At 38.7% G+C, this 72,089-nt stretch overlaps 1 long non-coding RNA gene across 1 annotated transcript; it reads right to left on the bottom strand.

The window, feature by feature from the left end:
* Positions 1 to 19,950: 19,950 nt before the first annotated feature.
* On the bottom strand, positions 19,951 to 43,168 carry LOC134737230 (uncharacterized). Its single transcript, XR_010121919.1, has 3 exons — positions 43,077 to 43,168; positions 40,153 to 40,265; positions 19,951 to 20,080 (listed from the first exon to the last, which is right to left on the bottom strand). It is a non-coding gene; the product is annotated as an uncharacterized lncRNA (long non-coding RNA).
* Positions 43,169 to 72,089: the final 28,921 nt, after the last annotated feature.

Below are 72,089 nucleotides of genomic sequence, written 5' to 3'. Positions count from 1 at the left end.
CAAAACGGCAAGAACCTGGACCACTCATAGTCAAGACCCTTCACCAGTAACAAAAGCTTCTTTGATTTAACATTTCATCTGCTGTATTGAGGGAAGGCAGACAGTAGCAATTACTATTTCGAGAACATATATGCGTGGATCATTTTTTGATGTGGTAAATTGAGAGAGAATTTTTCTCTCTGAATTCTTGTCCTGCAAGGAAAAGGAGAAAGAAATAACCAGAATGCACCAAGCCCAAGTGGTGGTGGAAAGGTGACGGGGCTGGAGGACACACCTAAACACGTGGAATCCCAATGCCGGGCAGCCAGGGCCAAATCCATATTCTCCCAACACTGGGTACCCTGGAGGCCCAATCCTGCCCACCCACCACCTATCAATCCACCCTTTCCCCCAGGCCCCTTTCCTCCTCCCTGTGGAGCTCCACAGGGCAATCCAACTGTCCCCCCAGGTGGACCCCCTCATCCTGTGCCACAGTCACAGTATCCAGGATGCCAACCCTTGGTTCCCCACCCTCTTCCACACTCACCTCCTGCCCTTGGAATGCCTCCTGTGAATCCCTTGGCTCCTGACATGGTTGGACCAGGACTGATAGTGGATGAGAAGATTCAGAAGAAAATGAAGAAAGTTCCTAAAAAGATGCACAAGCACTACAAGCACCGCAAGCATGCCAAGCATTCCTCCTCCCCTTCCTCCTCCTCTTCCAGCAGTGACTCTGACTGAATACAGGCCCTGGACCCTTCCCTCAAGTCTCATCAGTTCTGCTCTCCCATTTAGATTCAGATGCCATGTTCTACGGGGGAAAAGTAGCCCTTGTGCTCCCCACCCCTACCCCCACCTGAACCTCACCTTGCTCTGCAGCCCTGAGTGGCTAGGGAAGATGGGAAGAGGATTGCCATGGCATGGCCATCTTCTTGCTGCTTGGATAGATCCTATAGCTAATGAGTTTAGCAGGGGAGTTATTTCTTTAAGTTGATGAACTAATGTTGAAGACAAGTTTGAGATCTGTAAAATGTGATTTTTTTACTTCCTCTTATAATACTTGTGATTGGGAAGGTTTGTGGAAACTTAATTATAACGAAAAGTCTCTGTCTTTTTTGTAGTGTTGGCATATTTGGGGAATTTAGTGGCAAATACATTCCTCAGCAGGCCTTTTGTGGGTTGCACTAACTGCAAGGTTGCTAGGAAGTAGAGTCCGTTTTGTCGATGAGCTTTGACGGCCGTTTTGGAAACTCACCTCTCCTCCTTAGCTCAATATGCTGTCTCAGGTCCTATTCTCGTTCTCCAGCTCTCAGTCCAAATAAAGCTATTTCTCCTGGAAAAAAAAGAAATAACATAAGAAATAGAAGTGTATATGTATGATAATATTCATACTTATTGAACACATGTGCCTATGCAGATTTATTATCTATACTATATATAATTATATGTTAAATCTAACAAAACTCTATGTGTGTGGTGTTAACTCACAATCTGTTTCTCTTTGGAACCCCATTCTGTATACAAACATTTTTGCAACACATGTGGATTAGTAGTAGGAATAGATGGTTTAAAAATATTATGTTAAAACAACAACTTAAGTCAGCATGTTAAAGAAACATAAAAATCAAAATAGTACAGTAATTTCTCTGTAGCAGTGGAAATAAGAGGGAAACACTAAAATGTGGAAACATATAGATTTCTTTATATGCATATAAATGTTTCAGCTGTTGTTAATACCTCCTGGAAGAATCTTAGATACACTAACCTCTTCAATAAATATTTCACATTTAGTAAAGAAAATGTACTACCTATCTAGTAAAGGAAATGTTTACTTGCCATTTTGCCCTTTTTATGATTTTATATTTGAACATCAGTATTAGTGGTGTCTCGATGAGCCTAGATTTTACTCTTTAGCATGTCTGAATAGATTATTGTAATTAGCTAGTTGGATTAATTTCACTGGCTTTCTGACTAGTCAGATTGTAGAGTATTAAGAGGCAACAAATTTAATTGCATAGGGTCAACTATTTTCAAATGCATGATGACACCAATCAGAGTGGACTTAGCTATAGTGAAATAAACATTTCCATGTGCATGTCATTTAGGGCACAAAATATTTAAATATGCACAAAACTAACTCTTCCTACAGCATTGCTTAGTATAAATTAATATAGAAACATGATTGGCCAGTGGCACAGACACTAACACAGTAAACATTTTTTTGCTGTTGTTGGACTTGTGTGCACTGCAGATGGGTGGTGTTCAATCATTACTAAATCATTACTATTTGTCCAATTTGGCTGTTTTAGGAAAAAGATAAAGAATTTTATATTGGACATGGAAGTCATGGTGCCTGTCACACACATACCTGTTGTTAGTTTATATTGCCCCACCTACAGCCCTTTGCTCAGGAGTCTGTTATTTGTTCAGAGAAAGGGAATTTATTGGCTGATATAACTGAGAAGTAAAAACTAGGGCTAAATTCAAGTGTGGCTGGATTCAGAAGCTCACATATTGGATTTAGTAGCTGGTCTCTATCTGTCGCCCAGCTTGGCCATATTTTCTTCCATGTTTTGGCTTCATTTTCAGAATCCATGTGGTTACAATATGGCAGCAGCTGCTCCAGCCTCACACCTCCTCAAGTTAAAGCCCAACAGAAGAGGGAAATGTCCTTTCTGTTTAAATATCTCTTTCTGGTTAGTCAAGTAAAAGTCCTGAGATTACTTCTGATTTATTCTGACTGACTTGGCTTGAATTAAGTGTCTATTCTTGGATCGAACTGCAGCCAGAAGAATTCAAAGTCTTGATTGGCTAAACCTAGGCCTTTTGTTCTATCCCCTAGACCAGGAATTAAGGCCCAATGCAAAGCATATGGATTGAAAGTTGGGAAGAGTTACAGTTACTTGAATAAAGAGAAGTTGGATGCTTAGAACTAAAAATATCCACAATGCTAAGATCATTTTTATATTTATTCAAGCTAATTCGACATTTTAAAAACGGGAATAGGAACTTTATCTATATTTACCAGCTTCAACCCAAGGGGAGTTTGGAAAGACCTCTGATATTCCCCCCAGGTCACTTGCTGGCTTTGTGATCTTGGGTGGATCACAATCTCTGATTCTTGTTCTTCCCAGCTGCAAAATGGGGATAATATTGTCTCCCTATCCATATCACAGATGGTTATGAAGATTCAAAAAGGTAATGTTTCTAATAAAAATCATAATATCTAATATCTAATGAACAGTTTATGTAGAAACTATGTTGTTTAATCCTTATACTAATTCTATGCAGTAGGTATTACTATAGTACTCACTTTTAAGAGATCTAAGGCTTAGAGAGGTTAAATAATTTGCTTGGCATCACACAGCATTAAATGAGTAGATCAGCATCCATGTCTATTTCATTACAAAATTCATCGTGATAGCCAGCATGACACAGATATAAAGGTTGTTACTAGATTTAAATGACTCTAAGATTCATATTTCTTCCCATTTTAACATATTTAAAATCAGCATGCATCTTGCAATTGATGATCAGGAGCCAGTCTGACATAGTAGTCATTACTTGCTTATGTGTGAACCTGGTCATTACTGGTCTTGTTAATTCAACTAAGTCAGCTGTGTGTGTTGAGTTTAAATGCCATGCAAAATGTTCTTAAAAATATTACACTATGATTTGGCATTGAAGTAGAAATTTATGTAACAGAAAATCACAGAAGCAGAGCAATGAACCATCAATATGATATAGTGAAGCAAATGCTCATCCCTGTGGAAATAACCGCAACTTCATATTTTCTTATAAGGCAATAACCACATGCCTTATGAGATCTTAGAAAGAAAGATGCCCCAAAGTAGAATCCATGTTATGCCTGGTACTGAGATGTGTGCTAAAGGATTTTCTGTCACATGCCAAGATTCACACATGTCATAATAAATTGATTTTGCTTCTATTTTCCTTTCTACATAGGACTTGAGTGATAAATATCTATGCCCAAATAAGTATCAAATAACTGTGTCATTAAATAGAAAATAAAAATGTTCAGTATAAAGAGGCATGAACCATAGTTTAATTGGCATTAGCCTTTTCTTTTTCTAGAAAGGCAGACGACATTTGTATTTCTTGCAGTTTGGACTCTTTGATTCTATAAAGTGCAGTATTACTGTATTGAAGAAATAATAGAAAGCTTTATATTTTGAGGAGGTGTTTTAGCAGATCTGTAGTGAATCACCCATTTTCAAGATCTTTAGCCTAAAAATTAAATCATTTACTACAAAAATTAAGTCATAATGGAGACATTTGGGGAAAAAACTCAGAAGGAATTGTAAGTACTTTATTACTCATATAACAAATATAAGCCAATTGGCTAAAATAATGGAAACAAGAACAAGTTTCAGGCCAGGTAATTAGCCAAACTAGCCTTTCTTTACCAGAAACTAGACAGATGTGCAAAGTTTTGAAATTAGCTCTTTGGGGCTCAGGATATCTATTTATCACTTTACCTGCCTTCATATGAAACAGGAAGTTTTTTTGCTGTTTTGTTAAAATATTCTCTATCATCCATACCTCAAATTTATGGGGGGGGGTGAAAGGGGTCAGGTGAAATTGAGGGGTCCTTATTTCTTACCATTAAGATTCCTTTCCTCCAAAGAATTGACTTTTATTTATATTAGGACATCTTTTTCTCCCATAAAACAAATATTACAGACAAAAGGTATTTATTCTCACAAGGTATCCATTTTGAGGTGTTTACTTAAAGAAACACACTTTGCTCAATCTTTGCAGTCATTAAACCGCAGAAGTCACAAGAACCCCTTTTTCAGAGGCTGCGAAGTCACTGAATGAAATAAAGTCAAATTTGGCCCAGTATTGCATTAGGAAATCTCGTTTGCAGAGGCTAGGCGTTTTTTCCTTGCCAGTGAGCCTACTTATCACTGTTTATTGATGATTTTCTAAGCCTCAATAGGCTAGGTAATAATAAAATCTTTTTACCACTAAATCATGTTGAAAATACATTTTCTCTTCTAAGAATATGGCAATATCCCCTGGTTCCAAATCTTAATAAATATGAATTGATTTCTAATTTCATATCCCTAGAACTTTATAGATAAAGCATTGTAAAGAGTTACTAAATCCATGCAGCTTTGCAAATGAATAATAATGGTTATGTTCTCAGAAATTATTACTGTTATTACTACCAGTTCTAAATAATCTTTGTATGATACTTTATAAGATTGTTTCATGTCTCTTATCTTGCTAAATTCTTTTATGTTTATTGTAGAGCACCTAATCATTGAAGGGAAAATATCATATTTGGTTTTGCACACTGCATTCCATATACTGACTTAAATATTTTCCTAATACAAAGAAATACCCATGCTCCACTTGGTAGAAGCTCCCAAGGATTATTCCTTGTCTGTCAGAATGGTCTCCCAGGTAGTCATGATGCCTAATCTTCCTGGCATTAGAATGGTTATGATACAATGCGTCAAAATAAGAGTTGACGAATCTGTGATGCCCTAAAAAATGGTGTGAAGTAAAAATTATTGAATAGAAAGAGGATTAATACTTTGAAGGCTTAAAAAGAAAGCAGAAAGAGGAAACAAGCACTTACCACACCCCAAACATTGTCAATTTTGTTAGTTGAAAATTATTAAGTGTCTAGCTTTTTAAAAATTTATTTAAATATTCTGTCATGCAGACACATGCTCACCTTAGTCCATGATTTTAGTTTTGGGATTTGATTTGGGATTCTGGGATCCTGCTTGTATTCATAAACAAAAAAATAATTATCTTAAAAATACAGTCTTTCGGCCGGGCATGGTGGCTCATGCCTGTAATCCCAGCACTTTGGGAGGCCAGGCGGGCGGGTCACGAGGTCAGGAGATCGAGACCACAGTGAAACCCCGTCTCTACTAAAAAAAAAATACAAAAAAATTAGCCGGGCGTGGTGGCGGGCGCCTGTAGTCCCAGCTACTCGGAGAGGCTGAGGCAGGAGAATGGCGTGAACCCGGGAGGCGGAGCTTGCAGTGAGCCAAGACTGCGCCACTGCACTCCAGCCTGGGTGACAGAGCCAGACTCCGTCTCAAAAAAAAAAAAAAAAAAAAAAAAAAATACAGTCTTTCATGAGCTAAGCTTTTTATTTTGAATGAAACTTTCCTTATTTGTTTTATAGTATTACACGTATTATGTATGATTGTTCTTTACCAGGATGATGAAAAGAGTTGTGTAAATTTCAGTGATCAGATAGACTCCATAGATTACTATTGGATAAGGGAATGTTCAAACCGCGTCCCTGGCAAGCTTCAGTAAGCCGAAGCCCCTCAGCATGAACCAGCAGGAGGAAAAGATAGGTTGAGAGGCAGTCAGCAGAAGCTCATACTTGCACATGTTTATTTTCAATAATTAGCATAGTGTTAATAGAAACTTCCATTTGAAGCAAAGGCTGCTTATTTGCACAAACAGTGAAAATATGTGGCACTGTAGTTTTACTATAAAGACTACAAAATTAATCAACAAACGCTAAACTCAACGTAAATTCAACAACATATTTTCAAAGAGAACTAGGACTGAACATCAAAATGTATATATATAATTTTTAACTTTCATTTTAAGTTCGGGGGTACATGTGCAGTTTTGTTATATAGGTAAGCTTGTGTCATGGGAGATTGTTGTACAGGTTATTTCCATCATCCAGGTATTAAGCCTAGTACCCATTAGTTACTTTTTCTCATCCTCTCCCTCTTCTCCCACTCCACTCTCTGATAGGCCCCAGTGTGTGTTGTTCCTCTGCATGTTCAATGTGTTCTCATCTTTTAGCTCCCACTTATAAGTGAGACAATGTGGTGATTTAGTTTGGGTCTGTGTCCCCACCCAAATCTCATGTCAAATTGTAATCCTCACTGTTGGAGGAGGGCCCTGGTGGGAGGTGATTGGGTCATAGGAGCAGATGTCCTCTTTGCTATTCTCATGATAGTGAGTAAGTTCGCATGAGATTTGGTTGCTTAAAAGTGTATAGCACTTTTTCCTTTGCTCTCTTTCTCTTGCTTTGCCATGTGAAGATGTGCCTGCTTCCCCTTCACTTTCCACTATGATTGTAAGTTTCCTGAGGTCTCCCTGGCCATTCTTCCTGTACAGCCTGCAAAACTATGAGTCGATTAAACCTCTTTTCTTGGTAAATTACCCAGTCTCAGGTAGTTCCTTACAGCATTGCGAGAGTGAACTAATGCATGCAGTATTTGGTTTTCTGTTCCTGTGTCAGTTTGCTAAGAATAATGGCCTCCAGCTCTATTTATGTCCCTGCAAAGGACATGATCTTGTTTTTTTTTAATGGCTGCATAATATCCCATGGTGTATATGTACCATATTTTCTTTATCCAGTCTATCATTGGTGGGCATTTAGGTTGATTCCGTGTCTTTATTATTGTGTATAGTGCTGCAATGAACATACACATGCATGGGTCTTTTTTTTTTTTTTTTTTTTTGAGATAGAGTCTCACTCTGTTGCCCAGGCTGAAGTGCAGTGGTGCGATCCTGGTTCACTACAACCTCTGCTTCCTGGGTTCAAGCAATTCTCATGCCTCAGCCTCCTGGGTAGCTGGCATTACAGGGATGCATCACCAGGCCCAGCTAATTTTTATTTTTAGTAGAGATGGGGTTTCATCATGTTGGCCAGGCTGGTCTCAGGCTCTTGACCTCAGGTGATCCACAAGCCTCGGCCACCCAAATTGCTGGGATTACAGGCATGAGCCACAATGCCTAGCTGCATGTTTCTTTATAATAGAAAAATTTATATTCCTTTGGATATATATCCAGTAATGGGATTGCTGAGTCAAATGGTAATTCTGGTTTAGGTCTTTGAGGAATTGTCACACTGTCTTATAATGGTTGGACAAATTTATACTCCCACCAACAGTGTATAAGCATTCCTTTTACTCTGGAACCTCACCAGCATCTGTTATTTTTTGATTTTTTATAATAGCCATTCTGACTGATATGAGATGGTATCTCATTGTGGTTTTGATTTGCATTTCTCTAATGATCAGTGATGTTAAGCTTTATTTCATATGATTGTTGGCCTCATGTATGTCTTCTTTTGGAAAGTGTCTGTTCATGTGCTTTGCTCATTTTTTAATGGGGATGTTTGTTTTCTTGTAAATTTGTTTTAGTTCCTTATAGATGCTGGATATTAGACCTTTGTCAGATGGATAGATTGCAAAATTTTTCTCCCATTCTGTAGATTGTCTGTTCACTCTGTTGATAGTTTCCTTTGTTGTGTAGAAGCTCTTTAGTTTAATTAGACCCAATTGTCAATTTTTGCTTTTGTTGCAATTGAAAATGCCTATTTTACTACAGAACAATGTTCTTAGCATAAGTGGTTTTTTTAAAAACAACAACACATTTTTCGATATATAACTGATCTACTACACAAATCATCCTATTTTTGTGAGATGGAGTCTCACTCTCACCCAGGTTGGAGTGCAGTGTCGTGATCACAGCTCACTGCAGCCTCAAACTCCTGGGCTCAAGGGATACTCTTCCCTCACCCTCCCAAGTAGCTGGGACTACAGATGTGTGCCACTGATGGCAGCAGTGGGCCATCTAGTGCAGCCACTGCCATCACACCAGCAGCTGCAGGGAAGGCAAAGTAAGGAGGTGGACAGCCCGCCATCCTGGAGACCACTATGATGGGGCCAGTCCGGGTTATGTGCTAGGCCACCACTGAGTGCTGGGGCCACAGGAGGAGCTTGCAGCAACATCGCCCCTGCCCTGAATGCCAGCACAGACCCAACCAGGGCCTGGAGCCCCTGTCCCAGGAAACAAGGGAGCATGACTGGGTGCCAGGCTCCATGGAGCCAGTGGGAGCTGGGGACAAGTGTGAGCTCTGCCCCTTCCAAGTTGGCAGAGCAGGAGCTCCCCAGGTGCAGCTGCAGATGCCCAAGCCATGGCTGAAACTCAGGCACCTCTGTTCTCTTGGGAGCTGGGAGTAGGCAGGTATATTATAGATTTGTGCCACTGATGGCTTGCCCCCACCCTCCCCCTGGAGAGGGTAGCCTCTCCAGGGCCTTGTCTCTTCTGAGAGCTGAACACCTGATGAGACAACCTGCTTACAGAGAGGAGCTACCCACTCTGGGTCTCCTCTGAGCTGTTGTAACACTCAATAAAGCTCCTCTTCATCTTGCTCACCTTCCACTTCTCTGCACATCCCGTTCTTCTTGGACACAGGACAAGAACTTAGGCAAAGGTGCCACCAGCCAGAGACATTTCTGGCCAGAAAAGCAACACCCCAAAGATCCCATAACACCACCATGCCTAGTGAATTTTTAATATTTTTGTAGAGACAGGGTCTCACTATGTTGCCCAGGCTACAATTCACACTTTTAAAATATACAGTTCAAAAACTTTCAGTGTAGCCAGAGTTGTGAATCCATCACAATCAATTTTAGAACATTTTAATTGCCCTAAAAAGAAACCCTGTATCCCTCAGTAGTCACCCTCCAATCTTGCCATAATCCACCAACTCTATGCAACTGCTAATTGACTTTCTGTCTCTATAGATGCGTCAATTCTGGTCATTTTATATTAGTGGAATCATTCCACATGCAGTGTTTTGAGTCTGGATGCTTTAACTTAGGATAACATTTTCAAGAGTCATCTATATTGTAGGATGTATCAGTACTTCATTTATTTTTTATTGCTGAATAATATTCTGTTGCATGAGTGAGTATACCACATTTTATTTATCCATTCATTGGTTGATGGAAATTTGGGTTGTTTCTACCTTTTTGCTATTATAAATAATGCTACTATGAACATGTCTGTTCACGTTTTTCTGTGGGCATTCATTATCTTTTAGGTATATACCTAGGAGTTGAATTGCTGGTTCATATAGTAACTCCATGTTTAAGTTTTTAAGAAAATGGCAAGTTGTTTTCCAAAATGGCTGCACCATTTTACATTTCTACCAGTGATGCATGAAGGCTCCAATTTCTCCATATTCCCTTCAACATTTGTAATTTTCTCTCTTTGTGTGTGTGTGTGTGTGTGCACGTTTATGTATGTTTGTGTTTTAATTATAGCCATCCGAGTAGCTATGAAGCAGTATCTTATTGTTGTTTTGATTTGTGTTTTCTTGTTAACTAATGACCTAGAACATCTTCTTTTTTTCTTTTTTTAGATTTTAACATATTTATTTATTTATTTTTAGAAACATGGTGTTGCTATATTGCTCAGGCTGGTCTAAAACTCCTGGCCTCAAGTGATTCTTCTGCCTCAACCTCCCAAGTACCTTGAGCACCTTTTTGTGTGCTTATGGAGCAGTTGTATATCTTCTTTAGATAACTGTCTATTGAGATCTTTTGCCCATTTTCAATTGCGTTCTTTTTACTACCAAGTTTTAATAGTCATTTATATATTCTAGCCACTAGTCCCTTATCAAGTATATACTTGATATATTACTTACAAAAATTTTCTCCTGTGGGTTGCCTTTTCGCTTTTTTGTACTGTCCTTTGAAGCACAAAAGTTTTAAATTTTGATTATTCTCAGTTTATCAAAATTTTCTTTTGTTGTTTGTGCTTTGGGTGCCTTTTTGTTTGTTTTTTATGTTTGTTTGTTTGTTTTTTTGAGACAGAGTCTCTCTCTGTCACCCAGGCTGGAGTGCAGTGGCGTGATCTCAGCTCACTGCAACCTCCGCCTCCTGGGTTCAAGCAATTCTCCTGCCTCAGCCTTCTAAGCAGCTGGGACCTGTAGGTGTCTGCCACCACACCTGGCTGATTTTTTGTATTTGTAGTAGAGACAGGGTTTCACTGTATTAGCCAGAATGGTCTTGATCTCCTCACCTCGTGATCCTCCTGCCTTGGTCTCCCAAAGTGCTGGGATTACAGGTATGAGCCACCACACCCAGCCTGTGCCCTATTTAAGAAGCAGTTTTCTGATTCAAATTACAAAGATTTAAACCCAAGTTTTCTAATACTTTTATTAAAAAGTATACATTATAAATAATCTTTAATAAAAATTATAGTTTTAAAATAATTTTAATCAGTTTAGTTATTTGATCTATTTTGAATTAATTTTGGTATATGGTGTGACACAGGGTTCTAACTTTCTTCTTTTTGTGTGTGAATGTCCAGCAATCCCAGAACCATTTGTTGAAAAGATAATTTGTTTTGTCACCCTTTTCAAAAGTCAATTGACTAAAAATGTGAGGGTTTATTTCTGCACTCATAATTCAATTCCATTGTTATATATGTCTAGTCTATTGCTAGTATCACACTGTTTTGATTATTCTAGCTTTCAAGTAAGTTTCAAAATTAGAAAATGTGAATCCTCTAACATAGTTCTTCCCTTTCAAGATTTTTTGGTTATTCTTTTTCTCTAGCATTTCCATGTGAGTTTTAAGATTAGCTTGCAAATTTCTCCAAAACAGTAAACTAAGATTTTAATAGGAATCATTTTGAATCTGTAGATCAATTTGTAGAGTATTGTCATCTTAATAATGTTAAGCATTCCAATCCATGAACATGGGATGTCTTTCAACTTCATTAGCTCTTCTTTAATTTCTTTCAACAATGTTTATAGTTTTCAGTGTATAAGTCATACATTTCTTTGGTTAAATTTATTGTCAAGCATTTTATTATTTTTGATGTTTTAAAAATAGAATTGTTTTCCTAGTTTTATTTTTGGTTTGTTCATTTTTACTTTAGAGAAATACAATTGGCTTTTTTTTTTTTGATGGAGTTTTTCTGTCACCCAGGCTGGAGTGCAGTGGTGCAATCTCAGCTCACTGTAACCTCTGCCTCCTGGGTTAAGCAATTCTCCTTCCTCAGCCTCCCAAGTAGCTGGGGCTACAGGTGTGAGTCACCATGCCTGGCCAATTTTTGTATTTTTGGTAGAGATGAGGTTTCACCATGCTGGCCAAGCTGTTCTTGAACTCCTGACCTCAGGTGATCTGCCAACCTTGGCCTCACAGAGTACTAGGATGACAGGTGTGAGCCACCGTGCCCAGCCACAGTTGAATTTTACATATAGATTTTGTATCCTGAAACTTTACTAAGCTTGTTTATTAGTAAATAGCTTAATTTTTACAATAATCTTCCAATCCCACATTTAAGACTTGTCTGCTTAAGACTTATAGGCATTACATTCTTATGACTTTTTTTGATGAAATTAGAGACATTCTAGGTTATAGCAAAACAGTTTGAAGAACAAATATAAAAACTTAATATTTCTTTTGTAGATGAAATAAACAGTACAGTCCATTTTGTAGTGATAAAATTCTATTATATAATATTGAATTTTTGTTAATAATGTGGATTTGAATTTAAAAAGAGAGATGCAAATTAGGTACATAAAATTCTGCAACACATTCTTTCTCAAAATGAGGTCCCCAGACCAGCAGTACCAGCATCACATGGAAAATTGTTAGACACTCTAGTGCCCGGCTGTATACTTACTAAATCAGAACATCTGGAGTTGGGGGTTCGGCAGTCTGTTTAAACAAGCCTTCCAGCTTATTCCAATGCAGGTTAACGTTTTCAGACTACTGCTGGAACTCACCAGGTCTCTGGTCTGTACGTCAGGATCATCTCAAAGAACTTCAAAAAAAAAAAATACAGATTCCTAGTTTTTATTTCAGGCACTAAAAAATCCAAATTTCTGAGTGGAGGTCTAAGAATATGTGCTTTTCTTTAAAAAAGCATCCTAGGTTGATGTGATGTGCAGGTTTATGATCTGCTGCTCTAGATTATAGCATACTCTCACATTTAGAATGGTTAGTTGAAAGTTTTAAAACTGGTGAAAATATCTAGCCATATTGTTAAAATTTTATGTGTAATATTTTAATCTTTGTAGATGAACGAAGACAAATATATTTATGCTTTATTTATTTTATGAATTCTTTTAATGACAGCACAATTTTAAATGATTGGAAATATTGATAATATAATTTTTAGAGACAGTTTTCTTCCTTTCCAACCAGAGGTTGGCAAACTTTTTCTATAAAAGGTTGAAATAGTAAATATTTTAGTCTTTGAGTTTACACATAGGTTTGCCAGATAAAATACAGGACACCCAGTTAAATCTGAATTTTAGATAAGCCATAAAACATTTTTGTAATGTAAGTATATCACAATTGTTGCATAAGTCATACTTACAGGAAAAAATGATTTGTATTTTAATAAAATTTTATTTACAAAAATGGGACCAGTGCATGGATGGGGTCCCTTCCCACTGTGTAAGCCATGTGTGGTATGGTTCACGTGCCTCCTTCAATCCATATCCTCCTGCCCTCACCTAGTTCTGAAAGTCTCATACCATACTGTCCTGATTTCTAAGTCTTTAAATCTTGCAGTATGAATCAGTCAACTTTGTTGTTGTTTTTCCAAAACTGTTTGGTTAGTCTATGTCTTTTGCTTTTTCATATAAATGTTAGGATCTGCCTTTCAGTTTTTACAAAAGCCTGCTTGGATATTGAAATTGCATTGAATCTATAGATCAATTTGGGGACAATTTACATCTTGACAACTTTGAGCCTTGTAATCCATGAACATCAAAGATTTTTAATTTTTCTCATCAATATTCTGTAGTCTTAACATACAAATCTTATGCAGATTTTGTTAAATTGATATCTAAGTAGTTGGTGTTTTTAATGTAATTTTAAGTTATACTTTAAAAAATTTGTGATTTTTTTCCTTGCTTTTATACAAAAATATAATTGATATTTGTATATTGTTCTTATATCCCAAGACCTCATATCCCAAACTCAGTTATTAAATATAGTTGTCTTTTTTTGTATATTTTTGGATTTTTAAAATGTAGACAATCATGTCATTTGTGAATATAAGGAGTTTTATTTTTTTCTTTTTAACTGTATTCTTTAGTTTTTTTTCTTCTCTTGTTGTACCAGTTAGGACCTTGCATACAATTTTGAACAGAAGTGGTGAATAGCTTTTTAACTTTTTAAAATGTTTCATTTACTATTACGTGATATTTGGAAATGTGGGGGAGGCATTTTTTTTATTTTTTGACATTTTTATTATTATACTAAAAGTTCTTGGATATACGTGCAGAACATACAGGTTTGTTACATAGGTATACACGTGCCATGGTGGTTTGCTGCACGCATCAACCCGTCATCTACTATTTGTCCTAATGCTCTCCCTCTCCTAGCCCCCCACCCCCCTGACAGGCCCCAGTGTGCGATGTTCCCCTCCCTGTGTCCATGTTTTCTCATTGTTCAACACCCACTTATGAGTGAGAACATGTGGTGTTTGGTTTTCTCTTCCCGTGTTAGTTTGCTGAGAATGATGGTTAGGGGAGGCACTTTAAAACATAAAATTCTGATATTCTCATTTTTTAATCATCAGAAAAATCAATTAACATTTTTGCAAAAAAGGAAAAGAACAGGCTGTGTGAAATTTTACACCAGCATTTGATTATGGAAATAGAAATGGGAGAACCTTGGAGATCAATTTATCCGATTATCTTGTTTTACATATGAGGAAACTAAAGTTCTCTATTCCTGAACATACAATTTCTTAAGAGAAAATAACATCTCTATAGCCACTGGCTCAAGTTTTAATTTTGGGTGTCCAGAGCTCAGCCTCTGCCTCCCTTAACACAGCATATCAGAAAACACCCTAGCTTTATGCTTTGAGGAGTGTTCCTTTCTGTTTGAGCCTTGTCCTCTGCAGGAACTGTTTAGAGGTAGATAATGCTGTTATCCACCCCCGGAGATGATGACGTAATTGTTCTGGAGTATAGCTTGGGCACTGGGTTTTTAAAACACTTTCCATGTGATTTTAATGTGCTAACAGACCCATTCCTAGGGCAGTATGGCGCTCAGAACCTCAGGTGGAAGCTTGTTATAATCTTAGAGTCTGATGTGACTCAGGTGTTTTGGATTTTAATAGACACCAGGTGCAGGAGCCCCTTCTAAGGACTGCGTAAGTATGCGGCGTCCGTCGCTCTTGGCCTACTGCCTGTGAGGACCTGCAGAGGTCTTACAGGGTAATTTCTGCTGCCGGGGAAACAGCCTTTCTTTGCATCGACTTTCAGTGACCTTCCAGCCGTGATTCCCTCCTGGCCGTCACCTGCAGATGTCTGCCTGCCTGTTCTTGCCGGCTGGCTCGGCAGAAACACTCATGCCATCTGTGCTGGGCTGTCCGGACCAAGAAGGTTTGGAAAGAGGGCGGACTTTCCTGTGGAGTCAAAGGCCAGCAGTACTGCCCTGGCTCAGAGCAAAGATTTTTAAGATAGCTCTACCTCCATGCAGCAACTTCTCACATTGTGTCTTAGAAGAGGTGCAGAATTAATAGGTAAGTCCTCTATCCTTAGCAAATCTGACCTCCTTCTAACATTTTCTTTTTTTTTTTTTTAAAGAAGAGTAAAAAGTGGCATATTTGCATACCACAGGGGACATACAAATCTTATTTAAGGAACATAATTATGATATTTTACCCTCATTTCACTAACCATTTTATTCACTGTAATAAGAACTACTCCAGGACCAAAGACTTAAAACATGAACAAATTAAAACCATGTAGGGAGTCCTTCTAATCTGAAGCATTCCTCCTCATTCTGTTTTCAAGATCTATAAACACCATATGTTGAGAGGACAGTATTAGAGTGTTCTGGTTTAAACTGTGGTCTGTTTTTCTTTCTTTCTTTTTCTTTTTTTATCCCCTTGAGACTGACCTAATTGATTCAAAAGACAAAAGACCAAGGACATTACAAGAGAAACAGGAATCAAATACTAAGAATTCACATGCATATGGAATTACTTATTTTATCAAAAAATGTTCCTGAACTTCACACAGCAAATGGCCAAAGTGATTCTTTTACCATCTGATTGTTCAGTTAATATAAAGAGTCCTGTACTGCATTCTTAGCATGAATAACACACAGTAAATTAGATACATAGAAAGTTGTTTACCTTGACCAAATAGCAGTTACAGTTGGATGAAGAACAAGTTTTGCTGCCGAGAAACTTAAGAAAAATTGACAGACATCCAATTTCACATGATCATTAATTCTTTTTTCTCTGGAAATAAGGCCAAGTTTTATGGACGATGAACACCAATGAGAGTAAAAGTTCTTTAGGAAATTGCTTTCTAGCTAAACCTAGTTTCTTATTACTTTCCACCCACCTTTCTCTCTTCTTATTCAACCCACTTCAATTCCTCCTTTCAAATAGACAGGCAGACGTTTCAGGCAACTAGACCTGCTTTTTCAGTAGCCTTTTCCACTAGGGTGGTGAGTGGGCAAGGCTAACATTTGTGCAAGATGCTCATGTTGATATAACTGAATCTGTGAGTTCAAGGACTCAATATGCCACAATTCAAAAAACTATCAGCAACCATATGTATTTTTTAATGAAATAAATATTAGTGACAGGACAGGCTTTATTAAATTGATAATGCAATGCAGCATTGTCTTTTCTCAGGATTGGTACACCTGGCTGTACCTCAAACCCCATCTACTTACACACAATAGCGTTGTTAGTTGTAACTTTCAGTAAGATTCATCAGCCAATAAAATCACGTTTGTCAAGTGCTGAGCCACAGACAACTGCACCCTGGCATTGGAGGCCATACTTGTTGATCCCATGAATAAAGATGAAATCTAAGACCTCTTAAATGCAGTCCAGATAAAGTAGAGTCCTTTGTAACACCACTCAGGGAAATGCATGTGCTTGCAAATGTTTGGTTTCCCAGCTTTCATGGCAGTGCACACTGCATTCTGGGGATATTGCTAGACAGGTGGGTCAGGATGCAAGCCTAATGTGCACCCCTCCCCTTTCCACCACCACCAAAGCAAGTATACCTCCTTTCTTCTGAGAGCAGAGAAAATGGGTTGAGACAAGAGGGATACTGACAGGAAGAGAAAAAAAGGGAGAATGTTTCTCCATTTGTTATGGGAGCAAGCTAAGCAAACAATTGAAACCAAACCCGATTTCCACAGCCCTGGATGCTTTCCAAGTAACATTTTAAGGAAATCTAATAACAACTAATATTTTTGAGCATTTGTCATGCATTAAGCACTTTTCTAAATCACATGAATTAACTAATGTTATCTACACAACAATGCTACTATTATTTACCATCTCCATATTTCTAAAGAGAAAATTGAGGCTAAAAGAAGTTAAGAAAATTTCACAGATAGTGTCAGGGTCAAGTTTAAAACTTAGCCATTCTTGGGCCAGAGTCTGCATTATTAACCATTACTTTCTACAGATGTCTCTGACAAGAACTTGATATTCATTATCTTATTAAACCTCAATAATTCTGTAAGGTGACTACTGTTTTTCTACTTTACAGAAGAGGCTATGGAGACGTAGAGAGGTTAAATAATTTGCACAAGTGAACACCATTTGTACACTCCTGGAGCTAGGGTTCAAACCCACACAAGTTAACGAATGACAGCTAGCTTAACCTTCTTGCAATATTCACAAGACGTCTAATCAATGGGCCCAGCAAACACTACATCCCTGTGGTCTTTTGCTACATCCCTTCTGTGCCTTTGGCATTGCCATCTCCACCTCTGTCCTAGGAGGAGCTCATGTGGGCACCAGATCACATGTTGATGGTATGACTGTCATTTTTACCATTCTAGTCTACAGGCTGTGGCTGGCTGCATTTCAAATCATGTCATCATTATGCTTTAGGACTGATAATAATACTGCGGACAATATTTCTACTTAAGTTTGACACTGTGACAAAAGAGATCTATGCAAACCAATGCATTTTCAAATATCAAAGTATGCTTCAAAATACCGTGAAATACTTAGACTTCCAACATGAGTAGGTGCATTTAGAAGGCAAGCTGTCTTGTATTCAATATACATTTTATCTGAGGGAGCAAAAGTTAGAATATATTTTCCTTGGAGTCTATAAAAATCGCATAGCTTGCAATAGAACATCATAAATTTACTCAGGCCTTTTTCAGATATTGAACTAAATGTATCAAATATAAAATACATATACATATCTTCAGCCTGCACATGTTTAATGTAACTGGTCTCTGTGGAATTTCTCTTCTCATTATATAATGGTGTAAATGCTTTGAGAGGCAGTGAGAGAAGAAACATTCCTTCAATATCTCCAAATGATAAAAGATAGACATCTTTTGTTTGATGAGAACTATAATCAAAATAACCATTTAAAGAGTACATCAAAAGAAAGCACAAAGTACAATTGAATAAAACCAGACCTGAGTTTCTGTGGCAGAGAGAGTCCAGACATAGCACAAATGGATCCAGAAAGAACCTAGCACCATTAGATTTTGAAACTAGGGACACAATATTTGATAAGAGGTGAGGGAAAAATGCTTCTTGGCTGTTTTCCACTTTGGAAGTGGAATGAGAATGAGAGGAGTTTCCTTTTGATAATAGCCTCTTGGATGGATTTAATCACTTTAATTTTGGATTGCCTCTATTTTCTCTTGCCAGCTACTAATACTTATAACAATTCTCAGATTCTGAATGTCTATGTAAATGCAACTACAAGCCCTGGGTATGGGGTGTGAAGATTTTACTACATTATAAGATATTTTAACTGTTATTAACTCTTAAAAACCTAAGTTGAAGCTTTAATGTTTATGTAGATTATCAAACAGGAATTTTGTTCAGAAAATTTTCAGGTTTGTGAAAAGGTCAGTGTTAGAGAAAGGAAATCCCTTCTTTCATGGTTTCTAGTGATATTCTGGCAGAGGGTAGATAGATTCCAGATGTTTCTTTTGGTCAAAGGATGAGAACAAAAGCTATTGCTCTGAAAAATCAGAGGCACCTGGCCCAAGACACATCATGGAATAGTGGAGAAAATATTAAGTGGAGAATGAAAAATTATTGATTTTCACCAGTAGAGAAATGTAGTAGAGACTGCTACAGACTTAAGTTGCTTAACTATTCTGAATCTCAGCTGTTAAGATTAAAAACTAGGGAGTCTCTACAGGCCTCTTCCAGCTGGAAAAGTCTAAGGTATAAATTTATTGTTAATAGTAGCGGTTATTATTCTTCTTACCGTTTATTTATACCCCACTTTGGAACATGAAGTGTTTGAGGTTGGCCAGGTGCAGTGGCCTGTGTCTGTAATCCCAGCACTTTGGGAGGCCAAGGTGGGTGGATCACCTGAGGTCAGGATTTAGAGACCAGCCTGGCCAACATGGCAAAACCCCATCTCTGCTAAAAATACAAAAATTAACCGGGTATGGTGGCGCATGCCTGTAGTCCCAGCAACTCGGGAGGTGAGGCAGGAGAATTGCTTGAACCCAGGAGGTGGAGGTTGCAGCGAGCCGAGATCGTGCCACCGCACTGCAGCCTGGGCAACAGAGCAAACTCTGTTTTATTATTAAAACTGTTTTTAATAATAATTATAATAATAATAAAGTGTTCGAGGTCATGGCTTAGAGAAACATAATTCACAACTGGATACAATAAGTAGATAAATGGGTGAAAGGAAGACTAAAGTAGTTAATTAAAATAAAGATTAGTGCCACTTCACTGATATCAGTATTAAGATGCTCTGAAGTACTGTCTACAGGTAGCACAAGGTTTTACTCAGGGGAAGATCTAGGTCTTCTTGAACTTTTATGTCCATGGGTGCTGAGATCCCAAAGTTCAATTCTGTAGGGCACAACCACACCAATTTATTCTGGAGGATTTTCAAACGAAGTATTGATAATTGCCTGTGGTAGTATAAAATAGTTTCCATAAGGATATATGCAGGTCAGCTAATTTAAACCATTTAGCTCTTTTATAAAAATCAGATATAGATTAGTGAGAAAAATATAACCCTAGATAATAGAACAATTTGATTTCGTGTGGAGAATTGACAGATACTTGCCAATTAAACATTGGAGGACACTTGTCAAAAATGATTATTTGGCTTTAAAATTTTGATTTTCAGCTCATTCTTTTTAATGAAAATCACATGGAAACTCAATACTGATTTTTGGTTTTATTTATTCTTAGCTACTTGGGAGGGTCATTGCCTTTAAGCCAGCATGTAACCCCAGGAGCAATGAAGGAGACACTGTCTGGTTGATCAGTTCAAACCTGATGAGCAGTGAGTTCACAGATAATGCAACCAAATCACTTGATTATCCACCTGAAAACAATGAAATAGAGAAGAACATTTAGCTGTCTATATTTGGTAGCAGAAGAGCCATTGTTCCTGCATTTTAAGTATTGCCTTTATATCATTAAGATCCAAGGCAAAGAGAAAGTGGCCAAAAACCCACCACCATTTTACGTACTTAAAATTTGATATCTAGTATATACATGAATAACAATGAATCTAGAGTGAATTCATACATAATTAGTTTCTGTCCACAAAGTCAAAGGTTGAATAGCTATCAATGAGAGTTGCAAATCTGCTGCATCTCTGAGTTTCTCAAAAGATGATACATTGTGTAACAATCATCAACCATGGAAGAGCCCACCTTCTTCCTGTGTAGGATATTGGCCTAAACTTACAATTTATTGCCCCAAAAAAGAAAGTGACATGAAATTTGGAAAATATATTTAACAAGCCAGTAGATTCATAACTTGCTGAGATCCCAGGATTTTCTTCAAAGAAAAGTGATTGCCTCAACTTTGGGTACCTCCAGAGTAAGGGTGGGGGCCACATCTGTAGAGTTAACAATGGAAACGAAGAGTCAATGATCAAGACCCACCAGAAATAATCAACCTAATGAAATTCTAGTACCAGAAAAACAAAGATTCTACAAAACTCTGTCATTTCTTTCCGGAGAAAAACAGTCTTTCTAGATGCCAATCAGGATTGGGACTTTTATTATTGTATTCACTGTTCACCAAATTATACCAAGGAAAACCATATAATAGAATATGACCTCATTCCATTTCTACTTGTCCAAATCATATCTTACTATCAAAATTCCTACATTCAAATTTTATGAGGGTGTAAAGAGCTTATAGTGAAATTTAAATGAAATAAACACGTAGGTGACTATTTCCAAATTCTGTCTGCTGTGTTACTCCATCAATCCAGTTAGGAGTACTCTTAGCTTCTTGGTGATCTTCCTCAAAAAAGGAATAAGAGGGCAAGTCCCACAATGGAAAAATCTCATAGCATATGTGCCAGTCTGCCAACAATATATTGATAGGGAAATTTTATCTACTAAGATAACAAAGATACAGTTTCAAAAACTTCCCAGTCATGAAAAGTCACTAATGGAGCTTTAAAAATTCTCATTTCATTTCAATTTTTAAAACATTTTAAATCTTACCAATCCAGTCTTATGTCTGGTACATGAGGGACTGTACCATATAAAAAGTATGGTGTAATCTCTCGCCAGGATTAGTGAAGGGGCCTCCTCTACTGTGTTATATGTGGTATCAAATAGGCATGCTAAATGTGTTGGTAAGCAAAGAGGGTAATCATAATAATTGTTGGTCCTGCAGGAAGTGACTCAATGAAAATTACCCCCAAATTTGTTTTAGGTACTACAACTTAGGACCTTCATATAGGATGTTTCATATGTATTATCACATTTAATTCTCATGGCATATACGTGCATAGGATCATTTTGCAGACGAGGAAACTGAGGGAAGAATGTTTTGTAAATTTAGTACACATTCTCCATGTCTGGTGTAGTCTCTTTGAAATAAGAAAGCATTTCTTAATAATTATTTCATTAAAATTTAATATTAAAGCTTTTACTCTCTTAGTAGTTTATAGTTTGTAAAAGTTAAATCACCTGTGTTTTCTCTTTTGAATAGTAAATGGTATTGGTTTTTTGTTGGTTGAAATGGTTACCTACTTCAAAGATATGACTGTAATAATTTTACAAAACATTTCTAAGTACAATGTAGCTGAGAACTGTTTTCATATTTCCTATGGTACAGCATGTTCTCTGATTTCATAATTTATCTTCATTTTCATAAGCAATATTTTCCTTGAACTTGTTTTCAAAGGAGATTGCAATTACTATATGAGTTTTCAATGAGTTGATATTCATCCAAATCTGATGTCTCAAAGAAAATTGCATTCTATTAAAAATGTTGGGGTATCTCAACTCTTTGCCTTTTAGCAACTGTTTGGCAAAACTCTCACATTCCAAATCTCTACAGAGCAGTCTCAGGAGATGAACGTGTCTTGCACGTGATTTATCTTTAGGGATATAAGAATCCAACTTTCAACAGACTAAAACCCAACTGAGGAATGATGTCTTTAAAGTATGTGTCAGACAACCCTTCAAAAAAAGAAAAATGAAATGGATAAAAATCTCTAATACATTTGGGAAAATATATACTCTACTATACTTTCCATATGGTAAGTGAAGGAATAAATTACATTATTGATTAACATATTTTCTAGATGAATTTTATCTTCTCAGTCCTTCTAGAGAAGGTTATTACTAAATAGTTCTATATCAAATAACTGGAAGTAATAAAAATTGCACATGTCAATTGATCACAGATGCCTTTAGGATACCCTTGTGGAAAACAAAGATAACCACATGGATTTCATGTACTTTTCATTTTTTTATTATTATTATACTTTAGGTTTTAGGGTACATGTGCACAATGTGCAGGTTTGTTACATATGTATCCATGTGCCATGCTGGTTTGCTGCACCCATTAACTCGTCATTTAGCATTAGGTATATCTCCTAATGCTGTCCCTCCCCCCTCCCCCCACCCCACAACAGTACCCGGAGTGTGATGTTCCCCTTCCTGTGTCCATGTGTTCTCATTGTTCAATTCCCACCTATGAGTGAGAACATGCAGTGTTTGGTTTTTTGTCCTTGCGATAGTTTACTGAGAATGATGGTTTCCAGCTTCATCCATGTCCCTACAAAGGACATGAACTCATCATTTTTTATGGCTGCACAGTATTCCATGGTGTGTATGTGCCACATTTTCTTAATCCAGTCTATCGTTGTTGGACATTTGGGTTGGTTCCAAGTCTTTGCTATTGTGAATAGTGCCGCAATAAACATACATGTGTATGTGTCTTTATAGCAGCATGATTTATAGTCCTTTGGGTATATACCCAGTAATGGGATGGCTGGGTCAAATGGTATTTCTAGTTCTAGATCCCTGAGGAATCGCCACACTGACTTCCACAATGGTTGAACTAGTTTACAGTCCCACCAACAGTGTAAAAGTGTTCCTGTTTCTCCACATCCTCTCCAGCACCTGTTGTTTCCTGACTTTTTAATGATGGCCATTCTAACTGGTGTGAGATGGTATCTCATTGTGGTTTTGATTTGCATTTCTCTGATGGCCAGTGATGATGAGCATTTTTTCATGTGTTTTTTGGCTGCTTAAATGTCTTCTTTTGAGAAGTGTCTGTTCATGTCCTTCGCCCACTTTTTGATGGGGTTGTTTTTTTCTTGTAAATTTGTTTGAGTTCATTGTAGATTCTGGATATTAGCCCTTTGTCAGATGAGTAGGTTGCAAAAATTTTCTCCCATTTTGTAGGTTGCCTGTTCACTCTGATGGTAGTTTCTTTTGCTGTGCAGAATCTCTTCAGTTTAATTAGATCCCATTTGTCAATTTTGGCTTTTGTTGCCATTGCTTTTGGTGTTTTAGACATGAAGTCCTTGCCCACGCCTATGTCCTGAATGGTATTGCCTAGGCTTTCTTCTAGGGTTTTTACGGTTTTAGGTCTAACATGTAAGTCTTTAATCCATCTTGAATTAATTTTTGTATAAGGTGTAAGGAAGGGATCCAGTTTCAGCTTTCTACATATGGCTAGCCAGTTTTCCCAGCACCATTTATTAAATAGGGAATCCTTTCCCCATTGATTGTTTTTGTCAGGTTTGTCAAAGATCAGATAGTTGTAGATATGCGGCATTATTTCTGAGGGCTCTGTTCTGTTCTATTGATATATGTCTCTGTTGTGGTACCAGTACCATGCTGTTTTGGTTACTGTAGCCTTGTAGTATAGTTTGAAGTCAGGTAGCATGATGCCTCCAGCTTTGTTCTTTTGGCTTAGGATTGACTTGGCAATGCGGGCTCTTTTTTGGTTCCATATGAACTTTAAAGTAGTTTTTTCCAATTCTGTGAAGAAAGTCATTGGTAGCTTGATGGGGATGGCATTGAATCTATAAATTACCTTGGGCAGTATGGCCATTTTCATGATATTGATTCTTCCAACCCATGAGCATGGAATGTTCTTCCATTTGTTTGTATCCTCTTTTATTTCATTGAGCAGTGGTTTGTCATTCTCCTTGAAGAGGTCCTTCATCATGTACTTTTCTTTAAAAAGCACTTAGCCTTTTGTCAACTTTCAGAGAATGAATCAAAAGAGATGTGTTTGGTAATGTTATAAACTTTCTCTGCTAGAAAAGCTGCCATACAACTCTGAAAATCTTAAACCACAAAGTACCAATCTTTAAACAAAGCCTCTTTCCTCCAAGACTTCTCAGTTCTTCACTCCCAAGTACACGTTTTTCTCTCAGAGACCATCAGTTCCTCAAGCCTTCTCATTTCTCCCAGTTTATTGACAGCTTCACTCTCCAGTGCAAGGCCTTCTATCTTTTCCTCTCACTTGCCCTGTAAACCCTCAATAATGGCTCAGTTTACTTACTCATCTGTCTCCATTATTTATGTTTTTATTTGCTATCATTATTTTTAAAGAGATAGGGTCTCACTATATGGCCCAGGCTGGTCTTGAATTTCTGGGCTTAAGTTGTCCTCCTGCCTTGGCCTGCCAAATTGCTCAGATTACAAGTGTGAGCCACCATGCCTGGCCCTCATTTCTTTTGAAATTTTAGAGCTGCCAGCTCTGCTGGGGAAGTCACTAGGTCATAGCATTCTTCTTTGGAACCCATAACCTAGCAATATGCAAAATTAGAGGTTTTTATCTTTCTCCTTCCACTCGTATGTTCTCCTGTGCCTCTGTCCCATGTCAATGAAGGGTACACTGCCCAACCAGTGTATGAGTCCCTTGTATGGCACATCTAACCATTCTCTGAGACTTGTTGACTTTCTCTCTCTAATATGTCCAGAATCTACTTCCCTCTCACCATTCTTACTGCCATTGCTTTAGGACATTCCATCATTATTATTTCATGTTTGGATTGCTGCAAACATGTCCTACCTTGATATCCTCCCTCTATTTTTACTCTCTTCTAGTCTATTCTTCTTATTGTGATAGTCATTTTTTAAAAATTCTAATCTATTATGTTGCTTGTCTCTTTAATCCCTCCATTGACTTTCTGCCACAAATAGTATAAGAACATGTGTGTCCCTTAATATGACTATCAAGGTCTTTTGTGACCTGTTACCCGCTTGCCTTTTTTGACCTATATACTACAGAATTATTGCAGTTTTCTAATGGTAAAATTTTTTTTGTTTTTTCATACTTTTCCCCCTGTGTTTGAAGTGCCATAATCAATGTTCTTCATCTGTAAAATCTACGGTAGTTCCTCTAAGACAGCTAGACGCTTCCCCATTCTGAATCCTGACTTATCTTCTTACCTTAATCTGGGGTTCATATTTCTCCTGGGTGCTTCGTTAGTACCACAGCATATCACCATGTATCAATGTTATTTGTCCACCTTATCTGCCAGATTACATGCTTTTTAAAAGAAAGGGTAATGTTCAGTCCTTATATCCCCAGAATCTACCCAAGAGTATGCCACTTCTCAGAAATGTTTACTGAACAAATAAATGAAGAATTTATTAAAAGAGTGAGCATATGAATGGATGAATGCTCTCGAAGGACTCATGTTTTTCTCCAGGGGAGAGGCAAGGGCTAAAAATAAGAATAGAAGATTTAGTTGAGTAATAGGCTAACTGCTAGGAATATAAAGGCATATTACTGTAACATTCAAGAATACAGTAAGCCAGGTGCGGTGGCTCACACTTGTAACCCCAGCATTTTGGGAGGCCGGGTGGATCACGAGGTCAGGAGTTCGAGACCAGCTTGGCCAACACAGTGAAACCCCATCTGTACTAAAAATACAAAAATCAGCTGGGTGTGGTGGCTGGCGTCTGTCATCCCAGCTACTCAGGAGGCTGAGGCAAGAGAATTGCTTGAATCTGGGAGGTGGAGATTGCAGTGAGCTGAGATCATGCCACTGCACTCCAGCCTTGGCGACAGAGCTAGACTCTGTCTCAAAATAGATAAATAAATACATAATAAAATAAAAAAAAATAAGGAAAAAATACAGTAGCCCCCCCACATCCTTATCCATGGGGCATATGTCCCAGGACCCCCCAGTGGAGGCCTGAAACTGAAGATAGTATTGAAGCCTGTATAAATTATGCATGATTTTTTTCCTTCAGAATTTCACAGGCAGAAGATTCATCCTTACCATAGATTTTAGCAACTTAAGCAGGCAATTTTTTTTTCTTTTCTTTTTGAGAACTTTTCCTTTCTTGCTTAAAGAAAGCAATTTATGGCTTCTTTTTTGCCATATCCAAACAGCCAGCATCACTAATGTTGTGCTTTGGGGACATTATTAAGTCAAATAAGCATTACTTGAACACAAGCACTGTGACACCAGGACAGTTGAGCTAATAACTGAAAGGGTTACTAAATGACTAAAGGCAGGGTGGTAGCATCTATAATGCAGGTTCGCTGGACAAAGGGTAGATTAATATCCTGGGCGAGATGAAGCAGGACAGTCTCAGATTTCATCACACTACTCAGAAATGCATGAAATAAAAAACTTATAAATTGTTTATTTCTGGAATTTTTCCATTTAATGTTTTCAGACTGCAGTTGGTGTCAGGTACCTGAAACTACAAAAAGTAAAACCACGGATAAAAGAGAACTACTGTATAGGTTTGGAAGCCAGATTCCCAGGGTTCAAATCTTAGCTCTCTCTGGCCTTATTTTCCTTATCTGTTAAGTGAGACCAAGAATAGTACCTACCTCTGGGTTCTTGTGAAAGTTCAATGAGGTCATATGTGTAATATTCTTAGATTTTGCCTGGCACAATCTAAGTTCTCAATCAAAGTTGGGTTTTATTTTGTACCCTTTCTTGACAGCCCAGACCTCTACTGGACATAACAAGAGGCTTGCAGGATTTGTTTAAAGTCAAAACATTTTTTTTTCCCAGATGACTGTTTGGAGATTACCTCAAATAAATGTTCTGTAAGAGGCAAAAAGAACAAGTTGCAGTTATGTTGGGTTGTTCAGTTGGGGAGCCAGTGTTAGTTAAGAGTGTGAGTCAGCTACACACAACTAATGGAAAGTGCTTCAAGCCAAAAATGCGCAGACCCTGACTGCTTACAACCACATTTATCGCCTCTCTTCTACAAGCCCTTTATTTGCTTGCTCAGGATGTTATTAATAGAATAAAACAAGGGACAATAGCCAGGGACCTCGTTTTGGTCCCAGCCATGCCACCAATGAGTTGTGTGACTTGAATCAACTTGGTTAAATTTGGTATTCTCTATTTCTATAAAATGAGAATTAGATAATTTCCCTACTTACTTCAAGGAAAATAACATATGAAACTATTGAGATAGGAGGGCTTTATACTCTTAGGCACTTGACTTTAAGACAGAAATTCTGCCCAGATTTGTATAACACCTTTCTTTCTTTTTTGTTAGAGATTAAAAAAAAATCCGTAAGTGTACCTCATTAGTGTCATCTCTCTGTCCACCAGTGCTTGCTCTCTTGGTGGTTATAAAGAATGTGGAGAAACTCCACAGGGCTGATTTGGGCAGGGGCTGGAGTTAGTTGCATCCAGTTTCTAAGTGTGCATTGAGAACTGTTAAGTGCCAACCTTCTTGATAGGTGTGCAGAATATGGTAATAAATAAGATAGGATGCAATCCTGGGAAGCTCACATTTATTGAGGAAGCCCTGGTAACTGACCTATGTGTTTTGAAGACCATAGGTCTGTGAAGACGTTTATTTTATCTCCCTCTAGCAAAATAAAAACCGTTTGTAAATTTGTTATAAAACAGTGCACAACAGAATTCAGACTTGTTAGCATATTTTAATTTTTTCTATATCAAAAAATGGTGATTCTTAGTTATGAGATGAGGTCAGTACAGGAGACCCACAGCCTCTAAAAAAAATGTGCACCCTCAGATATTTTGGACACAGATAAAATAAACCAAACACTCTGTATTGACGATAATCAGAATCAATACAGATCTAATGAGATTAGCTACCTGAACCAATCAGTTGTGGCCACAGAAGCTTGTAAGCCTGCTGTTGGGGAGTGAGGGGCATATTATATGTGGCTTATCTAGAGGCCAGGTGTTCCCAAATTCAATCAAGATGGTCAGTGTCCTCCTGGAAAATATAACTGTATTCTAACTGATAGAAATAAAACCATCATCTTTGCAATTATAGTGGAAAGAATGTGAGGTGAATTACAAAATAATGGAAAGGTGATGATTTATGATTTACACTAAGTAGAGGAAAATGCAAGATTCTGTGTGCCTTTTGAGGACTGCCCAAGAGAGGAATGTCCTGATGTTCACAAACACCATGTCTGATAGTGATATGGTTGCCAATGTAGAGGTTTTTCAAGAGAAAACTGTGCGTGCAGCTAGCCAACATAAATATTCTTGACTGCTCCATGCATATTTTTCACTGGAAATTAATAAGTGTACTGAAACATCTTTGTGTTGTACTCCTTTATAGTCTTTTAGAACTTTTAAAAAATATCCTGACTTTCTGGCAGACTGACATTGGGCAAGGTTAGTGAATCTCCTAAATGCTTAGTTTCTTCATCTGGAAGGCAGAGATAAAATACCTGCCTCAGTGTTGTTATGGAAATTAAATTAGCAATACATCAAAAGCACTTTTCACCGTCACTAATGCATGGGCGGTACTCAACTAATGGTAACTGTTATTATGAATATTACTGTAGCTTTGGGTAATTCCGAGAAATCTCTTCAGGCATGGGTGACCATTTTTTTTGGGGGGGGGGTACAGCATCAGGCAAATAAATGTGTATGAGTGTGTGTCACATCATGCAAATAAGTGTATCAGGGTGACATCACACCAATAAACAAGACTTTGTTTAGAAATGGTGCTATTGATAATGATTTCTGATTGATTTGTAGAAACAATATTGCTTGGTGAAATAAATGATTTAAATATGGGTCTGTGCTGTTCTGTAGGCCCCAGGACCCCCCAGTGTTTAGACAAGATGGGGACTCAGTAAAACATAAATTCTCCTTGATTTATTTCTCAGTCAGCCTCCTGGATCACTAGTCAAAGAAAATGAAAATACTGGTTTATATCCTCATGCTCAGAATTTCCATGTTGAATCTTTCACTAAAAACCAGGCTTTTACGAATGTTGACAAAGAAAAATTTAAAAACTGTGTCAAGGTATAGTTTATCCTTGGTAGGACATCTGTTTTGTCACTAAGCCTGGGCCTTTACATCCTAGCCAAGTGGGTAATGAATTAGCTATAGAAAATAGTCATTAAGAGACTCTTTAAAACACTAAGAAAGAATACAAGCTCTGGAGTAAGCTTGCAGGGATTTGGCTTTTTCATTTTCTAGCTCTGTGATCTTGAGCAAGATACTTGAGCTTACTGTGAAATGAGAATGGTAACAGTTAGTACCTAACCAAGAAGAGAAAAATAGTGCTGAGAATAGGGATGCAGAATGTCAGATGAGGAGGTAGTGGAGGACTTTTAAGTAGGATGGTCAGGGAGGTCTTGCTGAGAAGAAGACTGAAGATCTGAAAGAGGATGAAGATGAAGAATGCAGAATTGTCTTGGAAAAGAGGATATGAGTCAAAAGGAGCAGAGCAGGTACAAGTGTCCCCAGGAGAGAACATGCCCAGTATGACGGAGAAAGATTGTGAGCAGTCTGAGATGAATTCATAGAGTACATGGAGGAGACACGTGTGAGGTCATTGTAGTAACTTTGAGTAAGGAAGGCACTGGGGGGTGTGGAGGGTTGAATTGTGTCTCCTGAAAAGACATGTTCATGTCCTAACTCCTAGTACCTATGAATGTGGCCTTACCTGGAAATGGAGTCTTTGAAGATGTCATCAAGCTTAGATGAAGTCATACTGAACTAGGCTGGGCTCTAATCTTGTGACTGCCGTTTTTATAAGAAGAGGGAAATTTGGACACAGACACAGAGAGGGGAACACCATGTGAAGATGGGAGCAGAGATTGGAGTGATGCAGCTGCAAGCCAAGGAATTCCAAGGAATTCCAGGATTGCCGCTGGAATCTAGAAAGAGGCAAGGAAGGATCCTTTCCTGGAGCCTTGAGAGAGAGCATGGCCCTGCTGACACCTGGATTTCAGACTTCTAGGCTCTAGAACTATGAGACAATCAATTTCAGTTGTTTTAAGCGACTCAATTTGTGGTGCTTTATAATGGCAGCCCTAGGAAAACTAATACAGAGGATTTAGAACACATAAGCTTGCTCCTATGACTGGGTTGACAATAGATTACAGAGGAGAAATACTGGAAGCAGCAAAGTCAGTTAGAAGCTATTACAATAAATCAAGCAAAAGATTGCATTGCTTTAGAGTAGAGTAGTGGTGAAAAATGATTGCATTCTGGATATTGTCAAAAGGTAGAGTAAATAGCTTTACTAATGAGTCATATATGGGATATGAAAATAAAGGAGGTATCCAGGAAGATTCTAAGTATAGAGGAATGGAGTTGACTCAACTGAGATGAAGAAAACTTTGAGTGGCACAGGTTTGGGGCAAAGATCAAAAGTCCAGTCTGGGGCAAGTTAAGTTTGAGTCATCAATTAGAGATCCAAGTGGAAATGCTAGTAGGCAACTGAATACCTGAGTCTGGAGTTCAGGACAGTGTTTAGATTGGTCTGTTTTAGTTTTAGTTTGGTCTGTTATAACAACATACCTTAGACTGAATGGCTTATAAACAATAGAAATTTATTTCTCACAGTTATACTCTGGGAAGTTCAAGATCAAGGCACCAATAGATTCTGTGTCTGGTAAGAACCCATTCTCTGGTTCATAGGCATCTTCTTTTTGCTGTGTCCTCACATCGTGGAAGAGGCAAGGAAGCTCTCTGGGACCTCTTCTCTAAGGTTCTTAATCCCATCCATGAGGGCTCTGCCCTCATAACTTAATAACTTCCCAAAGGCCCTACCTCCAAATACTATCACATTGTTATGGGGTCTTCGGGGTGTTGCTTGTCTGTCTGGAAACCTCTGTGGCTGGTGGTGCATTTGCCTGAGTTTTGCTTGGGCCAATTGGGCTCATTCCACTTACTCAGCCTGGCAGGCTGTGCTTGGTTCATGCTACTGGCCTGGATCCTAGGCCTGTAAAGGGCAAGTCAGGCATAGAGCACTGAGGGGTGTGTGAGTGAGTGTGGGGTCCAGCCACTGTGCAGTCAGACACACCGGCTGCTGCAGCAGGGTGGGCAGCTTCAGGTGCTGGCATGGGTGCTGGCTCATTGAGGTTGTGGCTGGACCATGTGCACTGCAAGCTGCTTCCCCAGCTGGCACCAGGGAATATGGTGGCACCCAGAAGCTTTGAGATGTGAAGAACTGCAGGGCCCCAAAGAGGAAATCATAGCTCTGTTTTGGGGAACTCCCAGGTCTGGGCTTCCTGAAGGGCTGCAACTCTTCTCTCCTTCTCTTCGCCTGCAATGTTACAAACAAAGGTCATGTCTCAGCCCTGTTTGTGTTACAGCTTATTTAGCCTCACCATTTGGTGTGTCCCAAGTTCTTGTCCTGTGATCAGGAAGAATGAGGTATGCAGACAAATGGAGGGTGAGCAAGATGAAGAGGAGCTTTATTGAGTGATAGAACAGCTCAGAGAAGACCCACAGGAGGTGTCTCCTTTCAGCAACTGGGATGTCCTGATGAGTGTTCAGCTTTCAGCAGAGAGGGTAGCTCTTTTCCACAGGCAGGTTGTCCCAAGAAGTGTGCAGCTCTCAGCAGAGAGGGTAGCTCCTCTCTACCATCCCATTGGTAGACCATCCCATAGATGACCCTTTCTGGTCATCTCATTGTCTGCAGCTCTCAGCAGTGAAGAGGCCCTGGAGTGGGTTGCTCCTCTCTGCAGGCAGGTCGTCTCTTCATCTCCCAATTATTTCTCCATCCTTTCTTCCAGTCTGACTGAGTCAGGGTTTTTTAATGGGCCTCAGAGAGAAGCAAGTGCATGCTGATTGGACGATGGGCGGCCATTGGAAGGCCTAGGGAAAAATACCACAAGTTCCTCCTGTGTTCTGAGGGACTGGAGGCCTGGCCTCCAGGCTTCAGGCCATCCCCAGTTTGAAGGTGGGGCTTCACCAGGGACCCACCCCCTTCTTCCCAGGAGACTCTCTGCCTCCTGCTACCATTCATGGTGCCCAGACTGTTCATCTCAAGGGGGGACCTGCAGGCCAGTGCCAGGCTGTTCTCATCCCCACACCCCCTGACCTCCCTTCCATGCTGGTCAGCACCCAAACTCCAGAGGGGGCTGAGGTGGCAGGAGGCTAGCATGTCAGCACTGCCTCAAGCATGTGCACCCCCAGCTGGACTGTGACGGTGCCCAGGCTCGGCTCTAACCTTGCTCTGAGATTGGAGCTGGCACTGAGAGTGGGGAGAAGCCAGGGAGCAGGAGCAGGCACCTTTGAGCTCGCAGTGGGGTAGGGAGACATTCCTGGGCCCCCAAGAGTGCAGAGATGCCTGGTCTGCAGCCACAGCAGGGAGGCTGCAACTGCGTCCGAAGAGCTCCTGCCACACCAACCCTGGAGGGTCACTTGTCTCTGGCTCCTGGGGCTCTGTGGAGCATGCAGTCCCTGCCAAGCCTCCTTGCAGCCTAGGGCAGGAGCTACGGGTCCTTGCTGGGCCTGGGCCATCGTCCAGGGGAGGGGTGACATTGCTGCAAGTTCTTCCCATGGCCCTGGCACTCAGGGGCAGCCTGGGTCTCCCCATTGCCTGGATTGTGGCCCTGCCCAGGGGTTTGCTTCCAGGAGCAGATCATGGGCCCCGGGCCTGGACTTTGGGGGCATCAGGCTTGGTGGTCACCTTGATGTGGGGTGGACCCTGGGGACACAGCCCCAGGCAGCTCCACAATGAGCCTCCTCCGGAGGCGCAGGAACGTAACACCTTTGGTGGTGTGGGTGTGGTGGCTATGCTGCTAGTCTGGTCCCTGAAGCAGGCAATGCTCCCATTTCCTGCTCTGTGTTCAAGCCTGGCACCACCCCAGGCCCAGCTCCACCTTGGGGCCCCTCTCGGCCCACCCCATTATGCCCAACCATGTTGCTCCCCCACCAGCGGGTAACTTGGCCCGCCTCCATTACGGCAGCCCCCAGGGTGGTGAGCTCCAGGGGGCTTCCAGGGGAAGACTCCAGTGACTGTCTGCCTCCTCCCCAGGCCCTCCCTGCAGCAGTGGTGGGCCAGTGTAGTGATGTGGGGCCAGGGTCTGGGGCAGTGGAGGCTCCAGGCCAAGGGGAAGGTCCTGCCCGGCTGCACAAGGGTGGGTGTGGCGCATCCCACTGCCACCACTGCTGGTCCCACAGCAACTCCTGCCACCACCGCTTGCGCCTCCTGCTGCAGCTGGCGTGATGGCAGCAGCCACTCTGGATGGCCCGCTGCTGCCATCAACACTGGTGATTAAGTTTCAACACATGCACTTTGAGGGGATGCAAACATTCCTACCATACCAAGGTACAAATTGGGGAATCATCAGCACATAGCTTGTGGAGAATTAAAGGAAACTAAATCGCTTCACTAAGGGAATGAACTGGAAACACTTCAGAGGAGAAAATAGTATTTATGTATTACACATCTTTATTGCTTGTCTACATTTCTTTTTTAATTGTCATAACAACTTTGTGAAGTGCAGATCACTTTTACCACCTGGAACCCTTATCCCTTAATTTCTCCACAGCTGATTTCTTCTCATTTCTTATGATCTCAGCCTGATTCCCATTTTCTTAAAGACATCTTCCAAATCTATTTATCTAAAATATGTAGTTTCCTCTTTCAACCATGTTATTTTCCACCCCATACACTTTTCCTTTATGATGCTCATCACCACGGGCAGTGTTTTCTTTCACTGTTTTCTTATGTATTGTTTGTCTCTTCCTCTAGTCTATAAGTCATGAAGGTTTGGCCTCTCTGCTTTTTTCAAAGCACAGTACTGGCATCCTATAGGCACTCAACAAACATGTTGAAAGACCAAATGGATCTCAATTTATAGATAAGGAAACTCTGAGTTAGTCAACAGCACAGCCTAGAGTTTTTGACTCTTAATTATGTCAAAAGTCCTCTAAATTGTTCATGCCAGATGGTAGTTCTGATGACCTATTGCTGCATAACAAACCACCCAAGACTTACTAGTTTACAGCAGCATTTTATTATTATTTCTCATGATTCTGTGGTTTGTTTAGGTTCTGATCATCACCACTCACTTGGAACCTCCTATGTATTTGCAGTCAGATGGTGGCTGGGGCTGGAGTCATCCAGAGGCTTGACTAGGCAGGACATCCAAAATAGCTTCTTCATTCACATGTCTGGTACCTGGGCTTGGATGGTTGGAACAACTCAGGCTGTGTCTTTCTCTATTTCCATGTGGCTTCTCACGTGGCTAACTTGGGCTGTTTTATAACATGAAAGACTTGGAGTCATCTTCTTACATGGCAAGTGTCTTCCCTCAAAATAAGTGTTCCAAAGGAACCCCAGTAAAAGCTGCAAGGTTCTCTATAAACTAGCCTCAGAAGTCATGCAGCATTACTTCCACTGCATTCTGTTGGTCAGTCACAGGTGAGTCACAGGATCAGACTGACCTCAAGCAGAGGGGACTATGCATGGGATTTGCATACCAGGAGGCATGGTCCATCTTCAGAGACTAGCAACCATAGTGATGTCCTCATTAAGAGTCTGAAAGTCAACTTCTCCTCTCCTTCCCTACTTCCATCCAAGTTAAACATGTACATTCTTGATATGATTTGGCTCTGTCACCACTCAAATCTCATCTTGAATTGTAGTTTCCATAATCCCCACATGTCATGGGAGGGGCCCATTGGGAGGTAATTGAATCACAGGGTCTATTACCTCCATACTGTTCTTGTGATAGTAAGTTCTCACAAGATCTGATGGTTTTATAAGAGGCATTTCCCCCTTTTTCTTGGCACTTCTCCTTGCTGCCACCACGTAAAGAAGGACGTGTTTGCTTCCCCTTCCACCATGATTGTCAATTTCCTGAGGCCTCCCCAGCCATGCTGAACTGTGAGTCAATGAAACCTCTTTCCTTTTTAAATTACTCAGTCTTGACTATGTCTTTATTAGCACTGTGAAAATGAACTAATACAGTACTTCAGGTCAGACATGCTTTAACTTTTCTGTTTTCACGAAAGCTAGGAATACCCTACCTACTGGAAACATGGAATCCTAGAACTAGAATCTTAGAGCTCCCAGATCCAGAATCCCAAAGGTCACCTAGACCAACCCGATGCCTTTTAGGTAATCTAGAGAAACCCTGAATGGAATAAATTCAGCAAATTGAGTGCTATTTTTGCATTGACTTTTATTATAAAGCTGGAGAAAACTTTGGAAAATACTTGACCCAAAAGTGAATAAGGCCATTACAGAGAAAATATATATGTATGTGTGTGTGTGTGTATGTGTGTGTGTGTATGTGTGTGTGTTTATTTGTATATGTATGTGGTTTTATTTCTGTATATAAAAAGATGACACCTTAGTAAACATTAACAATAGCATAAACATTGTAATACTTACTTAAATAATCTAGTCCCTCAAATAAAGCTCACTTATTTTGTTCATCGTAGCCATCTTCATAGACATAGAAATTTGACTATTTTTTTTATCAGTTTTAAACTAAATTAGATCTAACTTCAAATTTTGTTTGTCATTTAAATCTTTGTAAACTTTTCTTTTCACTTGACCCCTCTGGCCTCTTTTTGGGTAGCATCATTTAGTGTAATCTTGATGTTGATGACAGAATACCAGAATAGAAGACAGTAATAGCACAAACAGCCAGTAATCAAAATGTTCACATCTGGTTAGTAATGATGATCCCAATGCAAATTGAACAAAGAACATTATATAATGGATACTGAGATACTTCATTGCCTGATAACGGGAGGATGCCTTCCAAAATTAGTAGGTTATTATTTTGAAGAAGTGTTCTCAAACTAAATATGTATTTTATAAATGATGAGTGCATCTTTAGTGTCATCAGGAGTCTAAGATAGTGTCTGAAAATGTATTGATCATTTTTGTGTGATAGCCAGTTGCTGTGTTTTAGGTGAGCATATGTCATAGAATCACAGAGTAGGGTACCACTGGTAGAGTGCAGACCCTGCCAGTCCCTATCTGTCAGCCACTCTCCCTTTTTCCTGCTAAGAGAATTCTGGTTTGGTTCAGGGTGGCAAAGTGCCTGGGTGAAAATATTTGAAATAATTACATACGGACTCTCCCAGCCTTCTTTATACTTTGAGTTAGCCATGTGAACACAGTTCTAGTAAATGATATTTTGGAAGAAATACTTTTCTGACCTTTCTGCATGAAAGGTCAAATTCTTGTTAGGAGAAAATTCTTCTCCTCTTTTCCCTTCCTCCTTATTTCTGGCTGGAATGTGAGCAAGAGATCTGGAAGTACAGGATCCACCTTGCAGCCATGAGGTATGCCTAGACTTTTTGCAATATAAGGCAAATAAACCTCCTCTTCTTTAAGCCACCCAACCATTGTGTTTCTAATATTGGCAACTGTATATATTTCCCATTTATACAGCAAAGCAACAGAGATAAATTAATTCTTAACTTGATTCCCTATTTCCAGGCAAATGAAATTTGAGCAAAATGTTAAGCAAGGTGGCACAGTTCCCAATGCAGTTTGCCATCATGCTCACCACTCTCTAGCTATTACAATAGCCTCTAACTTCACTCCTTGCCTTTAATCTTTGCTCCCTAAAATCCACTCTCCACAAAATTAACAGTTTTTTCAAGGTACGTAATATTGCTTCTCTACTTTAAGCCCTACTGCTTTTCTACAGCAATTAGAAAAAAAATCTCAAAACCTCTGCAAAGCCTATGAGTCTTGGCTGTTGGATGCTCTTTTCCTCCTGGATCTGGTTCCTCCTTCCTCCCTGACCTCATCTCATATTAAAACACTACTGTGGAGGCCAAGCAGGCTGTGCACAGCATGTTGCCAGAGGTTGCCACCCATGTTAGTTCAGGGAATTAGGAATAGCCATTTATAGCTATCTAGTACTGCTGATCTTTCTGAGGCTGATTTATCATTTCTGTTTTTCTTTCAGGCACAAAAGAAAAATGTGGTAAATGGTCACTCCCTATCTCTCTATAGTGGTTTATATTAATGTAGTCATCTTCTAGAACTATTACTTTATTCATATTTCATGTGGGATCAAATGCTGGGGTACAATGCTAAAATTAGATAAAACAAATGTATAAATGATCCAACTGAAGAAGGCTTATGGAGCAATAGACAACTTTACCATTTGCAGTACCTCCTTATTTTCTTCCCAATAAACATGGCACACGTGCTTGGTCTTTTGTGAGGAGGTTATCTTTGCCCTTCAAGAATCTAATTTAATTATCTAGTGAAGCCATTTTAATCTTTGAGAAAGGTAGTTTGAAATTGCTATACCCTTTATGTTTCTATAGTTAATATAGCAAGCATCAGTGGAAACAATCCTCCATTTGGCAGCCCAATGAGAGTTGAAACAGACATCTGTTTCCTGCCCTATTGACTCTACAGAAAACAGGTATTTTCTATAATTTGCCAAATTCAAGTATCCTAATTCAAATTTGTCAAAACCATTTGCATTTCCTAACTGTTCAGAATTTTCATGGCAAAATAAATCCATAGCAAGCAAGGGAACAGTTATTTTACAGTTTTCTCTTTGATTACAAAACAAATGCCCTAAAAATCTGAACTCCCAGGACTACTAAGTTGGGAGGAGTAAGGACAGCTGAAAAGCTCTGTGATGTGACTGGTTTCAGGTGTCCAGAGGAAAGACCACTAAAAATAATCAAAATATTATAACTTCCACATTTTCTCCTCTACCCCATTTGAAGAAACATTTTAGCACTCTCTGTTAAGAGAAAATGCTGTGTCTTCCTTTCTTCCAAGTTTTGATTTCCAGGTGTATTCAACTATGATTTAACAAAGAGAACATGTTTTTATCATGAATTTAGTTCATGGTGTCCTGCTACTCTGAAATACATAGTTGCAGGGTGATTGTCTCTGACCAGTGAACTTTTAAAAGAGATTTTCCTGCCTATTTTAGTCTTTCTTTGCTATCTTCACTTAATCCATCTCCCTTCGTGTAAAGAAACGGTATGCATTAGGTACATGTATGGCTTTGTGTTATAATTTCCACTTTTCTATGTGATTCTTCCAAATAAGGGGAAAATGTAGAGATTGAACGTAAGTGATTTTGAAAGAACAATTCATTTTATTCACTCAGGACAGAGAACTGTCTATTTGATTACATCATTGTAGGGCTAAATTTCTAGTAATTAACATTCATGTAAATTGAAGTGCGGTTAGAAAAAGAGGACATTTAGTAATAATGAATCACAGTTTATCTGCAAGAACCAGACCACTTAGCTGGCTCTTCAGGGTCACTGAAAATGTCTGTCTCTTCTTCCTGACCACAGTGCAATCACCTGGGGAGTCTTCTTTTCTTCCTTCTGTATACCCAGAACCAGTCTTGTTGCCTGCCAGTTATTCACTCAGTCCTTGCTGCGTGTCCAGCGATAATATGTAAGCAGATTGTATACAGTACCAGCCATTCCTAGTGCTTCTCTGTATCCTCTCTTTTTTCCTTTGACCACTGTCACACTGACAGTTTTGTGGCTTCCACCTTCCTTACCAGGGGCAGCCTGATAACACCTTCCCTCAGGCCTGCAGGGTTGTACCACTTGCTTCTTGACCTGTGTCTTCTCTGATGTGAGATGTTTCCATAACTACGAAGTGAGAGAGAAGTCGACGCCCATGGGGCTACTCTTGACCAAATGAAGATAGAAGATGATGTGCTTTCCTTGTATCTCTTGGGGAGACACTTTTGAGAGCATTTTTATGGATTCTTCAGAAGTTGTTCATAGTGGTGACTAATTCCATAACTTATTATAGTATTGGCTTTTCCTATTTTCCTGTTTCCCTGAGATCACTTCCCAAATCTCCCACCTGTTCATAAGCCTTTATCTCATGCTCTGTTTTCAGAAGAAACTAGGCTAAGACATATATATAGCATATTATATAATGTAAGATTCACTGTACCACTAAGAGGCAGGTTCTATTATCTACAGCCTTCCCGTTATTCCATGAGCTATCTGGTATCATTCCAAAACATCTATCATCTATTAAATTAATCAGAATTGGTCTTTGTTGCTTGCAACCCAAAGATATCACATGAATAGAGCTATATGTACTAACCAAAACAAATATATAGTTTTTTAAAAGTAATATCTTGTCACTCCCCAATGATTTGTTTAAATTCAATACTTTAAGTTCTGTCTGTGTAAGAATATTGCTGTCTACTGCATCGTCAGATTCCACATGAGTTCTCAGCCTCTTTCAGCCCAGCCAGTGTGAAGCCAGCAGGATGAGGCAGTGTCACCTGGTGCTCCTGAGGACATGGGCTCCTGAGTTTGAATGCTGACTCTGCTACTCACAAATTTGGGCAAGTTATTTAGTGTCCCATTTTCCCCATGTGTGCAGTGAAAGAAGTAATTGTGCTTACCTTATAGAGTTACTGCAAAGGTTAGATAAATCAACACATAAACTCTTTTTGTGTGTGTGTAAAAATATTACTATTTCTTTAAAAAGAGTCTGATCATGCCCCATGCACCAAGTATCTATTCCAGCAGAGGTTTCTTACCTGGCTCCCAGTACTAGCTTTATCCTTTCTGGCCTTTTATTTCTCTCCTTTGTACTCTGTGTCCTCAGCCCTTAGCTGGTAAACTCAACATGAGAGAGGCTGCCATGTGTTCACCAAATCTCCACTTCCTCCCCCTGCAGGCCACAGAGCTAGACTGAATTTCCCAGCCTCTAGGCTAGGGTGCTCACGTGTCTGAGCTGTGGTCAATGGCATGTCAGCAGAAGGGATGCATACTCCTCCAGGCAGGGCCTGTGAGCACTTCCCATGAGATCCTCTGAACTCTGTTTTTCTACCAACCAGCCTTTGTGCAGAAGATATGGTACCCAGGGAGGGCAGAGTCACAGAAGGGCCCTGGGTTTCTGAATGACTCTAGAGAACTCCACCTGCCAACTAGGAATATCCACATTCATTTTTATTGAGAAGTAAACTCACATGGGATGAGGTCTGTGGGATTTCAGGGTTTATCTGTCACATTATTGCCTTAGTTGATACATCCCAGAGGGTAGAGACCATGTCTGTCTTGTTCTTCAGCATCAAAGTTGTTTCTGGAATGTAGAAGACACTTAATATGTTTGTTATATCAATTAGTCACTATATATGTACCACTTCTATCACTTACTTCTCTCTACTAAGAAAATTTAAAAAGCCCCTTTCTCATGTATCTTAAATCCCATTCTAATGGGCAGATTCTATTTTCCAAATTGTCTATCTTCTAGAATAGAGGATGCTTCTCCAATTTTTACATACTTATGAACCACCTGAGGTTTGTGAAAATGCAGATTCTGATTCAGTGGGTCTAAAGTAGAGCCTGAGACTGTGTATTCTTAACAAGCTTCCAGATGCTGCTGGTGCTAGGGGTCCTGAAGCCACACTTTGAGCAGCAGAATCCCAGACAAGTAGTTTCCAAATAGCACCAGAACCACCTGGGGATGTTACTAAAATGCAACTTCCTGAATTCCCTCATTCCCTTTATAAGGGAATTTTGATATAGGGTCCAGAAATTTGCATTTACTAAGCCCAAAGAAGATTCTGATATAGATTGTTTGGGAATCCCACTATAAAAAACATTCTTCTAGATCTTTGCTTCATCAATTATCACCTCTTTGTCTGTGTTTTGACTTTTCCTTTTCCTGGGGAGTTTCTCTGAGACACATGTCCCTTATTTGTTTATAAACATTTACATAGCACTTACAATATGCCTGGCACTGCCCTGCGTGCTTCACATATATCAACTTACTTACTCCTCACACAAAACCCATCTTTTAACTTGTAGATGTTGCATAGAGAGGTCCGGTTACTTTTTCAAGAGGCTAAGGCAGTAATTGATTGAGCCAGAATTCAAAGCTGGATGATAGGCTCCAAAATTCTTGCACCCTGCTACTAGCCTATGCTATCTTATCCCTGGCATCTTCATGCTTTCTTGGAAAAAGGAGCAGCTCAATGAATTCATTTTGTGCAACTTCCTTCAGGCCGTTTGGTTTTCTCTTAATACCTGGCTACATTATCTCTACTGTTTGCTAGCGTGCAAACTTTTTGAGTTCTGTTAACTTTGACTATAGTCGCTTTGGAACCCATGTTTAACATCTCCATTAAAATCAGTTGAAAAATGAAAAAAACATAGTTGATATATTACTGTGCCTGCTTAATGTCAAATAAGTAATTTCAATTCAGCAATCTCCTAGTACATATTCATTATGACAGAGACTGACTGCTAAGAGCTGGGAAGAATACAAAGATATAGAAGATACCATCTTTGCCTTCAAAAAAAATCCTATAACATTGTTAGGAAGACATATTTTTAAACAATTTTTCTTTTGTTATTAGGTAGAATATTTTTAGTGTTATATGAGAAGTAAAAAGTGCTGCAGGAGCTGAGGAAAACAGAAGTAGCTTAGGTGGGGGAAAGGGAGGCTATATTTGGGGGATAGTACAGGAGCTATGTGGCACGCATAGAGCAAAGGGCAGATGTCTGAAGATGAGAAGGCTATGGGGGTTATCATTGGAAAATCCTGTGGTTTGAGACCAGGTGTGGGAATGTCCACCTCCTGATGGATATGGAATTCATTACACAGGTAATTGACGAGCTATGTCATTCTTAAGAATCAGTAGTTGACGTAGTGAAAATTGTGCTTAAGGAGCTTGTTCTTGAAAATGACATCTACATTTATGCAGTATCTGTATTGCTTCCAATGTTTTCACATGACATATAATTAAATTATTTCATTACATAAATAACCGATAAATTTTGTGACATATAATTAAGTTAATTAAATAATTAATTAAGTGGTCATATTGTCCAATGAGGTAAGTTCTAATATCTCCCTTTAACAAGTGTGTAACTTTTTCCAAGATAATAAAGCCAGTAGAGGCTAGATTTGAACTTGAATTTGTCTGTGTATGTGTGTGTGTTTTTTTTCCTGAAATACCTTGTTGAAAGTATATTAGACAAACAAAGAAGGAAAATTCCATATGAATATGCCTTAACCCTGTTGATGAAAAGCAAACAGCATTACAGAGAAAGATTTTAAAATATTTACAGGATTTACGTGATAAAGTTAAGACATGAGTAATTCTATTTTTTCCTTCATGTGACTTCAGCAATTTAAACAATTATTTGGAATTCTATTTTTTCCTTCATGTGACTTCAGCAATTTAAACAATTATTTGGGTGAGTCATATCAAATACTTATTCATTTTAGAAGAAAAGTGCTTTGGGGATAAAGATTCAGACATTTACAAATCTTCATTTTGAATACACAGACTCTGTAAACTCAGTGAAACCCTCCATGTGAAAGCATTGTAAAAGTTTTATTGTCTTATTCTTCAGAAAATGTTATTAAAAACTATTTTTTTTCAAATGGAATGAATGCAATAGATGCCTTGAAAAACTACTATTTATTCACAGGTTTAGTCTAACAGTTATTTATATCTTGCTAAGCTCTAATTGTGCTACGTCTAACACCTTATAATATTTAAGGGAAAATAGATGGAAAATAAAGTATGACAATAGAAGCTCTTGAAATAAGATGCTAAAGTCTTACTATAATTTTTATGATTTAATAACTATTGAACCAATTCTTATCAGCCCAAGAAATGAAGAAGGGATGGGTGCCTGTGTCTTACTCATCTTTATATCAGCAGTGCCCAACATAGAGCAGAACACATACTAAGTAATCAAAATCATTAGCTAATGACGACAGATTGAGAATTCAAGTCCTCAAATAGCTAGGGACTTTCCCATACCCACAAAGCTCATAAAATAACAGAGACATGATTCTCACCCTAGTCTTTGATTTTCCTTTCCACTGTTATTTGTACCCACTATGCTACTTCTGTAGGTTAATCTATCCACTTACCCACTCAACAAATTCCAATTGGTTGTCTTCAATAGACCAAATCCTATACTAGATCCCAGGAAGACAAAGATAAAAGCCATGGTCCTGTCTGTCTGGCTCTTCTAAACCTAATGAGAAAAATGCCTCATAAATAAGTAATTGTGACATAATATGGTTCATGATATAGGTGAGTTACATAATCATAATAATTATAATTATAATGATAGCTATTTATAAAAATTTTACTGTTCCAAGTGTTCTTTTTTAAATTTGATTATTATTATACTTTAAGTTTTAGGGTACATGTGCACAATGTGCAGGTTTGTTACATATGTATACATGTGCCATGTTGGTGTGCTGCACCCATTAACTTGTCATTTAACATTAGGTATATGTCCTAAAGCTATCCCTCCTCCCTCCCCCTACCCCACAACAGTCCCCAGAGTGTGATGTTCCCCTTCCTGCATCCATGTGTTCTCATTGTTCAATTCCCACCTATGAGTGAGAACATGCAGTGTTTGGTTTTTTGTCCTTGCGATAGTTTGCTGAGAATGATGTTTTCCAGTTTCATCCATGTCCCTACAAAGGACATGAACTCATCATTTTTTTATGGCTACATAGTGTTCCATGGTGTATATGTGCCACATTTTCTTAATCCAGTCTATTGTTATTGGACATTTGGGTTGGTTCCAAGTCTTTGCTACAGTGAATAGTGCCGCAATAAACATATGTGTGCATGTGTCTTTATAGCAGCATGATTTATAATCCTTTGGGTGTATACCCAGTAATGGGATGGCTGGGTCAAATGGTGTTTCTAGTTCTAGATCCCTGAGGAATCGCCACACTGACTTCCACAATGGTTGAACTAGTTTACGATCCCACCAACAGTGTAAAAGTGTTCCTATTTCTCCACATCGTCCCCAGCACCTGTTGTTTCCTGACTTTTGATTATCACCATTCTAACTGGTGTGAGATGGTATCTCATTGTGGTTTTGATTTGCATTTCTCTGATGGCCAGTGATGATGAGCATTTTTTCATGTGTTTTTTGGCTGCACAAATGTCTTCTTTTGAGAAGTGTCTGTTCATGTCCTTCGCCCACTTTTTGATGGGGTTGTTTGTTTTTTTCTTGTAAATTTGTTTGAGTTCATTGTAGATTCTGGATACTAGCCCTTTGTCAGGTGAATAGGTTGCAAAAATTTTCTCCCATTTTGTATGTTGCCTGTTCACTCTGATGGTAGTTTCTTTTGCTGTGCAGAAGCTCTTTAGTTTAATTAGATCCCATTTGTCAATTTTGGCTTTTGTTGCCATTGCTTTTGGTGTTTTAGACATGAAGTCCTTGCCCATGCCTATGTCCTGAATGGTATTGCCTAGGTTTTCTTCTAGGGTTTTTATGGTTTTAGGTCTAACATGTAAGTCTTTAATCCATCTTGAATTAATTTTTGTATAAGGTGTAAGGAAGGGATCCAGTTTCAGCTTTCTACATATGGCTAGCCAGTTTTCCCAGCACCATTTATTAAATAGGGAATCCTTTCCCCATTGATTGTTTTTGTCAGGTTTGTCAAAGATCAGATGGTTGTAGATATGCGGCATTATTTCTGAGGGCTCTGTTCTGTTCCATTGATCTATATCTCCGTTTTGGTAGCAGTACCATGCTGTTTTGGTTACTGTAATCTTGTAGTATAGTTTGAAGTCAGGTAGCGTGATGCCTCCAGCTTTGTTCTTTTGGCTTAGGATTGACTTGGCGATGCGGGCTCTTTTTTGGTTCCATATGAACTTTAAAGTAGTTTTTTCCAATTCTGTGAAGAAAGTCATTGGTAGCTTGATGGGGATGGCATTGAATCTATAAATTACCTTGGGCAGTATGGCCATTTTCACGATATTGATTCTTTCTACCCATGAGCATGGAATGTTCTTCCATTTGTTTGTATCCTCTTTTATTTCATTGAGCAGTGGTTTGTAGTTCTCCTTGAAGAGGTCCTTCACATCCCTTGTAAGTTGGATTCCTAGGTATTTTATTCTCTTTGAAGCAATTGTGAATGGGAGTTCACTCATGATTTGGCTCTCTGTTTGTCTGTTATTGGTGTATAAGACTGCTTGTGATTTTTGTACATTGATTTTGTATCCTGAGACTTTGCTGAAATTGCTTATCAGCTTAAGGAGATTTTGGGCTGAGACAGTGGGGTTTTCTAAATATACAATCATGTCATCTGCAAACAGGGACAATTTGACTTCCTCTTTTCCTAATTGAATACCCTTTATTTCCTTCTCCTGCCTAATTGCCGTAGCCAGAACTTCCAACTCTATATTAAATAGGAGCGGTGAGAGAGGACATCCCTGTCTTGTGCCAGTTTTCAAAGGGAATGCTTCCAGTTTTTGCCCATTCAGTATGATATTGGCTGTGGGTTTGTCATAGATAGCTCTTATTATTTTGAGATACGTCCCATCAATACCTAATTTATTGAGAGTTTTTAGCATGAAGTGTTGTTGAATGTTGTCAAAGGCCTTTTCTGCATCTATTGAGATAATCATGTGGTTTTTGTCTTTGATTCTGTTTATATGCTGGATTACATTTATTGATTTGTGTATGTTGAACCAGCCTTGCATCCCAGGGATGAAGCCCACTTGATCATGGTGTATAAGCTTTTTGATGTACTGCTGGATTTGGTTTGCCAGTATTTTACTGAGAATTTTTGCATCAATGTTCATCAAGGATATTGGTCTAAAATTCTCTTTTTTGGTTTTGTCTCTGCCAGGCTTTGGGATCAGGATGATGCTGGCCTCATAAAATGAGTTAGGGAGGATTCCCTCTTTTTCTATCAATTGGAATAGTTTCAGAACGAATGGTACCAGCTCCTCCTTGTACCTCTGGTAGAATTCGGCTGTGAATCCATCTGGTCCTGGACTTTTTTTGGTTGGTAAGCTATTGACTATTGCCACAATTTCAGAGCCTGTTATTGGTGTGTTCGGAGATTCATCCTCTTCCTAGTTTAGTCTTGGGAGCATGTATGTGTCGAGGAATTTATCCATTTCTTCTAGATTTTCTAGTTTATTTGTGTAGAGGTGTTTGTAGTATTCTCTGATGGTAGTTTGCATTTCTGTGGGATCGGTGGTGATATCCCCTTTATCATTTTTTATTGTGTCTATTTGATTCTTCTCTCTTTTCTTCTTTATTAGTCTTGCTAGCAGTCTATCAATTTTGTTGATCTTTTCAAAAAACCAGCTCCTGGATTCATTAAGTTTTTGAAGGGTTTTTTGTGTCTCTATTTCCTTCAGTTCTGCTCTGATTTTAGCTATTTCGTTCCTTCTGCTAGCTTTTGAATGTGTTTGCTCTTGCTTTTCTAGTTCTTTTAATTGTGATGTTAGGGTGTCAATTTTGGATCTTTCCTGCTTTCTCTTGTGGGCATTTAGTGCTATAAATTTCCCTCTACACACTGCTTTGAATATGTCTCAAAGATTCTGCTATGTTGTGTCTTTGTTGTCATTGGTTTCAAAGAACATCTTTATTTCTGCTTTCATTTCTTTATGTACCCAGTAGTTATTCAGGAGCAGGTTGTTCAGTTTCCATATAGTTGAGCAGTTTTGAGTGAGTTTCTTAATCCTGAGTTCTAGTTTGGTTGCACTGTGGTCTGAGAGACAGTTTGTTATAATTTCTGTTCTTTTGCATTTGCTGAGGAGTGCTTTACTTCCAACTATGTGGTCAATTTTGGAATAGGTGTGGTGTGGTGCTGAAAAACATGTATATTCTGTTGTTTTGGGGTGGAGAGTTCTGTAGATGTCAGTTAGGTCCACTTGGTGCAGAGCTGAGTTTAGTTCCTGGGTATCCTTGTTAACTTTCTATCTCGTTGATCTGTCTGATGTTGACAGTGGGGTGTTAAAGTCTCCCATTATTATTGTGTGGGAGTCTAAGTCTCTTTGTAGGTCACTCAGGACTTGCTTTATGAATCTGGGTGCTCCTGTACTGGGTGCATATATATTTAGGATAGTTAGCTCTTCTTGTTGAATTGATCCCTTTGTCATTATGTAATGGCCTTCTTTGTCTCTTTTGATCTTTGTTGGTTTAAAGTCTCTTTTATCAGAGACTAGGATTGCAACCCCTGCCTTTTTTTGTTTTCCATTTGCATGGTAGATCTTCCTCCATCCCTTTATTTTGAGCCTATGTGTGTCTCTGCATGTGAGATGGGTTTCCTGAATACAACACACTGATGGGTCTTCACTCTTTATCCAATTTGCCAGACTGTGTCTTTTAATTGGAGCATTTAGCCCATTTACATTTAAAGTTAATATTGTTATGTGTGAATTTGATCCTGTCATTATGATGTTACATGGTTATTTTGCTCGTTAGTGGATGCAGTTTCTTCCTAGTCTTGATGGTCTTTATATTTTTGCATGTTTTTGCAGTGGCTGGTACCGGTTGTTCCTTTCCATGTTTAGTTCTTCCTTCAGGAGCTCTTTTAGGGCAGGCCTGGTGGTGACAAAATCTCTCAGCATTTGCTCGTCTGTAAAGTATTTTATTTCTCCTTCACTTATGAAGCTTAGTTTGATATGAAACTGAATATGAAATTCTGGGTTGAAAATTCTTTTCTTTAAGAATGTTGAATGTTGGCCCCCACTCTCTTCTGGCTTGTAGAGTTTCTGCCGAGAGATCAGCTGTTAGTCTGATGGGCTTCCCTTTGTGGATAACCGGACCTTTCTCTCTGTCTGCCCTTAACATTTTTTCCTTCATTTCAACTTTGGTGAATCTAACATCTATGCGTCTTGGAGTTGCTCTTCTCAAGGAGTATCTTTGTGGCGTTCTCTGTATTTCCTGAATCTGAATGTTGGCCTGCCTTGCTAGATTGGGGAAGTTCTCCTGGATAATATCCTGCAGAGTGTTTTCCAACTTGGTTCCATTCTCCCTGTCACTTTCAGGTACACCAATCAGACATAGATTTGGTCTTTTCACATAGTCCCATATTTCTTGGAGGCTTTGTTCATTTCTTTTTATTCTTTTTTCTCTAAACTTTTCTTCTCACTTCATTTCATTCATTTCGTCTTCCGTCACTGATACCCTTTCTTCCAGTTGATCACATTGGCTCCTGTGGCTTCTGCATTCTTCACATAGTTCTCAAGCCTTGGCTTTCAGCTCCATCAGCTCCTTTAAGGACTTCCCTGCATTTGTTATTCTGGTTTTACATTCATCTAATTTTTTTTCAAAGTTTCTAACTTCTTTGCCATTGGTTTGAATTTCCTCCTTTAGCTCAGAGTAGTTTGATCGTCTGAAGCCTTCTTCTCTCAACTCATGAAAGTCATTCTCCATCCAGCTTTGTTCCATTGCTGGTGAGGAACTGCATTCCTTTGGAGGAGGAGAGGTGCTCTGCTTTTTAGAGTTTCCAGTTTTTCTGCTCTGTTTTTTCCCCATCTTTGTGGTTTTATCTACTTTTGGTCTTTGATGATGGTGACAGACAGATGGATTTTTGGAGTGGATGTCCTTTCTGTTTGTTAGTTTTCCTTCTAACAGACAGGACCCTCAGCTGCAGGTCTGTTGGATTTTGCTAGAGGTCCGTTCCAGATGCTGTTTACCTGGGTATCAGCAGCGATGGCTGCAGAACAGCGGTGGCTGTAGAACAGTGGAATTTGGTGACCCGCAAATGCTGCTGCCTGATCGTTCCTCTGGAAGTTTTGTCTCAGAGGAGTACCTGGCCGAGTGAGGCGTCAGTCTGCCCCTACTGGGGGGTGCCTCCTAGTTAGGCTGCTCGGGGGTCAAGGACCCACTTGAGGAGGCAGTCTGCCTGTTCTCAGATCTCCAGCTGCATGCTGCGAGAACCACTACTCTCTTCAAGGCTGTCAGACAGGGACATTTAAGTCTGCAGAGGTTACTGCTGACTTTTTGTTTGTCTGTGCCCTACCCCCAGAGGTGGAGCCTACAGAGGCAGGCAGGCCTCCTTGAGCTGTGGTGGGATCCACCCAGTTGGAGCTTCTGGGATGCTTTGTTTACCTAATCAAGCCTGGGCATTGGCAGGCGCCCCTCCCCTAGCCTTGCTGCCACCTTGCAGTTTGATCTCAGACTGCTGTGCTAGCAATCAGTGAGACTCTGTGGGCGTCAGACCCTCTGAGCCAGGTGCGGGATATAATCTCCTGGTGTGCCGTTTTTTAAGCCTGTTGGAAAAGTGCAGTATTAGGGTGGGAATGACCCGATTTTCCAGGTGCCGTCTGTCACCCCTTTCTTTGACTAGGAAAGGGAACTCCCTGACCCCTTGCGCTTCTGGAGTGAGGCAGTGCCTCGCCCTGCTTTGGCTCGCACATGGTGTGCTGCACCCACTGTCCTGCACCCACTGTCTGGCACTCCTTAGTGAGATGGACCCGGTACCTCAGATGGAAATGGAGAAATCACCTGTCTTCTGCGTTGCTCATGCTTGGAGCTGTAGACCGGAGCTGTTCCAATGCGGCCACCTTGGCTCCACCCTCCAAGTGTTCTTTTATCAGATATTATGTAAAGTCTCAAAGAGTTCCAAAAGATTTATGCCATTATGATTCCCATTTTGCAGATAATTAACTTTATCGAGGTTTGTAAATCTAGGAAGTGCAGACTGAATACTGAGCTGCTGCATTTTGTTTGGCTAATTCTAATATAGCGTAAAATAGTAACTGCTTACATTCACATATCTTAGTCTTCAGACAGGAGACAATATAAACCATTGGTTCCCAAATGCTATGCATTAGAATCATTTGGGAAGTTCTTAAAAATCATAATACTCAAGTCATAATTAAATCACAATTCTGAGAGTGGGGCTGGGCAACAATACTTTTTAAAGATCTACAGGAGATTACAACGCACAATGAAGATGAGACCATTGTTAAAAACTGTAAAGTGCTATACAATGTGAGAGTTTTTCCTTATCCCAGTCAAAGACTCCAAATCAGAAAACATATGGATAACTGATTGCAGTCAGCCTGGCGGTCTCTTTTGTATTATATGTGGGGTTGGTAGGTGACTTTTGAGTCAGTCTCTGATTAAGCGAGCAGTTATCATTACTTGTTGCAGGGTAGGTGCTTTGGAGCTCATCTCAGGGGATGGTTATAACGTAGATGACGGGTTGATGGGTGCAGCAAACCACCATGGCACGTGTATACCTATGTAAGAAACCTGCGCGTTCTGCACATGTATTCCAGAACTTAAAGTATAATAAAAATAATAAATAAAAGATAAATAGCCAGACTTTGTTAGAATACCAGAGGCACAAGGGAAAGGGAAATTCATTCCTGCATGTGGACCCTAAGAGTAGGGTCAGGGGGCCTTCAGCGAACTGAGTATTTACAGTGGCCTTTGCTACCAGCAGCTGGTGTCAGCAAGGCCTGAAATGGGTTTGGTTGCTTTTAAAGAGGAAGTGAGGCAAAAGAAATCAATTATGAGTGGGGTAAAAAAGCAAGGCATTTGGAACTAGGCTGTGTTTAGTAGTCCAGGGTTGCCACATCCTCATGTTAGAATTAGTATGGGAACCTTTCTAATAAGGTTGTTGTGAAAACTAAATGAAATATAAAGTGACATATATATTCATATTTTGAGATAATAAGAAGTGATTGTTGTTGTTGCTGTTGTTACAGTTCTTGTATTAAAACAATTACATGATTTTCTCTGATCTTCACCCCTAGATTTAGGACATGGACTCTATGCCTAGCACAGAGATGCATAAGACTAATAATCTTATACATCAAAATCTAAGTTTTAAACAAGGGTAGCTGTGTTTTCTTTTATGCAACATCTGTAAAGATACTTCTATGTAAATTATGAATATATGCTTAGTTTTTGTGACCATCTTTTCTCCTTCTTAGCTTTCTTAGAAAGGACTCAGTACATAGAATGAGTAGGAATGAGACAGACACAGAAAGGTGGAATACTAGGGGTTGGTTGAAGAGGGCTTCTGAATGTAAAAGAACGTCAGAGATTCTTTGACAGTGACCTCAGAGGAAGATAAGGACACAAGAGATCCCAAAGAGAAGAATAGGAGAGATGAGATCTATGGGAAGAAACAAAATGTGTGACCACTAGCTGAATATCTAAACTTGGTTTAAAATGTAAGGACACCATCCAAGATGTGCTTATTTTGGTTGACCTGGTTTGATGTTATAACTAGAAGAAAGCCCTCCCTCAACAAAAACTGATGTAGAAGAGGGAACCCTATCTGATTGTTTATAAGAGATGTTATGAAAATCTTAACCAGATTTTTGTTACTTAAAGGAGTTTCTATTAATAGGTATAAAGTCATAAACAGACACATTTAGGTACCTGAGTTAGGGTGATAGACACCTCCACCATACACAAGAAAGCTCAACTAAAGGGGGTTATTGTTGAGATCTATGTGGAGTAAAAAAAAAAAAAAACCTTGAGAAGAGTCAAGAACTTAATATTTAAAATGCCCTGGGGTCATGGAGGTGAGACCAAGCCATCCATCCTGATATCTAGAGATGTCAGAGGCATAGATCACCACCTAGTGCTTTGTCACTAACATGATACAGTAACTCTTTTCTTTTCTTTTCTTTTCTTTTCTTTTCTTTTCTTTTCTTTTCTTTTCTTTTCTTTTCTTTTCTTTCTTTCTTTCTTTCTTTCTTTCTTTCTTTCTTTCTTTCTTTCTTTCCATTCTGCTACTCCCTGCTTTTATGTACTTTTAGGTCATCACACTGTTTTCTGTTCCAGCTCTATGTCTTGATCTTTACCAAAGATTCTCAACACAACTGGCAGGTTTTGAAGACAGAGAGAAAGAACCTGATCAGCTCATCTTATTTCTTTGATCCAGGCTCACAAGTCACTGGGTTTCCTAGTGATTGGTTGCCCTGGGATTGGGTGTTCACTTTTGGCCCAAGCAGCTGCATTCAGGCAGAGGGATTTGCAAAGTCTAAATGTTGTCACTTGGCCACTTTGGTTAGGAGCAGCTTCCCTTTGAGGACAATGTGGGTAGAGAAGAAACTGTGACTGTAGACATATTCAGCACATTTCCAAGGCTTCATAATTAGAGATGGAAATGAGATTTGACTTCTGACACTCCTGGATTAAACACAGGACTCTTTTCATTATATCCTCGCTGCCTCTGAGATCAAATGTAAGAGTTATCCTTAGGTTATCTAAGTCATTTCTCTCTCATTCCACCCATACATACATGCACACACACACCTACACTCTTGTACTCCCTTTCTTCCCTCTCCATCCCTCCTTCTTTCACTCATACACACACACCTTAAAATGTTCCATGCCTAGACTCCTACATTTGCTGGCATGGTAGGAGCGTATGATTTGCAACTTAAAGACTATCAAGTTCCTCTTGTCCAACAGATGAAGCATTATGTTTGATAAGTTAAACTACTCCAGTAATGAGTGGAGAAGATAAGAGCCCATTAAGTTATCATATAAGCAATTTTTCTAGAGAAAATTCTTTTTTGTTACTCAGAACATTAGGGGTTCTCCTCATAATGATTTTAAATTATATGGGCAGACATGAAAAACTTAACTGTGATCCTTTTGGAGAACTCTGACATCAGGCAGCAAGGAGTCTGTCACTAACTCTTCATTCTCTAAATTATGAAGATGGTCACCCGCTTTTTCTACAGTAGTTCCAACACTCAAGCCAAATTCTTTAGGATCATTAACTTAACTTTATGATCATTTTCTTAGAAATGAAAAGATAGATAGGTAAAATGTTTTTCCTTCTTACCTCAAAGCCAAGACTATGGATATTTTATTTTTGATCCCAAATGAGAAACTTAGAAGTGTGAAAAGATAGTAATAGTCAAAAGCAATTGAAGATAGAATATTTAGTTAGTAAATGAGCCAGTTGCTCCCTGCCATTCTTAAAAAGAAAGACATCTTTTAGGGTTTATGAGAAATCCAGTGGTTTTTGGAAAACCCTTGGCAAACATCTAAAAATATGTTTCTAATGTTTTCAGCTCAAACAAATTAAAAACATATTTTTTTCCTGGCACTTTCCTCCTTCATTTTAAAGGATATGTGTGTCTTTTCAGGGAAATTTCAGGCATGTGGCTCTAATTTTCACTTTACTCATCATGATATTGTTTTGTAAGATATTCAATGACTAAAAATCCTCATGAGTTTTTAAAATAAGCCTTAAAAAATCTTTATTTGTTAGAAATAGGGAGTCAGAAAAACCAGAGCTAGAAAAGAGCAAGTAATTTCTGCAGGCCTTTCCCTGACAGGAAGGGATGAACCCTGCTTCATTTTCTTCAAGTGAGGATGAACTCCCTGAAGTCAAGTACTATTCTGGAAAGGCTGTCCCAGTATGCATTGCTTCCATTAAACATGATATAGTTCCAGTCGAAGGAGACCTCTTTTGCTATGTGTCTTGATAGAAAATTGTGAAAATCATTCCAGACTTGCTGATAGTACACATATACCATCCTAGTCACCAGGAGTGGTTCTGTTCTATAGAAAGTCATTGGGTCTTAAATTGCCTTCCACTATTTTTGAGAAGGTCTTAATACCCTCTTGTCTTTCTCAGGCGGTATTCAGACTATTTCTACAGTTCAATTAGTCTGAGGAAATTTCTGTTTGTGGCTAATATTGATAACAATAATACACTAAGTTTTTCAAATTGTTCTCTAAAATGGGCACATTCCTGTGGTCAATCACCTCAATGTATACTTTACCAAAGTTAAATTTTTCAATCTTCTAATAACTTTCTTTTGTTTTTCTCCTGAATACTTTTGAAAGAGGAGGTTTCTCTATGCCACAAGAAAATACAAGAATACATACATAATATATTTTTGTACATGTATATATATGAATGTTTGTTGTGTGTAATGTTTTCATTTATCCAGTTGTTTCAACCAATTTTTATTAACACCTACAATAGCCCAGGAATTATCCAAGATATCAAAATGCAAATTTGAAAAAAGATAAAAATTCTGACCTCAAGGAGTTCAAGGCATAAGAGTTGAGAAAATAAATGAATAAAGAAGTATGATAAAGCACAAAAATAGAAGTACAGTAGAGACTGAAATAGGGTGTTTTCAACGCTCCGGGAACAATGAGTAAAGATTGCTCAGAGTAGCTGGGAGAGCTGGGTGTTAAAAATGAATAGATCTTTTAAAATAAAAGAAAATGAGTAAATCTTTATACAAAGGACCAGTCAGTCTAGGCTGTGGGAGCATAAGCAGAGGCATGAAAATGAAAACTTATGGCCCACTGGAGCATGGCCAGGCTTTTGGCATGACTGGTGCTATAGGTGAGATGGATCTAAAAAGGCCCAATGAGGGACACTGTGGGCTGTGGCAAAGACTCAAGCCTTTGTTCCAAAGACAGTGGAGATGATAGTCATGTTTGCCTTTTTGGCAGATATTTTGGTGGCTTTATGGCAGAGGGATTGGGAGATATGGTGAGAAATGAGACTAGAGAAATGTTTACTTATCTGGGATACATATGTGAAAATATGAGTAGAGATAAGTAGTATCTGAATTAAGGCAGTATCCATGAAGACAGAGAGAAAGGAACAGAGAGGAAAATTGCCAAGGAAGTAGAGTTGACAGAATTGGTTGCCTATCTGAGGGACCAAGGGAAATGAGAGGAAGTGAACGTTCTAGAATTATGTGGAGGATAAGAAAGTATGGAAATGGGGGAAGGATGATGAATTCAGCTTAAAACACAGTGAATTTGAAGGACCTGTGGAACATCCAAGTAAACAAATTGTTCGTAGGTCTCACTAAATTTTACACGCTCCATTCTGCATTACTGTTAATAAAATAGAACTGGTAAGCAGGCATCCTAATCAGATATATTTCTTTGACAAAACTTCGAGATAATTGCTGCAGAGAAGGTGGGCCCTACTTTCACATCCACAACTATCAGCCCCCCTCCGGTGACCTCCCGTCAATTTCTTGCCATGAGCATCCCCTACTACAAAAGGCCCATTATTATCTTGCTCTCTTCACAGTTTCCACATTACTTTGTACTGACTCCTCCACCAGGAGGCTATTGTGGCTGCAAGAGGTGAGATATGCCATCAATACTCACCTTTCATGACATTGCTTTCTGCAAGAGATTCGTACTTCCTCACCATTCATATTTTATGCCATTTGCTTTGTTCCAGTGTTCTCTGTTTTTTCTTTATCAATGCTTCTGAGTTATATATATTAGATAAGAATTCTATTTCTGAAATAGTGTATTAGTTTACAGTAGTATTGACATGCTTGTATTGTGGCTACATCTCCTGTAACCATGGTCATTATTTTCACTCTTAAAATTTATTTTTAACAGTCAGGGTAATTCCAGTATCTTCCCCTGCATTGTCTCCAAATGCCTCCACCCAGAGTGCTGCCTCCTACACACAAAATGCAAAACATATGGTCTCCATTATTCTTTCAGAACTGAATTTTGTCCTGCCCTGTGGCATGCATCTCATATCATTTTACTGCTGCTTAGCATATATTATTATTGCTATTTACCCTTGTGGGTATGTTCCCTAAAGAAATATTTTTATACCTCTTTTTATCACTCAAAGTGATCAGTTTGGCAATTGGCACAAAGTGAATAACTTGTTAACTATTAATCAAATAAATGAATAAATATTATTCTCATCAGTGATCTTGGAAGCTAAAATAATGTAGTCTATGTTATGGAAGTATAGCTATTCCTACGTTTTTTTTTTTTTTTTCCCTTGGATGGAATATCTTTTTCCACCCCTTCACTTTCAATCTATGTTTTTCTTTATAGGTAAAGTGGATTTTCTGTAGATAGCATATAGTTGGGTCTTGTTTCTTTATCCATTCAGCAATTCTATGCCTTTTACCTAGAGAACTGAGTCATTTACATTCAGTGTTATTAATAAGTAAGAACTTACTAGTATAATTTTTCTGCACTTGTTCCTTGCTTTTTCCATTTGAAGAGGTCATGATTTCCTGCTTGCTATTATTTCTGGTGGATGTTTTTGGTTGTTTTACAACTCCTCTCTTCCTTTCTCACAGTCTTTCTTTGTGGTTAAGTGATTTTTCCCTGGTAGCATGTTTTAATTTGTTGCTTTTTATTTTTAGTTAATCTATTATAAGTCTTTACATTGTGATTACCATAAAGCCTACCCAAAACACCTTATAGATATAACAAATTACTATTTTTTAACTTTTAATTTTTGTGGACACATAGTAGGTGTATACATTTATGGGGTATATGAGATTATTTTGATACAAGGATACAATGTGTAATAATCCCGTCTGGGTAAATTGGGTATCCATCACCTCCAGCATTTATCCTTTGTGTTACAAACAATCCAGTTATGCTCTTTTAGTTATATTGAAATGTACAATTAAATTATTATTGACTACAGTCACCCTGCTGTGCTATCAAATACTGGATCTCATTCTTTTTTTTTTTACTTTTTTGTACCCACTAACCATCCCCACCTCTCCCTCATACCCCAACCACCCTTTCCAGATTCTGGTAACTATCATTCCACTCTCTGTCTCCATGAGTTCAATTGTTTTTATTTTTAGCTACCACAAATATGTGAGAACATGCGAAGTTTTTTTTTCTGTGCCTGGCTTACTTAATGTAACAACATGACCTCCAAATTGCTGGAATCCAGGAGGCAGAGGTTGCAGTGAGCTGAGACTGTGCCACTGCATTCCAGCCTGCGTGACAAAGTAAGACTCCATCTCAAAAAAAATAAAAGACATCTAGTTCTATCTATATTGTTGCAAATGAAAGGATCGCATTCTTTTTATGGCTCAATAGTACTCTATTATCTATATGTACCAAATTAGCTTGATCCATTCATCTATTGATGGACACTTAGGTTGCTTTCAAATGTTGGCAATTGTGAACAGTGCTGCAATAAACATGGGAGTGCAGATATCTCTTACATATACCGCTTTCCTTTGTTTTGGGTATATACCTAGCAGTGGTATTGCTGGATCATATGGTAGCTCTATTTTCAGTGTTTTGAAGAATCTCCAAACTGTTCCCCATAGTGGTTTTACAAATTTACATTCCCACTAACAGTGTACAAGGGTTCCCTTTTCTCCACATCCTCGCCAACATTTGTTACTGCCTGTCTTTTGGATAAAAGCCATTTTAACTGGGGTGAGATGATATATCATTGTAGTTTTGATTTGCATTCCTCTAATAATTAATGATGTTGAGCACCTTTTCATATACTTGTTTGTCATTTATATGTCTTCTTTAGAGAAATATCTATTCAGATCCTTTGCCCATTTAAAAAATCTCATTACTATATTTTTTCCCCTGTAGAGTTGTTTAAGCTTCTTATATATCTGGTTATTAATCTCTTGTCAGTTTGATAGTTTGCAAATATTTTCTCCTATTCTGTAGGTTGGTTCTTCACTTTATTGATTGTTTATTTTGCTGTACAGGAGTGTTTTAACTTGATGTGATTCCATTTGTCCATTTTTACTTTGGTTGCCTGTGCTTGTTGAATATTACTCAAGAAATCTTTGCCCAATCCAATGTCCTAGAGAGTTTACCGAAAGTTTTGTTGTAGTAGTTTCATAATTTGAGGTCTTAGATTTAAGTCTTTAATCCACTTTGATTTGATTTTTGTATGTGGTGAGAAACAAAGGTCTAGTTTCCTTCTTCTGCATACGAATATCTAGTTTTCCCAGCACCACGTGTTGAAGAGACTGTCTTTTTCCCAGTGCATACTTTTGGCACTTTTGTCAAAAATGAATTCACTGTAGATGTATGGATTTGCTTCTGGGTTCTCTATTCTGTTCCATTGGTCAGCATTTGTTTTTATGCTAGTACCATGCTGGCATGTGGTTATGATAGCTGTGTAGTACAATTTGAAGTCAGGTAATATGATTCCTACAGCTTTGCCCTTTTTGCTCAGGATAGCTTTGGCTGTTTGGGGTCTTTTGTGGTTCCATATATATTTTAGAATTTTTTTTCTATTTTTGTGAAGAATGTCATTGACATTTTGATAGGGATTGCATTGAATCTGTAGTTTGCTTTGGGAAGTACGGACATTTTAGCAAATTGTTTCTTCCAGTTCATGAACATGAAATATCTTTCCATTTTTGTATGCCTTCTTCAATTTCTTTCGTCAGTGTTTTATAGTTTTCATTGTAGAGATCTTTCATTTCTTTGGTTTAGTTAATTCCTATTATTTAATTTTATTTGTAGCTATTGTAATTTAGGATTACTTTCTTGATTTCTTTTTTACATTGTTCACCATTGGCATATGGAAATGCTACTCATTTTTGTATTTTGATTTCTACTCTGCAACCTGACTGAATTTGTTTTTCAGTTGTAATAGTTTTTTGGTGGAGTCTTTAGGTTTTTCCAAATATAAGATCATATCATCTACAAAGAAGGATAATTTGACTTCTTTCTTTCCAACGAGGATGCTCTTTCTTTCTGTTGTCTGATTGATATTTCTAGGACTTCCATATTGAATTATTTTAAAATGATGACAACTTACTTTATATCACAAGAAAAGAAAAATGAAAAAAAACCCTATACATCATTTCCCTGTCACAACATTTTAACTTTATGTTGTCTCCATTTATATATATTTATATTTCATCTCTCTTAACAGATTGCCATAGGTTTTATTGTTTTTGATAGGATTGTCTTTTGGGTTTCATACTAGAGTAATGAGTGAATTACACACCATAATTTCAGTATTACAGCATCCTGGGTTTGTATTAATTTTGTGTACTTAATTTTAGTGGTTGGTTTTATACCTTCAAATGTTTTCTTTTCGCACATTAGTGGTTTTTTCTTTCAGGTTGAAGAACTCCCTTTAGCATTTCCTGTGAGATGTGTTTAGTGTTAGTGAATTCTCTCAGCTGTAGTTTGGGTAATACTTTATCTCTCCTTCGTATTTGAAGGGTAGCTTTGCTGGGTACTATATTCTTGGATGGCAGTTTTTTTTTTTTTCTTCCAGCACTTTGCAAATGCTATCCTTCTTCCTGGCTTCTATGGTTGCCATTGAGAAGTCTGTTTTGAGAAGTCTGTTGCCAGATGAATTAGAACTCACTTATGCATTATTTGTTTCTTTTCTCTTGATGGTTTTAGGATCCTTTCTATGGCTTTGGCTTTGAACTTTGATAAAATATTATTATATGCCTTGAAGTAGTCTTATTTGGGTTGACTCTGTCTGTTGTTATCCAAACTTCTCATACTTGTGTATTAATCTCTTTCTCAAGTTTTGGAAAGTTTCCTGATATTATTTCTTTGAGTAAGCCGTCTATTTCTTGTTCTTGTTCAGCTCCCTCTTGAATATCAGCAATTCTTAGAATTGGTCTTTTGAGGTAAATTTTTGTATTTTGCAAGTGATCTTTGCTCATTTTCATTCTTTTCTTTTCTTTTTTCTCCTCTATGTATTTTCAAATAGCCTGCGGAAGCTCACTGATTCTTTCCTCTGTTTGACCTATCCTGCTGTTGAGAAATCTCTAATGAACTGTTCATTTCAGTGAACTAATTTTTCATTTCTAAGATTTCTGTTTTTTTAATTTTTATTTTAATTTCTCTGATAAATTTCTCTGATAAATTTCTGAATTGACTTTCTGTGTTATCTTGGAGATCACTGAATTTCCTTAAAAGTGCTATTTTAAATTACTGGTCAAAGAGTTCACATGTCAACATCTTTTTTTATTTTATTATTATATTTTAGGTTTTAGTGTACATGTGCACAATGTGCAGGTTTTTTACATATGTATCCATGTGCCGTGTTGGTTTGCTGCACCCATTAACTCGTCATTTAGCATTAGGTATATCTCCTAATGCTGTCCCTCCACCCTCCCCCCAACCCAAAACAGTCCCCGGAGTGTGATGTTCCCCTTCCTATGTCCATGAGTTCTCATTGTTCAATTACCGCCTATGAGTGAGAACATGTGGTGTTTGGTTTTTTGTCCTTGCGATAGTTTACTGAGAATGATGTTTTCCAGTTTCATCCATGTCCCTACAAAGGACATGAACTCATCATTTTCTATGGCTGCACAGTATTCCATGGTGTATATGTGCCACATTTTCTTAATCCAGTCTATCGTTGTTGGACATTTGGGTTGGTTCCAAGTCTTTGCTATTGTGAATACTGCCACAATAAATATACGTGTGCATGTGTCTTTATAGCAGCATGATTTATAGTCCTTTGGGTATATACCCAGTAATGGGATGGCTGGGTCAAATGGTATTTCTAGTTCTAGATCCCTGAGCAATCGCCACACTCACTTCCACAATGGTTGAACTAGTTTACAGTCCCACCAACAGTGTAAAAGTGTTCCTATTTCTCCACATCCTCTCCAGCACCTGTTGTTTCCTGACATTTTAATGATCACCATTCTAACTGGTGTGAGATGGTATCTCATCGTGGTTTTGATTTGCATTTCTCTGATGGCCAGTGATGATGAGCATTTCTTCGTGTGTTTTTTGGCTGCATAAATGTCTTCTTTTGAGAAGTGTCTGTTCATGTCCTTTGCCCACTTTTTGATGGGGTTGTTTGTTTTCTTCTTGTAAATTTGTTTGAGTTCATTGTAGATTCTGGATATTAGCCCTTTGACAGATGAGTAGGTTGCAAAAGTTTTCTCCCATTCTGTAGGTTGCCTGTTCACTCTGATGGTAGTTTCTTTTGCTGTGCAGAAGCTCTTTAGTTTAATTCGATCCCATTTGTCAATTTTGGCTTTTGTTGCCATTGCTTTTGGTGTTTTAGACATGAAGTCCTTTCCCACGCCTATGTCCTGAATGGTATAGCCTAGGCTTTCTTCTAGGGTTTTTATGGCTTTAGGTCTAACATGTAAGTCTTTAATCCATCTTGAATTAATTTTTGTATAAGGTGTAAGGAAGGGATCCAGTTTCAGCTTTCTACATATGGCTAGCCAGTTTTCCCAGCACCATTTATTAAATAGGGAATCCTTTCCCCATTTCTTGTTTTAGTCAGGTTTGTCAAAGATCAGATAGTTGTAGATATGCATCATTATTTCTGAGGGCTCTGTTCCGTTCCATTGATCTATGTCTCTGTTGTGGTACCAGTACCATGCTGTTTTGGTTACTGTAGCCTTGTAGTATAGTTTGAAGTCAGGTAGCGTGATGCCTCCAGCTTTGTTCTTTTGGCTTAGGATTGACTTGGTGATGCGGGCTGTTTTTTGGTTCCATAAGAACTTTAAAGTAGTTTTTTCGAATTCTGTGAAGAAAGTCATTGGTAGCTTGATGTGGATGGCATTGAATCTATAAATTACCTTGGGCAGTATGGCCATTTTCACAATATTGATTCTTCCAACCCATGAGCATGGAATGTTCTTCCATTTGTTTGTATCCTCTTTTATTTCATTGAGCAGTGGTTTGTAGTTCTCCTTGAAGAGGTCCTTCACGTCCCTTGTAAGTTGGATTCCTAGGTATTTTATTCTCTTTGAAGCAATTGTGAATGGGAGTTCACTCATGATTTGGGTCTCTGTTTGTCTGTGATTGGTGTACAAGAATGCTTGTGATTTTTGTACATTGATTTTATATCCTGAGACTTTGCTGAAGTTGCTTATCAGCTTAAGGAGATTTTGGGCTGAGAAAATGGGGTTTTCTAGATATACAATCATGTCATCTGCAAAGAGGGACAATTTGACTTCCTCTCTTCCTAATTGAATACCCTTTATTTCCTTCTGCCTGATTGCCCTGGCCAGAACTTCCAGCACTATGTTGAATAGGAGTGGTGAGAGACGGCATCCCTGTCTTGTGCCAGTTTTCAAAGGGAATGCTTCCAGATTTTGCCCATTCAGTATGATATTGGCTGTGCGTTTGTCATAGATAGCTCTTATTATTTTGAGATACATCCCATCAATACCTAATTTATTGAGAGTTTTTAGCATGAAGGGTTGTTGAATTTTGTCAAAGGCCTTTTCCGCATCTATTGAGATAATCATGTGGTTTTTGTCTTTGGTTCTGTTTATATGCTGGCTTACATTTATTGATTTGCGTATGTTGAACCAGCCTTGCATCCCAGGGATAAAGCCCACTTGATCATGGTGTATAAGCTTTTTGATGTGCTGCTGGAGTCAGTTTGCCAGTATTTTATTGAGGATATTTGCATCCATGTTCATCAAGGATATTCGTCTGAAATTCTCTTTTTTGTTTATGTCTCTACCAGGCTTTGGTATCAGGACAATGCTGGCCTTATAAAATGTGTTAGGGAGGATTCCCTCTTTTTCTATCATTTGGAATAGTTTTAGAAGGAATGGTACCAGTTCCTCCTTTTACCTCTGGTAGAATTTGGCTGTGAATCCATCAGGTCCTAGACTTTTTTTGGTTGGTAAGCTATTGATTATTGCCACAATTTCAGAGCCTGTTATTGGTCTATTCAGAGATTCAACTTCTTCCTGGTTTAATCTTGGGAGTGTGTATTTGTCAAGGAATTTATCCATTTCTTCTAGATTTTCTAGTTTATTTGCGTAGAGGTGTTTGTAGTATTCTCTGATGGTAGATTGTATTTCTGTGAGATTGGTGGTGATATCCCCTTTTTCATTTTTTATTGCATCTGTTTGATTCTTCTCTCTCTTCTTCTTTATTAGTCTTGCTAGTGGTCTATCAACTTTGTTGATCTTTTCAAAAAACCAGCTCCTGGATTCATTAATTTTTGAAGGGTTTTTTGTATCTCTATTTCCTTCAGTTCTGCTCTGATCTTAGTTATTTCTAGACTTCTGCTAGCTCTTGAATGTGTTTGCTCTTGCTTTTCCAGTTCTTTTAATTGTGATGTTAGGGTGTCAATTTTGGATCTTTCCTGCTTTCTCTTGTGGGCATTTAGTGCTATAAATTTCCCTCTACACACTGCTTTGAACGTGTCCCAGAGATTCTGGTATGTTGTGTCTTTGTTCTTGTTGGTTTCAAAGAACATCTTTATTTCTGCCTTCATTTCATTATGTATCCAATAGTCATTCAGGAGCAGGTTGTTCAGTTTCCATGTAGTTGAGCAGTTCTGAGTGAGTTTCTTAATCCTGAGTTCTAGTTTGATTGCACTGTGGTCTGAGAGACAGTTTGTTATAATTTCTGTTCTTCTACATTTGCTGAGGAGAGCTTTACTTCCAACTATGTGGTCAATTTTGGAATAGGTGTGGTGTGGTGCAGAGAAAAATGTATATTCTGTTGATTTGGGGTGGAGAGTTCTGTAGATGTCTATTAGGTCCACTTTGTGTAGAGCTGAGTTCAATTCCTGGATATCCTTGTTAACTTTCTATCTCGTTGATCTGTCTGATGTTGACAGTGGGGTGTTAAAGTCTCCCATTATTATTGTGTGGGAGTCTAAGTCCCTTTGTAGGTCACTCAGGACTTGCTTTATGAATCTAGGTGCTCCTGTGTTGGGTGCATATATATTTAGGATAGTTAGCTCTTCTTGTTGAATTGATCCTTTTACCATTATATAATGGCCTTCTTTGTCTCTTTTGTTCTTTGTTGGTTTAAAGTCTATTTTATCAGAGGCTAGGATTGCAACCCCTGCCTTTTTTTGTTTTCCATTTGCTTGATAGATCTTCCTCCATCCCTTTATTTTGAGTCTGTGTGTGTCTCTGCACGTGAGATGGGTTTCCTGAATACAGCACACTGATGGGTCTTGACTCCTTATCCAGTTTGCCAGTCTGTGTCTTTTAATGGGAGCATTTAGCCCATTTACATTTAAATTTAATATTGTTATGTGTGAATTTGATCCTGTCATTATGATGTTAGTTGGTTATTTTGCTCGTTAGTTGATGCAATTTCTTCCTAGCCTCGATGGTCTTTACAATTTGGCATGTTTTTGCAGTGGCTGGTACCGGTTTTTCCTTTCCATGTTTAGTGCTTCCTTCAGGAGCTCTTTTAGGGCAGGCCTGGTGGTGACAAAATCACTCAGCATTTGCTTGTCTGTAAAGTATTTTATTTCTGCTTCACTTATGAAGCTTAGTTTGGCTGGATATGAAATTCTGAGTTGAAAATTCTTTTCTTTAAGAATGTTGAATATCAGCCCCCACTCTCTTCTGGCTTGTAGAGTTTCTGCCGAGAGATCAGCTGTTAGTCTGATGGGCTTCCCTTTGTGGGTAACCCAACCTTTCTCTCTGGCTGCCCTTAACATTTTTTCCTTCATTTCATCTTTGGTGAATCTGACAAGTATGTGTCTTGGAGTTGCTCTTCTCGAGGACAATCTTTGTGGCGTTCTCTGTATTTCCTGAATCTGAATGTTGGCCTGCCTTGCTAGATTGGGGAAGTTCTCCTGGATAATATCTTGCAGAGTGTTTTCCAACTTGGTTCCATTCTCCCCGTCATTTTCAGGTATACCAATCAGACGTAGGTTTGGTCTTTTCATGTAGTCCCAAATTTCTTGGAGGCTTTGTTCGTTTCTTTTTATTCTTTTGTCTCTAAACTTCCCTTCTCACTTCCTTTCATTCATTTCATCTTCCATCACTGATACCCTTTCTTCCAGTTGATCACATCGGCTATGGAGGCTTCTGCAATCTTCACGTAGTTCTCGAAACTTGGCTTTCAGCTCCATCAGCTCCTTTAAGCCGTTCTCTTCATTGGTTATTCTAGTTATCCATTCGTCTAATTTTTTTTGAAAGTTTTTAACTTCTTTGCTATTGTTTTGAATTTCCTCCCATAGCTCAGAGTATTTTGATCGTCTGAAGCCTTCTTCTCTCAACTCGTCAAAGTAATTCTCCGTCCAGCTTTGTTCCGTTGCTGGTGAGGAACTGCATTCCTTTGGAGGAGGAGAGGTGCTCTGCTTTTTAGAGCTTCCAGTTTTTCTGCTCTGTTTTTTCTCCATCTTTGTGGTTTTATCTATTTTTGGTCTTTGATGATGGTGATGTACAGATGGGTTTTTGGTGTGGATGTCCTTTCTTTTTGTTAGTTTTCCTTCTACCAGACAGGACCCTCAGCTGCAGGTCTGTTGGAGTTTGCTAGAGGTCCACTCCAGACCCTGTTTGGCTGAGTGTCAGCAGCAGTGGCTGCAGAACAGTGGATTTTCATGAGATCACAAATTCAGCTGTCTGATAGTTCCTCTGGAAGTTTTGTCTCAGAAGAGTACCTGGCCGAGTGAGGTGTCAGTCTGTCCCTACTAGGGGGTGCCTCCCAGTTAGGCTGCTCGGGGATCAGGGACCCACTTTAAGAGGCAGTCGGTCCATTCTCAGATCTCTGGCTGCGTGTTGGGAGAATCACTACTGTCTTCAAAGCTGTCAGACAGGGACATTTAAGTCTGCAGAGGTTCCTGCTGACTTTTTGTTTGTCTGTGCCCTGCCCCCAGAAGTGGAGCCTACAGAGGCAGGTAGTCCTGCTTGAGCTGTGGTGGGCTTCACCCAGTTCGTGCTTCCTGGCTGCTTTGTTTACCTAAGGAAGCCTGGGCAGTGGCGGGCACCCCTCCCCCAGCCTCGCTGCTGCCTTGCAATTTGATCTCAGACTGCTGTGCTAGCAATCAGCGAGATTCCGTGGGCATAGGACCCGCCCAGCCAGGTGCGGGACACAATCTCCTGGTGTGCCATTTTCCAAGCCCGTTGGAAAAACACAGTATTAGGGTGGGACTGACCCGATTTTCCAGGTGCCGTTTGTCACCCCTTTCTTTGACTAGGAAAGGGAACTCCCTGACTCCTTTCACTTCCCGAGTGAGGCAATGCCTCGTCCTGCTTCAGCTCGCGCACAGTGCACTGCACCGACTGTCCTGCACCCACTGTTTGGTACTCCCTAGTGAGATGAACCAGGTACCTCAAAAGGAAATGCAGAAATCACCTCTCTTCTGTGCCTCTCACGCTGGGAGCTGTAGACGGGAGCTGTTCCTATTCGGCCATCTTGGCTCTACCCCCGTCAACATCTTTTTTAGGGTCAGTCACTGGTTCCCTGTTTTGTCCACCTGAGGAGGACATGTTTCCCCATTTTCTCTTGCTTCTTGTGGATGTATGCCTATGTCTTTGTATTGAAGGATTATTTATTTATTCCAGTCTTCTCTGTCTGGTTTGTTTTGGTTTTCATTAGATTCATTTGCTGAGAGATTCTTTGAAATTTACATGCTGATTTTCTTTTTTAATATTTTTTTGCCACTAGGTTGTTGCCTCCTTTATAGCACTAGATGGTACCTTAAGCCCAGTTTGTCTCAGTTCTAGTAAATGCCCATCTGTAAAGGAGGAGGTTGCAAAGGAGATATCCTGGTAGAGCTGGAAGGCTGATTAGGGGTTCCTGTCCAGGGGACCTGTAGAAGACACCTGCTATAGCATGATACTGCTGAATAGCCACTCTGATTTGGCATCTCCTTTAGCCAAGTTACAGAGTGTAGTTTCTTGGGGTGGGGATGGTAGTCCCTCTTTGTCTCTGGCTATCATCAGGGATATTTCTACCTTTAGGCACCCTTGATGCTTCCCATGGATTGAGGCAGGGACATGTCTCCTCCTAGGGAATCCAAGATGACAGGGAGGTTTTTTGTGCATATCGATCTCACTTTTTCCAATGTAGAAACCATAAATCAGATAAAAATTTCCCATAAACCCAGTGCTGGGCAGAGTATGGGGACGGGTATTACAGATGTGGAAGTCTGATTCCCTTATTGCCTGCTCAGTTTTTTTCTCTTCTCCATGGTCTATGGAATTGTCTTGTCTTCATATTTGAGTTCTTGGAATTGCTGGTAATAATCTCAACACTGTGTAATTGTATTTGGATTTCTGTCAGGGAGACTGAAGCATACTTCTGTGCTGCCATTTTGGAACTGGAAGTCCAATTGCAATATTCAGATATGTAAGTCAGGTACATCTGGATTCAAATTGCTATTCAGCTAGTTAGTAAATGTATGTTGCTTAACTCCTAAAAGCCTCAGTTTGCTCATCTGTAAAATGGAAACATTATAAAATGGCAGTAGTAATAATAGTAACAGTTATTTTATGCTTAAAGTGCCCCACTCATTATTCCAAAAACTTTATGTATACTAACTTATTTAACCCTCATGAATATCCTGTGACTTAGATATTATTATTATCCTCTTTTTTCAGATATGTAAGTAGAGTCATGGAGAAAGTAAGTGACTTCATCAAAGTTCCTTTACAGATTTAGTAAAAGGATTTACTTAATATGGCAACATATACGGAGCACCAAGTATAGCACCTGGTGCACTGTAAATAAATGCTCGCTATATGTTAGTTCTTTTCTCTCTTCCTCACCATCTCCTTCACTTGTAAAGCTCAGAGGGCTTGTTGGAGAAACCAAAAAAAAAGAATTGAGGAGACAGAGTTTTGAAAATGAAAGACTTTTATAAATTAAATAAAATTGTTATTACTGTTACCAATAAGAAATCTGGCTTAGGACCTATGACTGAGGAACTCTAGTTTTGCTGTAGCAGAATAAAGCATACAAAATGCATTTTAAAAATAAGATGCAAATTTAATGTCTTTATTTCTATTCATAATGTTTAAGAACCATTTTTTTTAAAATAGGAAAAAAAAAACGATTATCTAGTGCCCTCTAAGTGTATTTAGTATTATGGGATTTAGAAGGGATTAATCTTTCTTGTCCTTGTGCCCTTAAAAATCTGAAGCAAAAAGCCAAACAAAAGTTGCATAGGTTGACCATGAAATCAGCATAAACATTCTTTCTTTTCAAAGTGTTCCTACTGAAGTTTGAAGGAGACAAATCCAAGAGATAGGGAGAGAAAGGCATGTACATAAGGCTAATCTTTGCTGTGCTTCAGCATATTTTTGTCTTATGAGCAAATTCATAATTACTCTGTGTTTCAGTTCTTAAGTCCAGTCATCTGTATGTCGTAAAGTAACTTTGAAGTAAGTTCACATTTTATCTCTGTCTGTCTTTCCATGTGCATTTCATTTCCTTTAACCACTGGTTTTGAAATATTTTTGCCTAAAGCTTTCACATTTGTTTGGAAAGAGCTACCCACACACACCCTCTAACTTGTCTTCTAGGCAGGGATATGTCCTCAGTGACTGGTGATTAATGCAAATTAAAAGATTCATCTCAGAAATATTCAGTTCATTGCAACAACACATCCCTCATCCTTCTCACTTTATAGACTTCAGAAGCCTGCACCTCTTACTGTATGTATCTTTACTACTCCTTTACCTGACTCTTTTTTTTTTTTTTTTAGAAGTTGATAGATGAGTTTAATGGTTTCAGGAGAGGGCAAAAAGAAAGGCAGTAAGAAGCAGAAAGATGGCAGAGATGAATGCAGAAACATTAACAAAGGGCCCTGTCTCCTGTTCCCAGGAAGTTGCAAATCTTGAGCTATTCCCAAGATATCTGGGGAAATATCAATAAACAAACAACAGCCAGGAAATTCACCCCACTCCCCAAGAAAAATGCAGTGTTTGACCAATAGAGAGATCAAGGAATTTGGGAGATTTCTGAAAACTTTTATTATTTCATTTTTATTTATTTATTTATTTATTTATTTATTTATTTATTTATTTATTTATTTATTTATTTTGAGACAGAGTCTCATTCTGTTACCCAGGCTGGAGTGCAGAGGCACAATCTCAGCTGACAACAACCTCTGCCTCCTGTGTTCAAGTGATTCTCATGCCTCAGTCTCCCGAGTAGCTGGAATTACAGGCACCTGCCACCATGCCCAGCTAATTTTTGTATTTTTGCTAGAGATGGGGTTCACCATGTTGGCCAGGCTGGCCTCAAAATCCTGGCCTCAAGTGATCCACCCTCCTTGGCCTCTCAAAGTAGCTGGATCACAGTCGTGAGCAACTGTGCCTGGTGGATTTCTGGAAATTTTAAACCTTTAAGACTTTTGCATTGAACAATGGCCCCTAGGGATTAATAACCGGTTAACCATCATCCTTTATTTTCATTTAAAAACAATATTTCCTCAAGGATAGGAACCTTGGCTTATATCTCTTTATAACATGCGTGTCTGTCACATAGTAGGCTTTCAGTAAATGCTTGCTCAATGAATGAATAAATAAACTTTTTTTCCAAAGAAAAAATGGTGATCGAGGTATTGGCAATTATCATAGAAAAGGTATTGGTGATTATCATAGAAAAACCTGAAACCAATATCTAAAATGCAAACTTTCTTTCCAAAAGTTTCATCTCAGAAATATTTTCAGAAACATAGAAACTTTATACTATTCCTAGATACTGAAGAACATGTATAAATAATCAGATGTTAATATTTCTTTTGTTTATATCAAGGGGAAAATAAATCTTGGATACCTTCAATAAAACTGGAAATAAAAGAAACTGCTCAAAATCAAGGTGAAGAAAGAAGGGAAATGAAATAATTAGAAAACCCAAGAAAGGAAAACAGTTCTAATTTCTAGAGAAATATATGTATTTTTTAACACCACTAATTTTGAAATAGAAGTATAAAGTGCTTTGAGATCATTTTCTTTTCGGTGTCTTCTATTTTTATCCAGCTTTGCATATATTTATTATTCTTTAACTTGATTGTAAGCTCCTTAAAGCAGAGACTTCCATATGTTTTATCACATACATATTATTTTTTTACAGTGTATGTATGTCTGTGTATGTGTCTGTGGGCATGTATATACAGAGAGTTTCATAATTCTCTAATCAGTGGATAAGGTGAACAAGAGCAAGAGCCAGAAACTAATAAGCCAAGTGAAATCTTCAGGCAGTATAATCACATATACACACATCAATGGTATTTACTTGTATATTCATATATATTTATAGTGCTTGTGTCTTAGTTATATATAATTGGCCTTATATGAAAACCTGTCCACTTTCAAATAGGCACATCTATCTACAAATGAATGGTTATATCTAACTTTAGAGAAATATCTAGTAACATTCAAATCAACCACAATATTAATATAATTTGAAAGATAGCTCCAGTAATGCCTTTTGATGGCACTTTTTTTTTTTTTTTTTTTGAGACGGAGTCTCGCTCTGTCACCCAGGCTGGAGTGCAGTGGCGCAATCTCAGCTCACTGCAAGCTCCGCCTCCCAGGTTCACGCCATTCTCCTACCTCAGCCTCTCGGAGTAGCTGGGACTACAGGTGCCTGCCACCACGCCCGGCTAATTTTGTGTATTTTTTTTTTTTTTTAGTAGAGACGGGGTTTCACCATGGTCTCGATCTCCTGACCTCGTGATCCGCCTGCCTTGGCCTCCCAAAGTGCTGGGATTACAAGCGTGAGCCACCGCGCCCAGCCTTGATGGCATTTTTGAACTGGATCATTCTTGCTGTACATACAGTACATAGATTACTTTTTGGTTTGGATACCAGTTTTTGACTCTAAGGGCTGAGAGTACTAAAACCAAATTTGTCAAATAACTGGTGTTTATTCTTAAATTTATAATTATCATATCTCATATCAGCCAAGATAATCATTTAGCTTCTAATGTTTCTTGGTTACATAAATTTCCCGTTTTTTGCATTTAATGTCGAAAGGGTGGGAAAGCATAATCCATCATAAAAAATAAATCTTATTGCTAGAAGATCAAGCACATACCAGGAATCCAGAGAATTAATCAAAGACACTTTGCTTTTCTCCTGAGTCACCTGGGAAGTTTACACAAGTCCTTGGAATGTTGCGAGGGAGTATCTACTGTATGGTATCCCTTGCAATTTGCCCTCTCCTTTTGCCCAAATCTGTATGGCTTCATTTCTTTTTTCTCTAAGCCTCAAAGCAGAGCATCCATCCTTTGGTTTCATCTGCTTTCCTTCAAGCAGGGAGGAGTGTCCTCCTGCCTCTGAGAGTAGAGGATAAAGAACAGTGCCCTTTCAGGATCCGACCTTGAATTGAAGCTTCTAAAAGATCATCTTTAAATTGCTAAAATGGCCTTTGAGTATAACTTTGGGGGAAGGTGATTATTTTGTTTGAAAGAGTCTCTGTGCTATTTTATGTCTTACAAAAGACTCCCTTTTATTATCCTAGCGTGGTGTGTGGCATATTCCAGAAATAAGTAGAAATAAACCAAAGTTTGCTATAGAAAATTAGATAATTCCATCAATTTTTTTTGCCTTCTGTGCATGTATCTATTACCTTTCATTTTATTTTATTTCTATGAAAAAAAATCTCAAGGTAACTTTTTCAATTCATTCATTAAATTATCGATTGAACTTTGCAATTTACTCCCCAGGTTATATAAACTCATGTTCTTGAATGGAAAGAAAAAAAATTAGGGATGTCTCAATAACTATTTATAGAAAGGCTAAGATAAAATAGTAATGATGATGATCATTATAATGATGACGACCATGAGGGTAAACACTTCAGGCACTGTCATAAGTATGTATAGAAACTCATATAATGTTCACAACCTTAAGATGTGGACACTATTATCCCCATTTCACAGATGGGGAAATTAAGGCACAGAGAGATCAAATAACTTGCCTGACATCACATAACTAGAAAGAGGAGGAGTTGAGATTCAAACACAGTGGATTTAGAATCTAAATTTATAACCCATCATGCTATTAAAAATATTGTGAACAATGCATCGATCACACATATTAATATACAATCACTTGGTTTAAGAAAAGGTGTGATGGAATAGGGCAAGAAATTATCACTCGGAAGAGAACAGGCTGGCCAATCCCATAAACTCTCATCTCATCTCTGTTGCTTACTCATATAGGGTTATACTTGAAAATCCTCTTGGACCACCTTGGTTTCTGGGATAACTTAGTGAAGAAAAGACCAGTCTGTCTTCAAAGTCTTTAAGGTTTATCGACATCATCGTGCCACTGACATTAAGAAATCAGGCAACATATTAACATTGAAAAGTGTGCTTTCTTCTTCTGTTGTGTTCTACAGTGACCCATTCCAAATATTTTATAGCTCAATGCACTGGAATTCATTTGCCACCCCAAATTTTAATTATTAATGTAAAAATATTTAAAACATGTCCATTAAGGCTCATAAAGTTGTGTCTGATGAATGAGCTTTTCATAAATTCACTGACACAAACTTTTTTTAAAAAATTAATTCAGCCTGCAAATGAACATCATCCATTTTGCTATCATATTTTATCAGTCTGTAAAGTGCATTCTCACTTCAGTTTTCAGCTCTGAATGCAGAACACTGTGAAAAATGACAGAATTTTAATGAGAAAGTGAACAACATGCCATCAACACCCTTTTGCCAGTAAAAATGGCACAACATCAAAGCTTTAAATCATGTTCCC

Source organism: Symphalangus syndactylus, chromosome 7 (genome assembly GCF_028878055.3).
Source record: "Symphalangus syndactylus isolate Jambi chromosome 7, NHGRI_mSymSyn1-v2.1_pri, whole genome shotgun sequence".
NCBI lineage: Eukaryota > Metazoa > Chordata > Mammalia > Primates > Hylobatidae > Symphalangus > Symphalangus syndactylus.
This window is presented reverse-complemented; position numbering and strand designations above follow the sequence as displayed.